We start from the raw sequence: 72,089 nt of genomic DNA on the forward strand, positions 1-72,089 counted from the left end.
AGCCACATGCAGAAAATGTAAAGGTGTGTCGATCGATTGATGAAGTTGAATGTGAACTTCCCTAAGGAGTTAGCAATAGATATTATTTTGCACTCCTTACCTTCGTGCTATGATCAATTACGCATGACATACCACATGAATAAGGAGGAAGTTACACTTAGCAAACTTCAGGGACTCCTAAAGACCACAGAATCAGATCTTAAAGGTAAGTCGGTTGTGACCACTCCTGCTACTACTCCAAACTCAGCACCTGTCCTGGCAATCGGGAAAGGTAGAGGGAAGAAGAGAAAGAACCCTTCAAAGGGTACCAAGGGTAGACCCTTGATGGCTCCTCTTCTAGCGGAACCAAGAAAGGTTTCGTTACACCTGCTTCTGATCCCAAAGAGGCTGAATGCTTCTACTGCCACGGAAAGGCGCACTGGAAGCGTAACTACCCAAAGTACCAGCAAGACTTGAAGGATGGGAAGGTTAAACCCAACCTTGCAAGTATTTACACTATCTCATCTAATAATTCACTCTATTATAACTCTTGGGGTCCTTGATACCAGTTGCGGTATTCATATTTGTTCTGAATTGCAGAGACTAAGAAGAAGTGAGAATGTGGAGCATGGAAAGATAAACTTGATCATGGCGAATAGGAAAGTTTCACCTGTCACCAAGATTGGAGTTTATACTTTGTTGCTTAGTAGTGGATTTACTTTAGATTTGAATAAATGTTGTTATTCGCCAGAAATGGCAAGAAATGTTATTTCCTTTCATGCTTTGTATAAACAAGGTTTTACCTTTTCTTTTGATAATGAAACTGGTGGAATAAATGCTTTCTTTAATAATGTGTTTTATTATAAAGCATTACCTTGTGATGGTGTGTATGAAGTTGTGTCTGTTGTAGATAACTTGGGAAATAATGTATTGTGTATTGATTCTACTGATGATAATAACTTGGATAAAGCATCATTATAGGATTGTCGTCTTGGACATATAAGCAAGAAACGCATAGGCCAACTCCAAAAGGATGGAGTTTTGGAATCATTTGACCTAAAGTCAGATGATAGTTGTGAATCATGCTTACTTGGAAAAATGAAAAAGTCACCCTTCACAGGTTCTTGTGAGAGGGGTGAAAGTTTGTTGGATCGTATACACACGGATGTGTGTGGACCCTTCAAACATGCCACAAGGGATGCTAATCGTTATTATGTGACTTTTACATATGATTATAGTAGATATGGATATGTCTACTTAATCTAGCATAAGTCAGAGACTTTTGAAAGGTTTAAAGAGTTTAAACACAAAGTCGAGAATCAATTGGGCAAGAACATTAAGATGCTTCGATCCGATCGTGGTGGTGAGTATCTTAGTACTGAGTTCCTCGACTATCTAAGGGAATGTGGGATTGTCTCACAATTGACACCTCCCAGGACACCACAGTTGAATGGTGTGGTTGAGAGGTGTAATCGAACCTTGTTGGACATGGTTCATTCCATGATGAGTCGAGCAACTCTACCAATCTCATTTTGGCGGTATGCCTTAGAGACTGCCACTCATATCCTTAATCTGGCTCCTACAAAGAAGGTTGCCAAAACACCTCACGAGATGTGGACTGGAAAAGTTCCTAGTCTTGCCCACATCAAGGTTTGGGGTTGCGAGGCTTTCGTGAGACGCGAGACTCATGACAAGCTCGAACCTTGAAGCGAGAAGTGTATTTTCATCGGCTACCCACAAAAATCCTTTGGTTACCTCTTCTGCAGACCTAGTGAGAATGTGGTCTTTGTAGCAAGGAGGGCTGTCTTTCGAGAGAGAGAGAGAGAGAGAGAGAGAGAGAGAGAGTTCATAAGCCAAGGAGACAGTGGGAGGCAAATTGACCTTGAAGAACTTCAAGAGTCAAGTGGTGAAGGAACCTCAAACCCTAGCTGTCAACTTGAGGAGGAACCTCCTGTTGATCCAATTATACCTCCCGTTGTACCTCTGAGGCATTCCACAAGGGTTGGGAATGAACCTGAGCATTACTATGGTTTCCATATTACTGCGGAAGGTGAGACACTTATCAGTGACGAGACACTGGTAAGTCTGGATGAACGTAACAGTTATGCGGAAGCCATGGTAGGCCCTGAGTCTGCTAACTGGAAAGTTGGCTGAGGATGTTTACATGAATCAGGCAGAGGGTTTTGTCAGCATAGAGTATCCTAATAGAGTGTGTAAGCTTGAGAAATCCATCTATGGATTAAAGCAAGCACCTCGCAGATGGAATCTTTGCTTTGATGAGAACGTCAAAGAGTTTGGATTCTCTAGGAGTGAAGATGAATCTTGTGTATATGTCAAGGCTAGTGGGAGTATAGTTAGCTTTTTGGTACTATATGTGGATGACATACTACTCATAGGAAATGACATTCTAACTCTGCAGGAAGTTAAGTCCTGGCTTGGGAAGTGTTTTGCTATGAAGGATCTGTTGGGTTATGAGCATTCTAACACTCCTAAGTGTACATGCAACCCTAAATACCTTGGATCTATGTTTTCTCTATTATACATGCAAATATGAACATCCAAGGTATTATCCTAATCTAGCATACAAAACTATCAATATAACAAGATAAAATACATACCTTTTTGATGGTGCTTATCTTCATGAAGCTTGAGTGCTTAGTACCTCAAGTGTGACACCTCAAATGGTTCACACAACACCAAATACACTTGGAATAACTTGAGAGAAACTAGAACACTTCATGGAATCGGTTAGCCCTCTCTAGAATAATCTAGTCACGATTTCTTGAGCCATGGGTTTCTTTTATATGGTGGCTATTAGGGTTACACCATGTAACTCATGACTTTACCCATTCCTTATGCTCCATGGATTTTAACCTCCATGGAGTATCCATGGGTCACCCCATGGACTTAGTCCATTATAAGGAATCTTGGATCACAAGCCCACATATATAAGAATGAATGATTTACACAATCAACCCATATATTTAATTAGTCTTCTTTTGATCACTTAATTAATACTAGATTAATTCTTGATCAATACTAATTAAATAATCTCATTATTCTTATTATTAATATACTAGAACTTATAATATATTAATAACCGTAAGTGTCTTATTTCTCTCATTATAGTCTATCCAAGTGCATGATGCCATGCAACCCAAATGGACCATGCCGGGTCGGGTCAAGTCTTACCAATTATAGTTATGGACTTAGACATTAATCCAACAGTCTCCCACTTGGATAAGTCTAAAACTATTATTGCGTATGACTTCAGGAACCAACTAGCAATCGTAGCTCTCAAAAGCTTCTGTCGAACTCTGACCTTGTAGATGAACTCTGATCTTTGTCAACGACTTGTCCATTAGATAAGGGATCATATATTCCTCCATTCTAGATATCATATGGACTGAGACATGGATTATAATCATTCTCTCTGTCCATTTGTTGTTTCCCGATTTCCGATTTATGACGACTGACTAATTGAACAAATCAAATCAGTCCTGGCCCGGCCGAGAACTTCCATTTGTCATCATCAAATCATCGAGGGGCCCACAGATATCGCTTTCATCCCGAAGGTAAAAGGAATGGATAAACTTCGACTCATATGGCTTGTTCTACTACTTGTTGAATCATACACAAAGGCACGTTTTATAGCACCGAGTTACCAAATGCAGTTTCATGCAATCAATGTACAACCAACTCATAGTAACAACTCATATCTCTAGGTTTGAAGAATATAAGATATTATCGTCTCATGATCACTCGTGATAAAATCCATGAAGTGATTCCAATGAGCGCGGGTTGAATCCAATACTCAGAACTTATGAGCACCCATGAGTCTTGTAGCCCTTTGTCCAACACCTTAGACCTCTACAAGCCAACCCATGACAGTCTTAATTCATATCTACTTCCAACATATGACCGATTGTGGATGGTTTGAATGACTTAGTCATTCCGGAAGAATAACCTAGTTTATTCGGGAAGTCAAAACATGCAAAGTGAAACACAATAATATTTGAATCCAATATGGTATCAAAACCTATGAACATAAATAAAACACCTTTTATTTATCACCATATGATTACACATTATTCATTGTATACTGTTTCAACTATCAACTTTATTCTTGAATTCAAAACAATAGTTGTCCCATGCTCCAAGCACGTACACTATGTTTTCTAAACACTAGTCATGCCATACACCAAGTATGCATACTATGTTTGTCTATGATCTTTACTTTGTGAGCTAGATCAATTGAACATCACTTCAATGATTCTCTATTCACACTCCCAAATCCTTACTGCAAATGCAAGAATTCCAAATTCATGCCATTTACTGAAATCTGTCAGATTCTAAACTTATATGCATTGATCCTCTTGTAATGATTATGCACAAAGTCAGAAAGACTTGACAACAATCATTGCAGAGCATTCCAAAGGAGATCAGCTCCTTGGAAACAACCTTCTTGCATTAAGTTTCCTTAATCTTACACAGATTGAAAATTCTAACTTTGAAACATTTCCAGATTCCATTTCGACTATCACTTCTGAGCAAGAGTTGCCTCCTTACAGATTATGTCAATATGGTCCTTCCAGAATTACCACTATACTTCCAATTGTCCTTGAGAAACCAATCTTTGGTAAGCCTTAGATTGTCCTCGACAATTGTTTAATCCTTTTTAGTCATATCCAGTTCTAAACCTTTTCCATTCTTAACGCCCCAGACATTTGGAAAATTTTAGAAAGGATGAATATAGCACATGTAGTCGGTCCTATATCCGAAGCATATGGGACACGATTCATGATGTCTCACATAAAGACTAAACCAGTCTTTTGCTATAACATTTCCATTTCAATTTGCCAAGTTCTCATAATTCAGATTATGAAAAGGGATGCCGTAATCATAATCGAATTTAAGAACGCAAATAATGGACCCATATACAGAATTTCCTTATGTTGATCCATTCCAACATGAAATTCATATATATCCTTGACTAAATGATTAAAACCTCACGATCTAAGCTTATAGATTTGAGATGAAGTATAATTTCCTCTCCCTTAATTATAGCAAAACAACTTTTTCCCAGTTGAAACTTTTGTTTTCTATAATTAACATTGCTAGCTTGCAATACTTATCGTAATTATCATGCTCCCACTAACATGATGATTATAAGCATAACACTTATGCTCCCACTAGCTTTGACATATACTCAGAAAGCTCGACTTCTAGAAATCAATACTTTATTGACTTTCTTACCAAAGTTCAGATTCCTGATACTAGATTGTTTTGATAAGACTTTATCAAAAACATACACCTTCCTTAGATAGCTTGTGGGTGTGTCAAAACAATTTTAAGAACTATGAAAAGGGATGCCGTAATCATAGTCTTGATCGTTTTGACCTTTGCCATTTCTCACAAGTCCAAGTTAGTGTGCCGGTAAACCACACACGCTCCACTAACGACTTTGAGATCACAATTGCTACCTAGCTAAAATCTACTTAGTGGAAGTGTTTCCTCACCATCATTTTCATGAATCGGAGAGAAACCTTATGACACTTATATTTAATGGTGTATGAGTTCCTATCCATGTGAATTGTCAAAACCATAGTCACAAGACAAGGATAATGACAAATCCAAACTCATATGGACTGAACTCAATCTTAATTTCTTGCCACCTGGCAGCTCAAGGGCCTACCATTGCTTCCAAGTTGTTGTGCAACACATTGAGAACTCTAAGAACTCATATGCGAAGCCAACTTTAACTAGAATGGGCACAGAATATGTCAACACGATAGGTTATAAACCTCAAGTCGTGTGCTAGTGAAGAACTTTAAGTTTTATTCTTGATTAGTTCTTGAGACTTTCAAGACCTTTTAGACTCCCACTGTCCTCTTGACCTATAAGACTTCCTTGTCAAACATCCAAGAGATAGTGTGGATTCTAATCAAGACAAACACTTCACACAATTGGCCTTAGTTGGTCTTTGTTTTATCCAAAACATCACAACTTACCAATTTCAAATGTACAAGAGTAGAAAACTTTTACTCTTACATTTGATAAGTGTTTTAAACCTTCTTTAAGACATGTCACTCAAATTACAATCTTGGAGTACGACTCTAAGACTTGTATTGGAACGAAGTATGACTCATCTTCTTGATTTAACCATTTCAACAATTCAAGATCCCTTCTTCTTAGTCATAAGAATGCACTAAGACTTCCTTAGAGAACTAATTTTGATATGGTTTCTTAATCATTAAGATGATCACAAAGCTGATACTAAAGTACTCTCCCATCTTTTCAGATTTGAGAAACTTTATCCTTCTGCCTAATTTGATTCTTCTTATTCGCTCTGCCTTACATTGGAACCTTTTTCCAATGTCTCAGAGTTACACTTAAGCTTGTAAGTATAATCATATTTACTGAGCTTTAGTAAACTATGACGAATAGCCTTACATCTTTTGTGGTGGACTTAATCAGTGCACATGACTATGTGCTTGATCCCTTAGTCCATTACTTGACTCACACATCCATGTGAACAAGTAATTAGTCTTAATTTTTTTCAATACTTGAAAGTTCTCATACATCATGCTATACAACTTGCATGATTCCAAGTCCCGGTCCAATTGAGACTTTGGATGATGAGAATCTTTCCTTATTTGGTAAATTTAGACATTACCACAAATGAAGAATCAATTTCATATTTCCACTCTTGCTATTAACGGAATCATATAAGCAACAATTTTTCCTCAAATGCCATTGTAAGGATATTTTAAAATAAATAAAATCAAAAACTTTCTTTTATTTTAAAACTATGCGGAAAAACTTATCCTTACAATCCATACGAAAACTTGTTGTTGTCTATTCCTTAGCAATATCTCATAACTCCTAAGAAGTAGCTCAAGAATCCGATTTTTCAAACTACGCGATAGAAATCCATCTATGCGATCAGATTCAGCATATTCTTTCTTTAAGTTCCTTTACTTTTCTTTGATTCTTAAAACATTACCATGTGACCCAGTCACAACATGTATCAGGAATCTCAGAATAGAAACTTAACAGAGTTAGATTTGTGGACTTTTACCTGAAGTAGAGTCAATCTTATTGACTTTAACATCCTTAGGTAAATTAGGCAGCTTCGCAACTAATGACCCTTACTTTGGCAATATAAACATATGGACCCTTTGATAATGGTACACGAGACTATCACAGATTTAGACTTTTCTCTTTACCATTTGGTCAACCGAGTTGACTATGGCCGATCCCTTTCCATTGGGAAGAGAATGCTTTCCTGGATTTCCTGTGTCACTATTGTCAATGTCCATAAAGTTTCAGGAAGTTGATCTTAGCAAATAGATAAGATCATTAAGGGTCTTGTCATAGTCTGTTTCATAGGTGTCCCAAAGGAACTCACTATGTGACTTAGAAAGTGATTGAACCACCAACTTTCTCAAGACTTTGACACCCTTCTCTCCCGGCTTGTCAATATGTGACTACATCTCCAAGATGTGATCACACTTAGACCTTGCATTGCCATTAGGGCTTGAGTGATCTTAAACTTTTCAAGAACTTGTGGGTTAGGGAGAATAATTGGAGGAGGAGAAAGAAGTATGATATCCATGGGACATCATCTTCATTTAGGAAAGCTTGTTTCAAGAGATTTGGGAAGATCATAAATGTCTAATCCAGACATGTTATGGGAGATATTCAAGATAGTTGATCTTTGAGTCCTTAATATGACACCCAATATGAAAATATTAAGGCTAGGACCCAACAAACTATTTTATAACTTAGAAGAGGTATGCCGTAATCCAAGCTATAAAACAATTTGAAGGTAGGTGAATGACGATTCACCAATTTCCACCAAGATAAACGAAATGTATTATTAGGTTTTAATTGATTTTGAAACTCCTAGATCTTTTGAGATTCATTGAACTGTTCAATGGCATGTTTCAATCTCGAGTGTGCCCTTCAGGTTTTTGTGACTGGGATGCCGAGGATCACAAAACAAGGTGTGAAGTAACCATGCAAATTACTGGGTACCCTTAAGTGTTTATCCCTCAATCGATGTGCCGGTTAACCACACACGCTCCATTGATACTATGATAAACATTAAGTTACCCTTTGCCTACCTTGTTAAATACGAGTTAGTGTGCCGGTTAACCACACGCGCTCCACTAACCGACTCAAACAAAGTGCAAAGTGTAATTTCGTGGATTAGCACCTTATTCACATTTTTCTAAGTAACTAAGATTGGGAATTATTAAGAGTTTAGTTACTTAGTATTTATCATTAATACTTTTAATGAAGGGAGAATTATAGTCATGTCAAACCCGTTCGGCTAACGACCCTCCACCAGTCAAGCGAGCGGTGGGTGAGAGTGAACACCCATTAAGTCGCCATTTTATAGGCAACAACCTTATACCCACCTTATAGACCAGCTTCGTGAATGAGGCGTACTAGCGGTAAGACCGACTTTACTCTTATACATATAAATATTATTAACTTATAATACTATAAAGTATAAGGGTTGAATTTTAACTTTTAAAATTCTAAGGGCTAACTTGGAATTAAAGTATTCATAAGAGAAAACTTTACAAATTCCAAAACTTGAGGGCAAGTTTTGAAACTATTCAAAACTAATTAATTCCATAACTTATGTATTTAAAGTAGTTTTAATCCAAAAACTCTTCAAGTTCCATAACTTGTGGACAAATTATGGAAGACTTTAAATTAATAAAGAATTAATCTTTTCTTTATTTTATAACTTATGGAATTAATTAAGGTTACATATATTTTTTTTTTTTTTAATGAAGTGACTCTTGAACCTCCATAACTTAAGGACAAGACTCTTCATCTTTTTGTAACCTTTGCCAACTTTATGAGTTTTATGAGTCTTTAATGTGACTCTTCATGTAACTTAAGGATAAGTTACACAAACACATTTTATACTCAACTCTTAGATTAATTTGGATTGAAAACAACTTTTTCACTCAACTTTTCTATTAATCTAAGCAACTCATAAGAACAAGATAATTCAAATCAAACTTTTTCATGTAATTAGTCTAACCTTTAAACTAATACAAAAACATGAATCTATTGACAATTATCTTGAAAATGGATTAGCATGAACATTACCACATTTAAAAACAAGTTTATAAGTTCAAAACAACTTAGGGTAATGTTCCTAGTCCATTTCTAGCCAAAAACCTCGAAGATATGCTGTCTGGGGTCCAACTCGTCGAGTGCATGAACACAACTCGGCGAGTTGGATGCATTTTGCCTTGGACTCGTCGAGTCCCTTCATGGACTCGGCGAGTCAGCTGGGCTGACAGCATCAAAACTCGATTTTTCAGCTTCTATTGCAGGTATAACAAGAAAACAAGCCTAGGCTCTGATACCACTGTTGGGTTATGAGCATTCTAACACTCCTAAGTGTACATGCAACCCTAAATACCTTGGATCTATGTTTTCTCTATTATACATGCAAATATGAACATCCAAGGTATTATCCTAATCTAGCATACAAAACTATCAATATAACAAGATAAAATACATACCTTTTTGATGGTGCTTATCTTCATGAAGCTTGAGTGCTTAGTACCTCAAGTGTGACACCTCAAATGGTTCACACAACACCAAATACACTTGGAATAACTTGAGAGAAACTAGAACACTTCATGGAATCGGTTAGCCCTCTCTAGAATAATCTAGTCACGATTTCTTGAGCCATGGGTTTCTTTTATATGGTGGCTATTAGGGTTACACCATGTAACTCATGACTTTACCCATTCCTTATGCTCCATGGATTTTAACCTCCATGGAGTATCCATGGGTCACCCCATGGACTTAGTCCATTATAAGGAATCTTGGATCACAAGCCCACATATATAAGAATGAATGATTTACACAATCAACCCATATATTTAATTAGTCTTCTTTTGATCACTTAATTAATACTAGATTAATTCTTGATCAATACTAATTAAATAATCTCATTATTCTTATTATTAATATACTAGAACTTATAATATATTAATAACCGTAAGTGTCTTATTTCTCTCATTATAGTCTATCCAAGTGCATGATGCCATGCAACCCAAATGGACCATGCCGGGTCGGGTCAAGTCTTACCAATTATAGTTATGGACTTAGACATTAATCCAACAGGATCTAGGAGAAGCTACCTATATTCTAGGAATAAAGATTGTGAGAAACCGAAGTAAAAGACTAATTGGACTTAGTCAAAGTACCTACTTGGACAAGGTGTTGAAGAGATTCAGCATGCAAGATTCCAAGAAAGGAGAGTTACCCATCCAGAGTAACACTAGACTGAGTAAGACTCAGAACCCGAGTACTGAGGATGAGATAGCAAAAATGAGTCGGATACCTTATGCTTCGGCAGTAGGCTCGATCATGTATGCTATGACATGTACTCGTCCTGATGTAGCCTTTGCTTTAAGCATGGTTAGCAGGTATCAGGTGAATTCTGGTAAGGCTCACTGGACAGCGGTAAAGAACATTCTCAAGTACCTGCGGAGGACTAAGGACAGGGTCCTTACCCTTGGTGGGAGTGATGACTTGAGAGTTGTAGGGTATAGTGATGCTAGCTTCCAGGCTGATAGGGATAATTTCTGCTCTCAATTAGGTTGGGTCTTTACCTTAAATGGAGGAGCAATCTCTTGGAAAAGTTCCAAGCATGAGACAGTGGCTGATTCAACTTGTGAATCAGAGTATATAGCGGCAAGCGAGGCGGAAAAAGAGGCTATGTGGCTAAAGAACTTCATTGGAGACATTGGAGTTGTACCAGCAATATCGAAGCCTATAGAGATTTTCTGTGATAGTGAAAGTACAGTTGCCTTAGCAAAGGAACCAAGGGATCATGGGAGATCCAGACACATCGACAGAAAATATCATTTTATCAGACATCGCATAGAAGAAGGACTTCTCGTGGAAAAGAGGGTATAATCGGATGAGTACCCGAAAGATCCCCTCACGAAGGGACTGGGTAGGGTTAAGCATCTCCAGCATGCTAGGAGCATAGGGCTGAAGGATGATATTAGTTTTAGTAGTTAGATAATTTTGAAATTTGTAAAATGTAATTGACATTTGATGATGAATAAAAGTCGTGTTTATTTATGATTAAAGTGTTGCTATCCCTTGTCAATCGTTTACTATTATTTCTTTTGCATGTCTTGACTTCCAGAATATTTATGTTGTGTTACATATTATTCAAATTATCTACAGTCAGTCATATGTTGGAAGTAGATATGAAGTAAGACTGTCATGAGTTGGTTGTAGAGGTCTAAGATGTTGGACATGGCCTCAACACTAATGAGTGCTCATAAGTTCTGAGTATTGGATTCAACCCACGCTCATTGGCATCACTTCATGGAATTTATCTCAAGTGATGGCGAGACGGTAATATCATATAAGTCTTCAAACCTAGAGATATGATTTGTTAACTATGAGTTAGTTATGCATTGAATGTGCGCAACCGCATTGATAACTCGATGTTATAAAATGTGTGTTTGTGTGTAATTTAACAAGTAGTAGAACAAGCATATGAGTCGAAGTTTATCTGTTCCTTCTTGGATTAGAAGCCGATATCTGGTCCCCTCGATGATTTTGTTTTGACCTATGTATTGGGCCCAGTCAGAACTAAGTTGATGTGTTCAATTAAGTTCTATGTCAAACAAATCGGAAATTGGGAAACAAATTGCTGGACAATAAGCAAGACCATGTTCCATGTGTTTGTCCGGTTGATATCTAGAACAGAGGATTATATGATCACTTATCTAAAATGGCGTACCATCATCTTCTCAGTTTCGAGAAACCTTGAAAAGAGCTACCATTGCCGATCAGTTCCTGAAGTCATACTTGCAGTTATAGTTATTAGACTTATCCAAGTGGGAGACCGTTAGATAAGGTGTCTAAGTCCATAACTATTTCTGGTATGTACTTGACCCAACCCGACATGGTCCATTTGGGTTGCATGGCACCATGCAATTGGATAGACTAAATGAGAGAAATAACACTTGTGGTTTATTAATATATTATGAGTTCTAATATATTAATAATATTATTTAATTAGTTTGATCAAGAATTAAGTGATCAAAAGATAACTAATTAAATATATGGGTTGATTATTTAAATCATCCATATCTTGTATAGTGGGCTAAGCGGCTCCATGGATAATCAAGTTGGGTTAAACCCATTGAATGGTCCATGGAGGCTCCATGGGAGTTACAAACCCATGGGTCATGGAAATGAAGAGTCATGACACATTAGGGTTTACATGGTGTAACCCTAGATGTGTCAGCACTATATAAGAGTCTCATACTCTCCCAAAATCGGTTAGACAAAAAGAAACAAGAGGGCTAGAATCGATTTTAGAATGTTAGACTTTCTCTCTAAGTTTACTCCATAGCATTTGGTGTTGTGTGAAGCATTTGAGGCATCACACTTGGGGTGCTAGGCTCACAAGGTTTCAAGGATCAAAATCAACAACAAGGTATGTAGTTCTATCTATTATTCAATTAAGTTAAAATTGTTCCCCATGTATGCTAGATAGGATCATAGCCTTGGAAATCAACTTTGCATGATAATTAGACAAACATAGATCCAAGGTTATTAGGGTTGCATGTACACTTAGGAAGTGTTAGAATGCTCAAAACCCATCAGATAGTGCACTTGGTACCATAGAGGTAATGTCTCCAGATTTTTAGGGAAAAGACCACTACTCCCAACTCCAGATCGTGAGTTATATAGTTGACTTCGTGTGCTTTAAGCTGTCTCGAAGTGTAAATAATAACTTTTCCCTGCTACATTAGCATACAACCTAGACCCTGACTAGATGCATCGCAATATACCACAAAGTCTTTTGTCCCTTCTGGAAGAGCCAGTATGGGCGCGCTGCACAGGGCCTGTTTTAGTGTACAGAACGTAGTGTCTTGTCTTTCTCCCCAACTGAAAGTCACACCCTTTTAAGTCAGGGTGGTAAACGGTTTAGCAATTCTAGAGAAGTTATGTATAAATCTACGATAGTAGCTAGCCATACCCAAGAATTGACAGATTTCTGTGGGTGTTCTCAGTGTTGACCAATTCTCAATTGCCTTTATCTTAGACGGGTCCATGTGTATGCCTTCTTCACTGACCATGTGTCCTAGGAAGGTTACTTTCCTGATCCAAAACTCGTACTTAGATAATTTCGCATATAGTTTCTCAATCCTCAATGTTTCTAGCACTTATCTCAAGTGTTGTCTATCTTCTTCCTCACTTCATGAATAGATGAGTATATCATCTATGAACACTATCACAAATTTGTCTAGGAAGGGACGACACACCAGATTCATTAAGTCCATGAATACGGTGGGTGGGTTGGTTAGACCAAAGGGGATCACTACAAACTCATAATGACCATACCGAGTCCAAAATGTCATCTTAGGAACATCTCTCTCCTGGAATATTAGTTGATGGTACCTTGATCTCAGGTCTATGTTTGAAAAGTAGCCAGATCCTTGAAGTTGATCGAAGAGGTCGACGATTCCGGGTACAGGGTAATGATTCTTAATGGTGAGTTTGTTAAGCTCGCGATAGTCTATGCATATCTGGAAAGATCCATCATTCTTCTTCATGAACAAAACCGGTGCTCCCCAAGGTGAGAAGCTTGGTCTGATGAATACCTTGTTGAGTAGTTCGTTCAGCTGGCTACATAATTCCTGCATTTCTACCGGTGGTAGACGATAAGGGGATTTAGCTACAAGGTTAGCTCCAAGAATCAAGTAGATTCAAAAATCGAATTGCCATTCAGGAGGAACTCTAGGAAGATCTTCAGGGAAGATATCAGGAAAGTTGCAGACTTCGGGGATGCTCTCGATGTCTTTAACTTCTTGTTTTTCATTGACTACATGCGCCAGGAATGTGTGACACTCCTTTTTGCAAGTATTTTTGACCTTGATGAACGAAATGATGCGAAGGTTCGTGCTGAGTTTATCATCATAGATAAGAAGGGTTTCACCGCATGGTAGATTGAGGCAAATGGCTTTTTCATAACAAAGAACATCAGCACGATTGGATCTCAACCAATCCATGCTGATGATAACATCGAAGCTTTTTATGGAGATCGGCATAAGGTCGATTGGAAAGGAATAATCGTTTAGAGTGAGAGTGCATCCTATGAATACGTCGTTAGTGCTTTCTTTCTTTCCGTTAGCCATCTTCATGTTAAACGTTTCGATTAGAGGTTGGGATTTGTGTTTGACTAGATGTTTAAATGCATGACTAACAAAACTCCTCTCCACACCACTATTAAAGAGAATGCATGCATAAGAGTTATCAAGGTGGAACGTACCCGTAACTACGGTGGGATCCGCAACTGCCTCCTCCTGGCCCATTGCTAGCACTTTCCCTGTGTTGCCCGTAGCTGTTGCTTTGGCGCAATTCCTCTTGTAGTGCCCGGTTTCATCACAACCATATCAGGCTTGGCCCATTCCATCTCCAGGAGCTTGAATGGTTGGTTGGACATGTGCTTTGCAGATACGGGCTGTGTGCCCTCTCTGCCACAGTTGGTGCATTGCGTATCACGACAAGGTCCATGATGATGGAAGCTACATTTGTCACACCTTAGAAGGGTTCCAACATATCTACTGGCAGGTGCTTGAGTAGCAGGAACAGCAGCAACATGGACTGCCACTGTTTGCTGCCACTTTAAGGGCTCTTGTGAAGATTGGCCCTTGCGTTTGTTCCAGATTTTTTTTCCCACTACCCTTTTTAGGTGGTTCAGGAGTGGTTGCATGTTACGGGGTTGTGGCTATCCCCGTGATCCACTAAGGCCCGTTCCAGGCACTTGGCACTGTCAAATGTGAGTGGTTTAGCAACCAAAACATTCTCTTGAGTTAGGGGTGTCAATCCCCATATGTATCTCTCAACTTTCTTGCTTTCTGGGGTGACCAACCCGGGACACAGAAGATCCAAGTCATTGAACCTAGCGGTGTAAGCAGCAACATCAGAACCCTTCATCTTCATATTCTAGAGCTCTTGCTCCAGTTTTTGCATCTCGCCACGAGGGCAGTATTCAGCCAACATCAACTCTTTCAGATCATCCCAAGTCATGGCATTAGCTACTGAGAGAGTTAGGGATTTGACTTGGCTATTCCATTAAGTTAGTGCTTGATCAGTGAAGGTGCATGCTGCAAAATTTACTATGCTTGTCTCGGGGCACACACAGTTCTCCAAGATTGATTCGGTTTTCTCGAACCAACGAGTCAGGGCAAGGACACCTCTAGTGCCATCGAAAGACCTAGGTTTAGCATTCGTTAAGTCCTTGTAGGAACACTCCCTCGGGTTTCCTTGACTATCTTCCTTATTGGAAGGGTTCGCACCACTGCTCGCCCAGCTTGTGCCACTTGCGTTAATCCTTGTAGAAAATGCCTTCCCAACAATGGTTATCTCCGGTAGTGATTGATGGTGCATATGTGATTTGCGGGAGGAGGCGGTGTTCCGCAGAAGGCAAGACCGGAATTGGGTGTCACTGGTTTTTTGTGCGAATAAGTGAAGCAGATGGACTAGGCCCCTCTTTTAATTCAAACCAACACGTGTTTTAATTTTGTTGTCAAATGTTCTCAAATCCAAAATTGTTCTCAATTGAACATACTTATATATATATATATATATATATATATATATATATATATATATATATATATATATATATATATATATATATAGATAGAGAACCATAATCAATGAAGGAACCAAGGAACCATAATCAAGAGAGAGAGAGAGAGAGAGAGAAAGTGAGGTTCAGTAGAGAACCATAATCAATGAAGGAACCAAGGAACCAATTGTGAGCATCGGAAATTATAACGATCGACGGCCAAGAAAAAATAGATGTACACTTTTACATTGGACTCACACACACCGGATTATACCAAAAAATCCACCATTTACAAAAAACTCACCACTTTTTTTGGTTTAAAATTTTTTTAGGCCATGCTTTTTATCAAAAAAAAAAAAAAAAAAAAAAACCCGAATATACCGTTGTTCGCGATTTTTCGTCATCTTTCCATAGAGATCTATGATAATATATAAAAAACGAACCTTTTTTCGATAAAAACTCACTTCATTTTCTTTAATGAAAAAAGTTAAAGTCTATTTTTTATAGAAAAAAATTAATAAATATATCAAAATTCATATATATATATATATATATATATATATATATATATATATATATATATATATATATTACTTTTTAAACATAGATTCATGTTTATATTAAAAAAAATGATATTTCAATTTAGATTCACAGTGTATATAATAATAAATCAGATTCACAGTATGAATCTGAACTGATCAGAGCTTTCTCACATTGTGAATGTTAAAATTTGAAATATTTATAGTTTAGACTCACAATGTGAATCTACACTGATCGATGATTTTTTTTGGTTTTTTTTTTTTTTTTCTGAACCTTCTAAGATTCAAATTGTGCATAATAGTAATTCAGATTCATAATGTGAATCTGAATTGTTCGAGATTTTTCATATTGTGAATGTAAAAAATTGAAATATTTACAGTTTAGATTCTCAGTGTGAATTTACACTGTTCGAGGTTTTTTTTTTTTTAATTGGTGTTGATGTTTATTAATAGAGTACAAAAAATTAATATTTGAGGTATAATTAGTTTTTTTTATAAAGAAAGCTTAAATATTGAAAAAAAAATAAGAAAATTAAGTGAGTTTTTTTCGAAAAAAAATTTTGTTTTTTATATATCATCATGGATCTCTATGGAAAGAGGACGGAAAATCGTGAACAAAGGTGTGTTCGGATTTTTTTTCGATAAAAAACTGACCTAAAAAAATTTTAAATGAAAAAAGGAAAGTGAGTTTTTGTTATAATCCGGTATATGTCCGTCCATTATAAAAATTTACAACCCTCATTTTGCCGTTGATCGCTTTAAATTCCGATGTTTTAGATTTGTTCATTGGTTCTTTGAATAATAATGGTTTCTCTATTGTACTATATATATATATATATATATATATATATATATATATATATATATATATATATATATATATATATAGGGTTAGGTTCATGTGAAACGGCTTAATTTTGTAAGACCGTGAGACACATTTTTTTATTTTTTTATTTTTTTATTTTTTTAGTTAATTCAAGTTCCAAAAATAATATTTAAAAAAGAGTTTTTGGATTTTTTTTCATTTATTTTGCATTTTAAAATTATTTTTTAGAATATGTACAGGGTAATATTCTATTAGAATATTTCACGTATTTTTCAAAAAAAACGGGATTTTATTTATTTATTTATTTTTAATTTTTTTAGTTAATTTAAGTTCCGAAAATAATATTTAAAAAAGGAATTTTTAGATTTTTCTATTTATTTTGTATTTTAAAATTATTTTTTAGAATATACCAGTGTAATATTCTATTAGAATATTTCACGTATTTTAAAAAAAATGGGATTTTTTTATTTTTTTTATTTTTTTAGTTAATTCAAGTTCCGAAAATAATATTTAAAAAAAGAATTTTTGGATTTTTCCATTATTTTGTATTTTAAAATTATTTTTAGATTTTGTCTTACGGTCTCACAAAATTAGAATGGTCTCAAATGAACCCTAACATATATATATATATATATATATATATATATATATATATATATATATATATATATACAGAGAGAGAGAGAGCGAGAGAGAGAGAGAAAGAGAGAGAGAGAGAGAGAGGTTCCGTTGAGATTAATAATAAAATAGAGATCTCGAGATTCAACCTCAGCTACGTATTTCACATCTTCCGCTCTAACCCTTTGGTGTACCGGCGTAGCAGGTCTGATGTGTTCATAAATGATTACACAGTGTCACCCGTTACATTCTCCTCCGCCACCATCCCCACCACCGTAACCGTCACCACCACCACCACTACCACCACCTCTGACACCAATCGACCCCACCATTGTCACTTCCATTACTTATACCACTGCCACCTCTTCTGCGATTATTTGTAATAATCATTTATGATTACTCAATCTGTGAACATATATATATATATATATGTATGTATGTATAAACATTTATGATTATGCATATACGTATAAACATGTATAATGTTGTATGATTATACCTCTCTGCCATATAATCATTTAGGATTAGGCATACATCATTGCTGCTGGTATGCTGGAGCATTAAATCGGTAAATGTGAAATATGTGGCTGAGGTTTAATCTCAAGATTCTATTTTTTTAATTTTTCAAGTGGACCGTCCCCTATATATATATATATATATATATATATATATATATATATATATATATATATATATATATATATATATATATATATATATATATATATATATATATATATATATATATATATATATATATATAAACTAACAAACATAAAACATGAGTAATACAGATTCCTTATTAGTAAACTTTCCTTCCCTGAAATTGAACAGCCATCCTATAATTGTTTGGCTTATAAACCTAAAAAATATTATACATCAACATAATATTTCTTTAAAGTACGTATAAATATACATATGTATGTAGTCTTTTGTGGAATTTAATTTGTAAACCAAAAATGGGCATGCTAGCAACCAAGTCAATAAATAAAAGTTTATTTAGGATAAAGCTTCAGACTTTTTTAGAAAGGTGGCACACACTTTTTAATCTGTTTCTAAATTACACCAATATGATTGATGAGAAGCACTTGGGTTAAACATATCAATTATAATGCATTTGGTGAAAACTGTAGTGACCTTATCAACAACACATGCCACTGTTAAAATTTAATGACAATAAATCAGCAAACAGTTTTTGGTAGCTGTTTGCCTATTTCTTGATAAAATAGAGCTAACAATTGTAGATTAAATTTATAACAATTAATTGTACATTTCGGTGGTCTGGACATGCTTCTTTTAATAACAAAACACAATGCCAAAGAAGTTAATGTTAGATACACGCTTGTGTTTAAATTTTGATGTAATTCGCATAAATCGTTTGTTGGTACGCTTCTTTTATTGCTCACCACCAGTAGTATATCAACACGAATATATCTATTATCGTTCAACATCTTCAACCTCTGTAGTCTTAGCAATCACTGATCGATTATGGCTGGTTCCATGTTTTCCCAATCAGACGAGGTACAATGCTCATGGCTCTTTTTATCCGTTAATATACGATTTGAGCTGTTGAAGTTGAAATATATTATTATATTTTTATCGTATTTCACATATTTTATGTTTTGTTCGTTTCGTATTCGATAATTCATTTATTTTAAGTTTTTATAGGATTATGATCACTTTTGTTTTAATTTTCCCGTCAAAAATTGCATGTACAAAACGATTTTTTTTTATGATCAAATTATTGATAATAAACTATAACTTTATAATAAAGAAAAACTTATTAAACAATATTACTTCAGTTTAGTTGTTTAATAAAACTAATAAATTAGTATAAAATATGTTGATAACAAGTAAAAAAATTAGATATCCATGATTAGAGAAGTATTTTTAGTAGATATGTTTATCAAAAATATATGTGTAAGTAAAGTTATTGTGATATAGTCATAGAAACAAAAAGTAATAATTTTTGCAGGTAATATTTCAAGACATTTTGGGAGCAAGAAAAGTGATACTTAATGCTCCAAAGAAACTGAACGCCCTCGGCTATGAGATGGTATTGTATAAACAAGCATAAAAAAACACGAAAATTGACTTTCTTATGTATTTCTAACTAGTATACTTGTATATATGATTGCAGATTAGAAAAATTTTCGAGAACCTTAAAAGTTACGAGATTGATCCAACCGTAAAGATTGTTGTTCTTAAGGTATAAAACATAATTTGAGGATGTAATGACAAACCTAGCCCAGAAAAATGTCGGGTCATGTGTTTGATAATGGACCATGAGTGTATCACATATAAATTTGTAATATGGGTCAAAACGGGTTGGATGGGGGTGAATTACAAACAATAAGTCCATTTCAACATAAATAGAGAAATTACATAAATTGTCCCGGTGGTTTAGTCCAATTTGAAACTTACGTTTCTATTCTATAATACAACGATTATTGTAGTAATTTTTGTCAAGACTTTGGTCCCCAACTAATATATAATGACTAGCCACGAGCATGATTCTAGAACCGGCCCGAACTAGAATCGATCAAAGCTGAACTGAAGAACTAGAAACCAGATTGCTAGGAATTCAATAAGTTCCAATGCTAGTAACCGTTTTCAGTTCTAAAGTTGTTTTTCAATCCCATTAAGTCATTTTCTATTCCATTAAGTCATTTCTGGCCTCATTAAGTCATTTTCTAGCTCATTAAGTAATTTTGGCCTTCTTTCGGTTCGGTCCGGCTGAACCGGAACCTATAGAACTGGCAAGCTATTTGACAAAACCGAAAATTGTGTTGTGTCACTAAATTGAGCCCAACTTGTTTTAAATTAATCATAATCACATTAAACAACTTAATGTACTATCACTAAAAAAAATCAATCAAGAACACAATGTATTGGTTAAAAAATCACACCAACCAATCTAAAGGAAGATCAAACAACACGTCTCTCGTGGGTTTCTCCTTAAAAGCAAGATCAATACGGAAGTATGCAAATAAAGTACATTACTTATAAAAATTTATGTGATTCTAAGATATATTATGTTAACAATTAGAATATAACGGTAAAAAGTACCCACTGAAAATGTTTAGCTTTTTAATTGTGTCATCTTGATCTGTAGGCATACGGTAAAGTATTTTCTGTTGGTGGTGATCTCGTGGCTGCCTGGAAAATTATACGTCTTGGTATGTGAAATATTTATTAATACTTAAGAGCCAAAACAGAAGCAATTAAAACAATATTCTTTCATTTTGATCAGCACATTGGAGTGTCGTGGCAACTTATTATAGGAAAGTATTTACATTGGACTACCTGCTTGCAACATATAAGAAGCCCATGGTTGCGATTATAGATGGAGTTGTTATGGGAGGAGGAGTTGGGATATCGGTACATTCAACATTCAGAATTGTTACTGAAAATACGGTATCTATTTGTTTTTCTTTTTAGTTACATGGACACATGGGCGGTTTTAGTATAGGTCACGTAGTGACACGGGCAACCTTTGAGTTTTACGGATGCAGTGCAGAATTTTTTGAAAACTTTTTTTTATACTATCGTCTAACTCTAATTTTTCCATGACATCCCTATTATGAAATCTTGCGTCTGCTCTGCATGGACGAACAGCTCAAACTTTGAAAACATAGCATCATCCTCAAAATAACCAAATTAGTTTTTTTATTTTTTTATTTTTTTATTTTTTCTTTTTCAAATTATCGGCAAGCAATATATATAATTGAAACTAGCAAGAAGCTAGAATGATATACAAAAAGTTATGAAAATACAATAAAAGAAATATATAAAAACTAACAATTATTATACTCTTGACAAGAATTGGAACACCACTCTTGCCTTTCTAATTGAACACTTTTCCTTTTCTTCTTCCAAAGAGACGTGAAAGAAGTTGTACCTCACTAACTAACCTCATATGTTTTTTTAATAAATTTGAGTTCATTAATTAGTTTTAATGTTATTTATGTTCAATAAAATAAAATTCCTAATTTAGATTAATTATATTTTTTCTTGTTATTTTACCTTTTCCCTTGTAGAACTTTCAATTATGTCTTCTTCGTAGGGTTTTTTTTAAGGAAAATTTTGACAGAAAGAAAGAGAAAGGAAAGAAAATATTCATTATTCGGTGTTCCCAAGTTCAAAGGAAATCAAAAGAAATTAAAGGAAAATTTTAAGTTTTTTGTGTTCCTAAGTTATGAGGAAAAAGAAAATAAAACTTAAATTTTTTCCTTCCCCTCACTTTCTTCCCAAATCCGTCCAATTTGGAATGAAAATATAGCTCCAAAATCATTTCTCTCCCGTCACTTTCCCTTTCATTAATGAAACTCAGAAACACGATTTTCCATCGACACCCTTCACTTTCTCTCCATATCCTATTATTTTCATCCTTAAGTAGAACTCGGGAACAAGGCGTTAGATCCCCAAGTACAAGTTTCTTTTGTCATATTTACCATTGCAATCCTAGTTGTGGTTTTTTTGACATTGATGTAGATATTTGCTATGCCTGAAGCATCGATCGGACTGTTTCCTGATGTTGGTGCTTCTTATTTTCTATCACGACTTCCTGGATTTTTTGGTAAATTGATATCAACTTCGCATCATAATTAACTTACAAGTATTGATTCTTTGAATGATACATAATTAATAACAAACTAATGATATGTATATAGGAGAATATATGGGATTGACCGGCACTCGATTGGATGCAGCTGAGATGCTTGTCGTTAGGCTAGGAACTCATTTTGTCCCTTCCGAGGTACTCATCTTTCTCAAATGTGTTGTACGCAATTTTATCAAAGGATCTGGTGTTTTCATATGAGTAGCGCAACACAAACGAACTATTGATTATTAGTAGTACATATTGGTTCTTGTAGAAATTACAATCTTTGGAGAAGGCTCTAGAAAAATTGGTTGCTTCATCAGATGCAACATGCCTAGCAACAATGTCCACAATCATTAACAAGTTTGCTATAGAAGTAAAAGTTAAACCAACTAGTCCTATTTCCAGGTACAAAATACTTAGACAAAACTTCAAAAATAATCCTTAATTATGGTATGTATTTTTTCAGGATTTGGTCAAAACTACAAAAAAAATTTCGATTAGTGGTCCTTTTTAACTAGTCTACTTGTGGTTTTGTTACTTCGGAAAACTAAAAAGACTAAAATATCGTGATAATTTTTGTTTGCATATTTTCTATTTAATTTAGTCTTTTATTAATAATAAATATGGAGCCCACCTCTCTCTCTCTTTTTCTCTCACACACATGTATGTATTTTCGGTGAGTGTTCTTTTGTAATTCATGAGAAGTTGTTTTTTTTCCAGTTTGCTTCATATACACATAAAGTGCAAACCTTTTTTTTTTTTTTTTATTGATTTTCGTTTGTGTGAGTTTGGAAAATAGGAGATGCAACTGCTTTGTTTCTCTTTCTTCGTGACCCCGACGTAAACATTTGAACAATTTTAGTTACAACTTGGAACAATTTCTTTTGTTTATAAACACAAATCGGTGAAAATACCAACAATTTCCTTAGTTTCATTTTGATTACAACTTATAAACAGACATACCAGTTGAATCAAAAGTAATCTAATTGTTGTAGAGGCAAATGTACGACTATATCATTACATTAGAATTAAAGTTAATCGCTTCATCAAATATTTATTTTCGAGTTGCAATTAGGTATTTTTTACGAGATGGCTTTGAATGGTTCTGCTCAGTCAAACAAATAATTCCTCATTCCTACATCTATTCTCTCTCGTTACACCAATATTATTTTCCTTATGACTATCCGCTTCAAATACTCATGGTTAATCCATAAACTTTGCCATTAGAAACCAAAAACAGAAACCCATGGATTAAAACCCATTCAAACGTAAAATCAAACCCAAAAATCACACATATACATCAAACTAAGATAGTAGATTGCTATTGTTGAACATGCCGATTTCTAGTGGTGGTGTGGAAGAGAGAAAGATCGAGAAATATGGTAGAGGGTAGAAAGAGAGCATGAAAGGGTGAGAAAGATAGAGAAAATGAGAAATCAAGAAGGAGAAAGGAGGATGGTGTCGACGATATATTGTGGTCATGTTATTGCAGCCTTGGCAATGGAGGGTAACGGTAGAGCAGGCCAATTTTCAGATCTGGAAATGGATGGTGATGATGAAGTCTTATGTGCGATTTGCAGGGGATAGTCATAAGTCGAGATGAAGATATAAAGGGAGATTAAGGAAGAGGTCCTTTCGAGCGATGAGAGGGAAGAGGCGGAAGAATGAGTTTTTCCGACGATAATAGAAGAAAGGGTGAAGGGAGGTGATATAGAGGGGGTGTTTGACTTGTCTTTTTTAGAGGTAAAAGTCATTTTTGGAAAAGATAAAACGTAAAAGATGTTTGGTAGAAACATTTTAAAAGCTACTTTTGAATTTTAGATAGAACGAAAACTGAATTTTTGGAAAAGTTAGGAAAACCTGACTTTTTATAACTTTTCCAAAAAGAACTTTTGTCTCTAAAAAGACAAGCCAAACACCCCAGAGTGTTATAGGACTTTCCAATAAGAGAGAAAGAGGTGGGTGGGCCCTATTTTATTTTTTTCTAATTATAAAAATAGATAAAAATTATTAAATTTTAAAAAAGTGAAAAGAAATGTAAAATCTCAAATGTAATGATAAAATGTTTTCATTTTTTAAATCATCAAATCCATATAGCATGTGTTTCAAAACCAATCATAGTACAAATGTATCAAAATCATCAAAGTGAGATAGCAATCATCGGTGTGGAAAAAATCATAAGGGGATGTTGTGCAGTCAAGTCGGGCCTTGAAAAATAATTAAACCACAAACTCGAAACACAAAGCTTAGTGAGTTTCCTAAAATACCTCATACCATACACATGGGCCCAACCCAACACATAAATGGTCCCAACCTAACATACAGATGGCCTTAACCCAACATACATATAAATGGGTCCAACCCAACATACATATAAGTAGGCCCAACACAACATGAAAATGGGCCCAGCCTAACATACATATAAATGGGACCAGCCCAACATACATATAAATGGGCCTAGCGGAATAAAAAAATGAACCCAGCCCAACATACACATGCAAGAGTCACATCTACAACGTATCCTACTTAGTGTAGTGAGAAGACTCACCTAGCTCACGGGATCAACTAAAACACAACTCATAGCCAGACGAACAACACTACAACACACCTATTGAATCAAACAAGGTCTCACCTTAGTCTAACCTCCAAAATTGGCCATTTAGACCAAAAGTCAAACCATATTAACATAGCATTCATGGTAAAAGTCAATGGTCACAATTCCTTTAGCTGAACCTCAAGTCATGACCAACTCATGGTTACACCCTGAAAAACGGATTCCACCTGGTCCTAACCTAGTCACCATTCAACTCAACTCATTTTGATCCAGGAGATAGTCATGTCGTGATGGCCATGCCTTCCGGTTGTGATAGAGCTAGTCCAAAACAATCGAAGAAATTCTCTTTGCCACATCATAACCACCAAATGGTCACATCATGACTTAAGCAAAATGGACAACTTAATGCATTCAACCAAAAAATTAAAAGCCATGCATTCTAACTTTCTAGAGGGCCTTGTAACTCCAAAATCATTCTAAAAGTCGATGCTTTATGGACACGCATCTGCAATGCATGTCTAGATCCCACACTACGTAAAAAATGAAGAAAAATCACTAAAGCTCACATGCATGGTTCCAAAACACATTAAATTTCCATATTTGAACCATATGATATGTAAAGGACCTCAAGGATCCATAAAGTTGCTAAGTTTACGGATTCTACCTTTCCAACTAACTTATATATGAAGAAAATGGAAAAAAAAACCTTAGATCTAGCACCCTAGCATAAGAAATTTAAGATCTTGGACACTTACAAAGGTCCAAACTTTCTCAAAAGGAAGCTCCAAGATATCCAAGAAGCTCACAACACTTCTAAGGACTCTTTATTCCTTCAAAAGCACGCAAAAGTGACAAAATGAGCCCAAAATATAGGAGATGGATTAGGGTTTTCTTTTATAGGTATGGAGGTGATGGAGGATGAGGGTGAAGGAAACCCTAGCCCCTTACTTCCGTTAAATAGGGTCTAAGTCCAAAATTAGGTTTTTGCCTTTGTTTAGGTGTCAAGTCGTGACCCTATAGTGTCACATCATGACACTTAAATGAACCATCATACATAACTTATCCATGTCATGACGTGATGATACTTCCCTTATGTCGTGACAACCTTAAAATCTATATTTTTCTTAACTTTTCGTACCTATAGGATTCGGATGTTACAACTCTACCCCACTTGAATCAGACTTCATCCTCGAAGTCCGTTGTCGCAAACAACTCGGGGTAATGCTCCCTCATCTCCTCCTTGGGTTCCGAAGTCCACTCGGAACATTTTTGGTGCTACCAATGCACATTTACCAGGCTCACTAACTTATTGTGCAAGGTCTTCATCTTCCTGTCGAGGATCACAGTTGATCTCTCTACATAATTTAAGCACTCATCAACCATAATGTCGTCCAAAGGAGTGACTACGAAATTATTAGCCAAAAACTTCCACAACTGAGAGACATGGATAGTGTTTTGGATTTTTTGAAGGTCAACAAGAAGATCCAACCAACAAAGACCTCTCCCAAAACTTGGCGGTGATTTCCACCACAGACTCCATAGTCTGGCACGGTGCTGGAAATCCCTTGCCAGCTGCAGCACCTTGATAGCAGAATCGAACTCAACTTGAAACCTCGTTAAGAAATCCCCAAGTCATAGCCGTTACGGCCTTAGATCCACTTGCATGACCAATCTCCTCCCACCGGTCACAAGATCAATCCGTCAAAATACAAGATGTAAACCACACCTTTGACATCTTTGGGTTGAAGATCATTCACTGAGCATTCTCTATCTCATTGAAACATTAGCGGCTAGCAATAAGGTCCTTATTCCCAAAGAGCTCTAGGGCCCTACAACCGTCCCACCGTAATCTCGGCCTAAAAGGCCCCCATACGCTCGTCCATAAGCTCCATAATCTCATCCTTGATGTTACCAAACATCACAACATTGTCGTCCAAGATGTCGCGAGTGATTTGAGACATGGTGAACTCGTGTATCCTCTCATTAATCGGTTCGGTGCTAGACTAAGAACCAAAACCAGATCCAAAACCTCCTACTTAAGTGCTCACCATATTGAAGTACAAACATACAAGTGATCAGAATATACTTGAGGGAACCCTCACATCACAAGCTCCTTAGAATATTCGAGAATATCCTTGACTCGAGTACAAATCCTATGCATTCAATAGTACAAACCCAATACTACCTTCCACACTTATCCATATTTTCCTCAAGACTCATTTTGAATCCTCTAAGTCACTCCACTAAAGCAAATCACACAATCCCTATTCTAAACACCATACGTATCCCCACTGTCGTACTCCCTAGGCTCTCTTAGGAATCCTCATGTCACTAGCCTCTTCAATACTAGGAACTTTTACCAACACCGCCGGTTTCCTTATGCATGAAAGTATACACAATACGAGATCAGATAGACGGTCAAATAATGATTCTACCCTAAACCCACTACCAAACAAGGAACAGGAACTAAGGCCACATCAATCATTTTAAGGATATATAATCCTAACTATATACAATTTTTTAAACATACATTTAGAAATTAACTCTGCCGATATATATATATATATATATATATATATATATATATATATATATATATATATATATATATATATCCAAGTAATACATAACATCTAATTCCTCCTAGGCTACAAGGCATCACACAAATCAAGAAATTCTATCATGCGATTCCTGAGCTATCCTTAGCCCCACTCTAGCATTCAATTCACATAACAACATTCTAATCATAATACTCAGGTGTGGGTATTTTGGGAATCACTTACTTGAGCTTGACTGATTTCACGCATCACACCCCTTTCTTTGTAAAAATCTTTTTAGAAAACTTATTTTCCTTTTCAAAAAGATTACCAATTGCTCAGTTTGACTTCAGACACACCCGAGTGTGTGCTCCAATCCCTCAAACCAAGGCTTTGATACCAACTTGTAACATCCCAAAACTACGAATAAAATTTTTTCATTTTTAAAATCATCAAATCCATATATAATGTGTTTCCAAACCAATCATAGTACAAATATATCATGTAGTGCAATCAAGTCAGGCCCTTCGCTTTGGAACTGGAAGTACCTGAAAAATGTTTAAACCACAAACCGTAAGCACAAAGCTTAGTGAGTTCCCCAAAGTACCACATACCATACATATGGGGCCATCCCAACATACAAATGGGCCCAAGCCAACATACACATAAATAGGTCCAACACAACATACATATAAATAGGCCCAACCTAACATGCAAATTGGCCCAGTCTAACATATATATAAATATGCCCAACCCAACATGAACCATATGATATGTAAATAACCTCAAAGATCCATAAAGTTTCTAACTTTATGGAATCCTATGATTCTAACTAACTTATATATAAATAAAATGGGACAAAACTTTAGATCTAGCACCTTAGCATAAGAAAATTAAGATCTTGGACACTTATAAAGGTCCAAAAATGCTGAAAATGAAGCCCTAAGCTAGCCAAGACACTCACACCACTTCTAAGGACTCCTTCTTCCTTCAAAATCAAACTCAATCTCCAAAATGAGCCCAAAATAATGAAGAGGTATTAGGGCTTTCTTTTAAATGTATAGAGGTTATGGAAGTTGCGGGTGAAGGAACATTGAACCCTCACTTCCTTTAAATAGGTTCCAAGTCTGAAATTAAGGTTTTGTATTTGTTCAGGTGTTACATCGTGACACTTAAATGACCTATCCCACATAATGCGACCATGTCACGATATGACAGTACTTCCCTCACGTTGTGACCACCTTCAAATCCACATTCTTCTTAAATTTTCATACATCGAGGATCCATATGTTACAAGAAAATTGACAAATAAATACATCAAGGGTATTTTAGTCTTTTTAATTTTCTAAGGGACCAAAACCACAGACAAACTAGCTCAAAATCACCATTAAACCAAAAAGTTGCGGTTTTAATCCAATCCTATAAAAAATACATAATATAGGGACATTTTTGTGGTCTTATCAAATACTTATCTAGCAGTTTTAATTTTATTATTTATTACATTTTTTTCTTGGAACATATTTTACTCTAAAGTTTAAGTATGTAAAATTTGAGCCCAAATCAACTCTAGTTTAAAATGTTTTACATTAAAAAGAATAAATGGTAAAAGCCTTCTCCAACCATTAACACTATTTTTTATACTATACTTATAATTATAGTGCAAAAGATACTGTAAACACTAAATTCTTTCAAACCATTGCACTATATTTAACACTAAAAAAATAATCTAGATATATGCTTTTTTTATCCAACTTTTATAGTTTTACAAAAACAACCCTTATATTTATTAGGTTTTTATAAACTTGACTAATATACTTTTATTACAAATGCTTAATAAATCATATTATCAAATATATATGAACAAAACATCTATAAAACGTTTTATTAAATCTGATAACACAAATAATGTTATTATATATGATAATACAAATAAAGTTATTAAATAAACATTATAATTGTATATAAAAAAAACATAACTTACTTCAAAGTTAAATGAAAAATCTATAAAATGAAACATCAACACTATATTTAGTGTTGATAAAAAGTGTAAGACTATCTTCACGCTTCAACATTATTTTTTTACACTATACTTATAATTATAATGTAAAAGATAATATAAACATTAAATTATTCGAACTAATTATATTATATTTAACACTAAAAAAGAATATTCTATGTATATTCTTATTTATCTAACTTTTAAAATTTTATAGTTATATTTATTAGGTTTTTATAAATGACTAGTATATTTTTATTACAAATGTTCAATAAATTATATTATCAAATATTTAAAAAAAAATACATTTGTAAACGGTTTTATTAAATAAAACAAATTACATATGATAAAAATCTAATAACGGTATTATATAACATTATAATTATATACAATATACAAAATATAACTAAGTTCAAAGTTAAAGAACCAAATTGTACAAATAAAACTTCAACACCGTATTTAGTGTTGAATAATAGTATAATACAAGGTTATAGTATTTACTAAACTATTATAATATTAGGTACGTATATTGTATATTGTAAAGTTGAAGTACTATAGTGTAATTTATAATGTATAATAACATTGTATTTATTGTTATACTATTCACCAACAATATATATATATATATATATATATATATATATATATATATATATATATATATATATATATATATATATATATATAAGAGAGACATTTTTTGTTGTAGCTTTGGAGATAAATACTATTAGATAAATTATTACCAGAAGTAAAAATGTATTGTCACCTCTATGCAAAATATATTGATAGGTGAACAAAACCTTAGCCTAACCCGAGGACCAATTATGATAATTATTTGTTTACTAAAACCCAATTTAACGGGTTCGGCCAACTTATATTGTCACCGGAAACCAGAAAAAAAATCATTACAATTCAATCTTGTCATTTTGTTTGATATAATTTTATTTTATCAGACTTGAGTTGATCAACAAATGCTTCTCTGGAGACTCGTGTGAAGAAATACTATTCTCACTTGTAAGTTTATTTTAAAGTTAAATGCATTTTAACTAATCTAATGTAGCTAGACTACATTTTTAAACAATTTATTGAATAAAATTACTTTTGATTTGAAGTATATATGCAACAGGTCACTTGGTTACCTATAATTCACTAATGTATGCACATTTTGGGGAAAAAAATCAACCTTCTTGCATTATTCGGCAAGAAAAATATATTAAATAAAACATTATTCCATAATTTGCGTTGCATAAACATACAATTTAGCCCTTTACTTTACAAAATTGTAACATATATAGAGCTATGTGAAACAATAAACCTTCATACATATTTTTGGTTTCGTTGTAGGAACGCTTGGCTATGGAAGTAAAAGAGAAGTGGATCCACAATGCAATAACTTCAATGAAATCCACATCTCCAATTGGCCTCAAGATTTTCTTGAGAACTGTAAGTAATGTAAAGATTACACCAATTACATGTGGATTCTTGAAACTTATGTATGAATGTTTAATTTGTCAGATTAGAGAAGGTCGATCCAAAAATATCAAGCAATGTCTTGAGACTGAATACATTGCAATCTCTCACTTTCTACGTGGAACTGTTAGTAATGACTTCTACGAGGTTGGCTCTTATTTTGTATATGCATTGTCAACATCATTTAAACTCATATGCTTAGCATGTTGTATATGCAGGGATCTAGAGCTATGTTCATCGACAAAGATAAGAAACCTCGGGTAAATTGTAGATCTAACCTTATCTTAGTGTAACTAGTTACTTTCGATCCAACAAATATGGTAACTTAAGAGAGTGGTTGTGAAATACATCACACAATTTTAACAAGCATGCTGAACTTTTCATGAGAATTTTCAAATTTGTATAATACTAAAAGCATCGACAATACATAGTTTAATAAAAAGATTGAATGAGGTGGTTTGTCTAATTAACATGTATAATTAACATTCAATGAGTTAAAGTCTATCTTGCATGTTGGCTTTCAATGAAAATAGATTTTAGTTGCCATTAAACTCTTATTAAAGAAAAAAAATTAATGTATGTTCTATTGAACTTTGTATAGTGCAATACCTTGTAACTTATGAGTAAATATTTGGTAAAGTTGAATGAAGTGTAGATTCAAAATGTGATAATTTATTAGAACTCTAAAAAGCTCAATGCCCTGACTTATAATCTTATATTGACAGTGGGAACCCTCAAAGTTAGAAGAAGTTAGTGACGAAATGGTGACCAAATGTTTTTCAAGATTATTCAACAAAGATGATGATTGGTTGCCTTTACAACTTATGCCAAGATCTGATGAAATAGATGTGATAACATCAAAACTCTAGAAATATATATCCTTGCCCTGTTAATTTGGGAAAATGCTAAAATAAAGTGGTGTTGCTGCAATATTAGCTTTCGGTGCTAGAGTTGGGTTTTTTAAAGTAATTATTGCTTATATTCTTTTTGTGTTGTCTTAGTTTTACTATGTTATTGTAACATTATGCCAACTGCCTACTCGCAGCCTCAATAAAATAAAATTTTAGATGTTAAAAACAGGGAAAGTAACAAAAAATCCTATATTTTGAGGGTTTTTAATTTTTTTTAATTTTTTATTTTATTTATTTATTTATTTTAGTTACATCAACTTTAATTTATTCCTTAAAAAATTCTTACATTTTTTCTATTTTTCCCGGTTAGCCCTTTCATTTATTTCGATTTACCATTATATTTTTATTTTATTTCAATTTATCGGATTAAACCTCAACTTTATTTTTATTTTTTTCTAAAAAAATCCTTACCTCTTTGTTATCTTGAAAGTTTTCTTGCATTTGATTCTATAATTTCATTACAGATACTCCCGACTTTATGACGTTTTGGAGTAAATCTAAAGAGATGGTGTTGTAACTTCATTGTTTGATGATTGCATAAATTTTTCTTCCACGTGGCATCATTGATGTGGTGAAGAACATTGTAGACGAATGTAATCATCTATAAAAGTTCAACCCAAGACGTATAACAATCATCACTATGATAAAGGGTTATTCTCATTTGGGCTATAAGGTTTAATGGGGGAAGAAGAATAGCCTATCCCTTCTTCCTCTTCTCGCCAACGGAGGTTATCCCTCTTCTCTTCTTGTCTTTCTCATCTTCCATAATAGAACCATATGGCTCTCTAATGAGAATAAAAAACCAACAATAACAAATTTTATGCTTATTTCACAATAACCTAAATAAAAAAAAACTAAATGTAGATAACCCTTGATTAAATTGATGATCATTGTGCATCTTGGGTTAAAATTTTCGATGTGATTACATGAACTTACTGATGGGATTTATAGGTTTTAAAACTATGTGCTTGCGGAATTTCACTTAACACTTAAGGGCACATGCAACCTAAATGATTAGTGTCATAACAATTTGAATGTAACGTACTATGAACAACAAAACTAACATGAAACCAAATTGAAAAAAAAAAAAAAAAAAAAAAAAAAAAAAAAAAAAAAAAAAAAAAAAAAAACAAGATTAGGGTTACATACATTGATTTGTTGTAATAAACTCAACGCTTCAACCCTCCCTTTGAAGTGCTTGGAAAGCTAGTACCAAAAGGATGTTGTCTCTAATGGCTCATATCCAAACCGTACAACTAAAATACAAGTAAGGAGAGAGGAGGAGAGGTATAATTTTCATGCATATGCCTCTTGGAAATAGTATCCATGAAATTTGATGCCTAAGGGGTCCTATTTATTATTTAGGTAATTTGCAGGCAAAACCAAATTTCAATTAACTAAATAATGGAACAATTATAATCCATGAGGCTTCTACAAACCTTAGAAGGGTTCTCAAAACCGTCTATAATTGGATGGTTCTAAAATTACTTCAATTATTCAACTACTAAACAATTACAATTCACCATTTACACCTTTAATTAATTCAAATTAATCCCAAATTAATTCCACATTAATTATGATTTATAATTAATTAATTCTAATTGATTTCTTATTAATTTATTTACCATAATAAACAAATCAATTATTTAACCATTGATGTCATATTAATTTATTAGTTACATAATAAATTAACAAATGAACTATTTATTTTCAATTAACATATTAATCATATAATATATCAACAAATCATTTATTAAAATTTATTAATTGTATAATAAACTAATAAAATTATCATCTCTTTACATATGTCAATCTAACCAAGTTCTAATTATGAGGGCAGCCCAAAAAAGACTTTGTTTCTAATTACAAGAATATACCAATTTAGTTGTAAGCTTAGACATTTTAATCCAACAGTCTTCCACTTGGATAAGTCTATAACTATAGCTGCAAGTATAAACTTGAACCAAAACAGTAAAGTGTGCTTTCCAAAGAAACAGTTGAACTCTGATTCAAATAAGATATCGGACCTAAGATAAGTGGTCAGCTATTCCTTTATTCTACAAGATATCATATGAACATAGTGATGATGATTAAATTATCAACTTCTCGTTCATTTTTTCTGTTTCCTGATTTCCCGATTTGTGAACAAATTCAAACTACAAAATCTAACATATTAATTTAGTCCAGACAATGCCTAGTTCTTATATAACGCCTGGTTCCAGGTATGTATCTAACTTAAATTTATTCCATTTTATAGAGCAACTCAACCATTTTGGAGCCCCAAACTCGTCGAGTAGAGATCATAATGGTCGCGTAATATAAGTAATCTACTCGACGAGTAGGCTGGCAGATGTGAAACCTTAATTTCTGGGGTTTGTACCCTATTTAAACACCTTAAACCTTTCATGTTGGCCTCATTTCCATCCTCCAAGTCCCAAACCCTAATGCTATTGTGAGTGTTTGTGAGCCATTCTAAGTGTTTTCGTGTGTGCATTGAAGCCATTAGAAGAAGGAAAAAGCACGAGGACATAAAAATGAGTTTATAGATCTAGAACTCTTGCCTCATCCACGACATTTTTCTAGTATAAAGCTTGAACCTTGCTTTGTAGTTGTTTAGATCTCCTTTTTGGATTATCTTGCTTGTTTTGGTCTAAGTATGTTGATGATTTGGATTTAGACGTCCCATTTTGGCAAACCCATCAGATCTAGGGTCTTGAGGGGACTTCATGGCATAGAGGTGCCAACTTTATGGCCATGGAAGTCCCATGCAACCTCTAGACCATCTTTTTGGTCATTTAAGCCCTATTAGGTCATGCATGTGAGTAAAGATGAGAGCTTTACGTGACCAAACTGTCCCTAGAGTCCAAATCTATGGTCTCATGGTCTATCTTGAACTTTTCATGGCTTTTGAATTCAGATCTAAATCATTTTGGGTTAGGGTTTGTGTTTTTGCATTGTGGAGAGGTTCTTAACACGTATTGTTGGAAACTTTACCCTTCTAGATGTATTTCCAGCTTATATCCAGAAGATAAGGCCCTGGTTTGAAGAATGATGACTTAATGCATTAAGACGGGCTAACTAACTGAAGAACTCGACGAGTTCATAGAGGGACTCGACCAGTTAGGTCAAATTATCCCAATTCTATTAAAGGGAAGAACTCAACGAGTTGGAGGAAAACTCGATGAGTTGGACCTTGATTTCACGATTCTGTGATTCATGGGAACTCGACGAGTTGAAGGGTAAACTTGACGAGCTGAATCAACTTAGAGCATTGACTTTGACTTTGACTTGACTTTGAATTTGACCATGGTCGACCCTAATAGGGGTTATGAGTATAAATGGTATCTAAGGGGTTTGTTTTGAGTCAGGGAGTGTGTAGAGCTGATTCCGGGATAGAGATGTTTTAGCTATCATTTGGCATTGGAGGTGAGTTTTCCTCCTATATAAATGGGTCGAAGGCACCAATGTCAGCCAGTATATGTACGTTAGTATGTTCCAGACTAAGGTCCAATGTCGGGTAGTGCCCGATGTAGGTTTATATGTTTTTTTTATTTCGATTCGATTTCGAGCGGTGCCCGAGGAATGTTTGTATGATTGATGTCTTCATGATTTTTGCATGTTTATGTATTGTATTATGGTCCGATGTCGGAAAATTGGCAAGGCATGTTTGTATGCTTTCGGATTTTGGTCTGATGTTGGGAGGGGCCCGAGGAATGTTTATCTATTTATGTTATGTGATTATTTTATGTGTATTTATTGATATGTTAATGTGTATACCGAGCTTTGCTCGATGCCAGGAGGGGCCTGATGTTGGACTCTATCCGATGTCGGGTGGGGTCTGATGAAGCGGGTGGGGCCCATGATATCTTATTATGTGATTATATGATTTTGTGTATGGTATGTGGTAGTTTGGGGAGACTCATTAAGCTTTGTGCTTACAATTTTCAGTTTTGATTTTAGCTACTTCTAGTAGCAAATAGGAGAGCTCAGGATGACTGCATTGTACACACCATGATGTTTTAGCCTGGGATGTTTACTCTGATATATTTGACAGATGTTTTGATTGATATATCGTTCATGATGTTTTAAGATACTATGATGTATGTTTTGTTGAGATGATTTTGGAAACTATGGTTTTATTTATCATTTAAAAATTAAATTTTGGGTCAAGATTTTTGGGATGTTACAAGTTGGTATCATAGCCTTGGTTTCATGGATTCGGGACACTCTTGGGTATGTCTAAACTCAAACTGAGGACTCGGTATAAAATTTTTCAAAAGAAAACCATTTTTATACAAAGGATTTTGAAAATAGAAAAGGGTGTGGTGCATGCAATCAGCCGAGCTCAAGTAAGTTCTCCCAAATTACCCATACACGTTTATGTTATGATATGAATTGTGAATCTATGAACTGCATGGTAGATTAGGGCTAAGGATCTAGGAAATATTCTGTATGAGCTTATTGAACTGCATGATAATATTGATTAGCCAGTAATATGATGGCCTGATTAGGATATGTTTGGTTTTGTTTACTCGATGCCCAAATGCTTCTTGCTTTGTACTTTTAGGAGTTCAAGTTATCTTTAACTAACTAGTAAACGAATATCTTAAGTTACATATGACGAGGACTAAATAATTTCAAAAGGTTAGGTTTAGCTTTATTTTGCAGCTCTCGTTTGAGTCTAAACGTTGTAGGGAGAGACCTCTCATTCGAAGAATTTTCTAGTCTTAGTAATATTAATGGTATTCACGAGCTAGTTAGGGAAAGATAGCAGAGACTTCTTATGTAGCTGACATCGGAGATTGGGTCGAAGATTACCCTAGGGCAAGCCTAGGATGAGATTGGCACAGAAAACAGTAGTAGTGAAAGGGACATGGTGGAGTCAAGGAAGTTCTCGAGGAAAGTACAGATATATGTGGTAGGTAGTATTTGCCCGTACTACTGAAAGTACAGGATCTGTACTTGAATCAAGGAAGGTTGAGATGAACCTAGGGAACTTGTAGTGTGAGATCCCTCGAGTTATGATGAGTATTCTGATGATTTTTATGGTGTATCTTCAGTATGGTGACGCTACGCACTATACCAATTGCCAGTTCTGGTGCCGGTGAGGGGTCAAGCTCGGGCTCTGGAGTTGGGCAGCTCAATAGTCAGACGAGGGAGTACATTTCATCTGAGATCACGAACAATATCATTGACCATACTCTTATGATCTTTGGTACTGTCAAGGAGGGAATTTTGGAGATTCTTGATGAGAGGCTGGGTGCATTCCGTACCAAGATGGCATCCATGATGGGAGCGTGCACGATGACATTCAGGGAGTTTTGAGCTTGTGGGGCTCCAGACTATCATGGGGCTAGAGACCCTATTGCTAACAACAGGTGGTTGGTGGATGTCATCAACGCCTTTCCCACCAGCAAATGTCCCGAGGGGGACAAGGTACGACTTGCTTCCTGCCTCCTGAAGGACATGGTATGAGATTGGTTGGAGGAGGTTGGACGAGCTATTGGAGATGATGTCGCTATCGATGCGATGACCTGGAGTGATTTATCAACCATGTTCAGGGGCGATTTCACACCTGTGATTGAGGTGCAGCAGCTTGTGCGGGAGTTCTAGGATCTCCAGCAGACGACTGAGACTGTGGCCGAGATCACTGACATGTTCAGGGAGAGGGCCCTTCTTGTTCACCAGTATGTGGCGGACGAGGAGATGAAAAATCTCTGGTACCATGAGATGTTGAGGAGCGATATTTGGTAGTTTGTGAGCCGATCCAGTTGCAAGACGCTAGATGATATGATATTGAGAGCTCGGGAGAGGGAGCTGGATTTGGAGATGGAGATGGAGAGGAAGAGGAAACCAAAGGGGGTTCAGACAGGGAGTCCGGGAAAAAAGCCTAAGGTATAGGATCATAGATCGAGGAGCCATTAGGACCACAATTGATGTGGTAAGTGCAGCAAGATGCACGAGGGGGCATGTAGGGTGGGTAGTTCGGGCTTCTTTAAGTGCGGTCGAACTGGTCATTTCAGCAAGGACTGTACTGCTACCACCACCACCACCATAATATCTGATTTGATTTGCTTCCAGTGCAATCAGAGGGGCCACAAGAGATCCCAGTGCCCGAGTTTAGCAGCAGCAGGATAGATGGTGGTACTCACTCCTACTCAATTGAAGATTACTGATGGCCGTCAGGACTGGTTAGAGGTGCCTGTGGCAAAGAGAAGAGCTTTCCAACTGATAAAAGAGGAGACACGTGCAACTCCCAGTGTTGTGACAAGTATGTATCTTCTCCTTATCTCTTTATTTCTATTTATTTGTCGCTTATGTTTATGTGTTTCATTATAGGGTTGTTTTTTGTGAACAAACTATCTGCTATGGTATTATTTGATTCGGGGGCTACCCAATCTTTTGTATCGCTCGCGCTTCGCAAGTGATTTATTGTAGTTGTTCAATGATGTAGAGATCACGGATGATAGGCTCGTACGACTTTCGTGGGTTCACCGGAGATGTACACTGCAGTTTTTCAATGATCAGTATTTCGTGGATTTAGTCCCTATTCCCCTGCGAGGGAATGAGGTTAGCGTGGGTATGGACTAGTTGAGCCCCAATGGAGAAGTGATTGATTGCAAGTAGCAGCTTGTACGAGTTCGGACCCCAAGTGGGGGAGGTTTGGTGATTCAGGGCGAGGGGCCGCAGTATGGACCAACTTTGTGTTCAGAAGCGAGGGTGAGATGCTACCTATAGCAGGGTTGCACAGGCCATGTAGCCTATGTCATGGATACTAGGGATAAGGGTAAGGCGACTATGGATGATGTACCGATCATACGGGAGTACCTGTACGTGTTCCCAGAGGATTTGCCTAGGGTACCTCCGGAGAGGCAGGTAGAGTTTAGGGTTGACCTAGTTTCTGGTGCGAATCCGATAGCCAAGGCACCATGTCGGTTGGCTCCTCCTAAGATGCAGGAGTTGTCTACACAGTTGCATGGGCTGTTAGACAAAGGATTTATCAGGCCGAGCAGTTCGCCATGGGGAGCCCCGATTTTGTTTGTGTAGAAGAAGGACGTTTCACATCGGATGTGTATAGATTACCGGGAGTTGAATATGGTAACGGTGAATAACCGTTATCCCCTCCCGAGGATTGATGATTTATTTGACCAGCATCAGGGTGCATCTTGGTTCCCCAAGATTGATCTGTGATCGAGTTATCACCAGATGCGATTCAGGGAAGTGCAGAAGACAACCTTTCAGACTTGTTATGGTCACTATAAGTTTGTGGTGATGACTTTTGGGCTCACCAATGCTCCTTCCGCGTTCATGGACCTCATGAACCATGTGTGCAGAATGATGGTTGATCGATTTGTGATAGTTTTTATCGATGACATCTTGGTTTATTCCAACACTTAGGATCCGCATGAGGAGAACCTGAGGGAGGTGCTGGAGACACTGATGAGGGAGAGACTTTTCGCAAAGTTCTCCAAGTGTGAGTTCTGGTTGCGCGAGGTGCAGTTTCTGGGGCACCTTGTCAACAAGAAAGGTATTCTGGTCGATTCGGCCAAGGTAGAGGCTGTGATGCAGTGGGAGGTTCCGAGGTCTCCATCTGAGATTCATAGTTTTCTAAGTCTGGTAGGTTATTATCGGAGATTGATCCAAGATTTCTCCAAGATTGTTTTTCCCGTGACCTTACTGACCAAAAAGTCGTTAAGATTCCGCTAGGGCCCTGAGCAGCAGGCAACTTTCAAGACTCTCAGACAATGGTTGTGCGAGGCACTGATTCTGAATTTATCGGAGGGCGTTGATGATTTCGTGATTTACTATGATGCTTTGATTACGGGTATGGGTGAAGTGATGATGCAAAGGGGTTACGTGATAGCATACGCTTCGAGGTAGATGAAGCCTCATGAAGCGAATTACCCAACACATGATTTAGAGCTGAGGGTTGTGGTTTTCTGCCTTAAGAATTGGCGACACTACCTCTATGGGGTTCGTTGTACCATTTACACGGACCACAAGAGCTTAAGGTACTAGATGGATCAGTCGAATCTGAACATAAGGCAACATCTTTGGTTGGACTTGGTGAAGGATTATGGCTGTAAGATCCTTATTACCCAGGGAAGGCCAATATGATGGCCAATGCTCTTAGCCGCATGGCGGTTGCGACTCCGATTCAGGACATATGTCTGAGGACATATGCTGGAATGGATTCGGGAGGTGTGTGTCGAGGGTATAAAGGAGGAGCATCAGAAGTGTGAGTGGATCATTGGTCAGGTGGCTTCATTAGATTATGAAAGCCGTGGGTTTTTGACCCTGCATCGGAAGGTTTGGGTTCCTTACTGTGGTTGTGTACGCCAGATTCTGATAGAGGACGCTCACAAGTCAAGATTCTCCATTCATCCTGGGGAGATGAAGATGTATCTGGATCTTCACCCTGATTATTGTTGGCCCTGTATGAAGCAGGGCATAGCTTGGTACATGGAGCGATGCTTGAATTGTAGGAAAGTCAAGGCGAAGTACTAGCGACCTAACGGCAAGATGCATCTGTTGGAGATTCCCGTATAGAAATGGGAAGACATTACCATGGATTTCTTCCTAAAGCTTCCTAGGATTGCACGTGGAAATGGGTCATATTGGATCGGTTGACCAAGATTACACACGTCATCCCAATCCATGAGAGTATATCGGCTGAGAAGCTAGCCGAGATCTACGTATACGAGGTAGTGGCATGTCATGGAGTATCGGTTTTGGTTGTCTCAGACCAAGATGTTCGCTTCAATTCCCCTTCTCTTTAAAACCACACAAAAACTCTCTAGGCTCAAACACACACACACACACACACTCAATCTCTAGAACGAGGGTGAAGGAATTCTTAGGGTTTTATCTCTGGGAATGGTGGCCAGAAATGAGGCCATCATATCCCTTATATAGGGGACTCACCCTAAATTAGGCTTTGCAATCTGGGCCTAGTACGCCCATTGTACTCACGGGTACACTCAGCGTACTAGGTGGTCTTTATGTCACATGCACGCTGGCGAGTACGCTAAGCATTCTCCTCAAGTATGCCCCACGTACTCATTTTTCACTCTTTTTATAATAATGACCAAAATAGACAACAACTCAATAGATCAAGGTTCATAAGGTATACCTGTACTCGGGATGTTACAAATCTCCCCCACTTGAATCAGACTTCACCCTTGAATTCCGGATGTTGCTCCCGCATCTCGGACTCCAGCTCCCAAGTCATCTCGGCCCCTTTCCGATGCTGCCACTAAACCTAAACCAGGGGTACTTCTTTGTTCCTCAAAACCTTCACCTTTCGATCCATAATCACGATCAGTCTCTCAATATAATTCAGGCTCGCATCCACCTGAATGTCCTCTAATGGGACCATTACTATCTCATCGGCCACACACGTCCTCAACTGGGACACGTGGAAGGTGTCATGGATCTAGCTCAACTCCGCATGTAGCTCTAAGCGGTATGCTACCTTACCCACCCTAGTGGTCACCCTGAAAGGACCGATGTATCGGGGCCCCAGCTTTCCCCTCTTCCTAAACCGTATCACCCCTTTCCACGGGGATACCCTTAGGAGAACGAAATCTCCAACCTGAAACTCAAGCTCGGATCATTGCCTGTCCGCATAACTCTTCTAGCGACTCTGAGCCATCAGTAACCTCTGCCTGACCTGATAAATCTGTTCATTCGTCTTTAGCACTATCTCAATGCTACCCATCACTCATTGTTCCACCTCTCCTCAACAGATGGGGGTTCGACACCTCCTCCCATAAAGAAGCTCAAAATGAGGCATACCGATACTGGAATGATGGTTGTTGTTGTAAGAAAACTCAGCCAAGGGTAGGTATGTGTCCCAACTTCCACTGAAGTCCATAAAACATGCTCGAAGCATGTCCTCGATCATCTAAATCGTCCTCTCACTCTGTCTATCTGTCTGTGGGTGGTAGGCTATGCTAAAATGAAATCGTGTTCCCAACTCCTCATGGAACTTCTTCCACAATCTGGAAGTAAAACGCATATCCCGATCTAACACTATAGATGTTGACCCCCCATGCCGAGCTACCACCTCTCTCTCACATATATCTCTACCAGCCTCAATGTAGAAGAGCTCTCACTGATAGCAAGGAAGTGAGCGCTCTTTGTCAACCGGTCCACGATCAATCAAATTGCATCGACACCCCCACGCGGTCCTCGGAAACTTGATGACAAAATCCATAGAAATTTGTTCTCGTTTCCACTGGGGAACCTCCAGTGGCTTCAACTTTCCATGAGCACACTGGTGCTCGGCCTTAACCCGGCGACAGGTCAAGCACCTGTTGACTACCCAAGCAGCGTCTCTCTTCATTCATATTTAGCAATAATCTCTCTTCAGGTCCAAATACATCTTAATAGCCCCAGGGTGGATCGAGAATCTCGATCTATGCATTTCCTCCATCAGTTTACGTCAAGCTCCACCCATATAGTGAACGTAAATCATTCCTCGGAAGGTCATAAGTCATCGGCTTTCCATTACAAACTCGCAAACCTGCCCAATCACCCGCTCCCACTTGCGGTTATCTAGTTTGACAGCCTCCGCTTGGGCCTCTCGAATGATATCTAAGACTGGATTCATCACTGTCATCCTCATACACACGTCTCAGATCGGGGTACTCGTTGCCTTGCAACTGAGGGCGTCAGCTACCACATTAGCCTTGCCCGGATGATACAGGATCTCGCAGTCATAATCCTTCACTACATCCAACCATTTCCTCTGTCTCATGTTAAGGTTGGACTGATCCATAAGTACTTCAAACTTTTGTGGTCCGTGTATATGGTACACTGAACCCCTAGTAACACTAGATCTTTAGGGCAAACATCACCGCCCCAAGTCTAGATCATGTGTGGGATATCTAGTCTCATGAGGCTTCAACTGCCTCGATACGTACGCTATCACGTGCCCTCTCTACATCAGTACAGTACCCATGCCTATAATAGATGCATCACAATAAACCACAAAATCCTCCATTCCCTCTGGAAGGGCCAACACAGGAGCCTCGCACAATTTATGGCGAAGAGTCACAAATGAGGTCTGCTGCTCAGGACCCCAAGTAAATGCAACGCCCTTCCAGGTCAAACTGGTAAGAGGGACGAAAATATTGGAGAAATCTCTAATAAATCTTCGATAGTATCTGGCCAGCCCCAGAAAACTCCTGATCTTGGTAGGGGATCTCAGCACCTCCCATCTCATAACTGCTTCAATTTTGGCCGGATCGAGCGAAATACCATTCTGATTAACGAGGTGTCGTAGGAACTGGACCTCTCGTAACGAGAAATTAAACTTGGAGAACTTGGCATAGAGCCTCTCAGATCTTAGTACACCTAGAATCTCTCTCATGTGCTCTTCATTTTGCTCTCTCGACCTTAAATACACCAAAATATCATCGATGAACACAATCACCGAACCATCCAACATCGGCCTACACACCCGGTTCACGAGGTTCATGAACGCTGCCGGTGCGTTGGTGATCCCGAAGCGCATCACCACAAACTCATAGTACCCATAACGTGTCCTGAAGGCCGTCTTCGGGACATCTTCCTCACGGACTCTCATCTGATGATACCCAGACCTCAAATCGATCTTGGAAAACCAAGATGCACCCTACAACTGATCGAACAGATCGTTGATCCTCGTAAGTGGATAATGGTTCTTGACCGTCAGCTTGTTCAACTCTTGGTAATCAATTCACATCCGGTGTGAACCATCCTTTTTCTTGACAAAAAGGATCAGAGCTCCCCACGACGAGCTACTCGGCCTGATAAACCCTTTCCCCAGCAGCTCCTGGAGCTGAGAGGATAACTCCTGCATCTCTGGTGGTGCAAGGCGATAGGGTGCCTTAGAGATGGAACTCGATCTATCCGAAACTCCACCTGCCTTGCGGGAGGCACATCCGGTAACTCCTCGAAGAAAACATCTGGAAACTCACACACTATCAGAACCTTAGAGATGGAACTCGATCTCTCTGCAGTAGCCCGCGTATCTATCACATAAGCCCGAAACCCCATACAACCCTACTGTAAACTCTGTCTTGCTCTGGCAGCAGAGTAGAAGGCTGATCCAGATCTAGTACCCTCTCCGTATACCGTAAGTACTCCCCCAATAGGGTCTCGTATAGTCACTAACTGACGCTCACAGTAGATCATAACTCCAAATCGACTCAGCCAGTCCATTCCCAGGATGACATAGACATCCCTCATCGCGATCTGTACCAGATCTATCGGAAACTCAACTCCAAAAATCTCAAAGGTCGACTCAACGCCTTTCGTCGAATAGTAATGTGACAACTAAATGCTAATGATACAAATGATCGACTCGCTCCTAATTCAAATAACACCAAAGCAAGTAAAAAACTCACAAGAAAAGTACCTATACACAATCACAATATAAGCACAAAATATCTCAATAGAACACAATAAGTAAACATATCGGCCACAACGTCAGGTGCTATACGAACCTCCTCACGAACCCTTGGTGTCTCGGCCTTTGCTGTCCAGCTCTCAGTAACACGCACAGAAGTAGGTGTAGATCCCTGAGCTGATCCCTATACAAGCTAAGGGCACTCGGCCTTCAGGTGGTCAGTTTGGTTGCAATTGAAGCAAACCGAGAACACCTTGGCGCAATCCTTCACCATGTGCCTCTCCTTGCTACATTTGTAGCAAATCCCCGAACTACATGAACCCTCATGACTCTTGCTTCACTGGTCTCCGGTCCCTACCCCAAAACTCATCCTGCTCCTCCCTAGTCTACGACTCAAGCTCAATCTCTCTCCTCCAGGCATTGGCCTGAAGCTCTCATCAATTTCCTATATGACGAGTTCACCATGATCTCTCGCTTATCCCTCCTCAGTATGCTCAAATATCGGTTCACACATTCCTGCTCAGTGGACACGTATTCAGGGCAAAATAGCGCCCTCTCATGGAACATCCTCGAAATCTCAGTTACTGGCTCCGTTTTCTACTTGAGAGACATCAATTCTTGCACCAAACGGTTCCCCTCTACTCGGGGAATATACGCTTGTCGGAACATCTGAAGAAACCTCTCCCTTGTCATTGCAGCATGATCTGTAGCGGTAAAACCAATTGTGACGAACTTCCACCAGTCCTTCGCTCTCAACCAAAGCTGGTTCAGCGCAAACTGAACTCTCAAGTGGTCGGGGCATGAACACGTGTAAAAATACCTCTCGATATCATAGATCCACCTCATCGCAACGATCGGCTCCTGCGTCCCATCGAACTCTGGTGGCCTCATGTTGCTAAACTCCCGGAACAACAACAAATCACCCCCTTTAGTCCTAGCAGCGGAGGCAGCTGCAATGGCCATGGCAGCAGTAGCCTCATTGATAGTAGTGTATCGCTCATCGAATGTTTGTATCAAGGTGGTCTTGATAGACCCAAACATCTCTGGAATCTCTGCTCGGATAGCTTGTGACAACCTGAAATTCCTATCTTGTATAGCCATTCAGTTCAATCAAAGTCATAATTGTTTTTGCTATCTTTTAGCCTTGTTAAGATCTTGTTTGAGTATTCTAAGCCTAGTACCTTCAAGAAGGAATGTTAGGAAGTGTATTCTAGAGTACAGTGTGCAACATACAAGCCAGAAAACTCCAAGAAGTGGAGTTTATGGCCGTAAACTAGGGTTTACAGCCATAAACACCTCCTTGGCCTTGATCTCATACCCATATATGAGTTATGCCTTCATTTCTAGTCATTTGTTACACTTCCAAGACAAGAAAAGTCAACTCTCTCTCAACTATCATCAAGCTTTCACCTTTATCTTCCAAAATGTAAGAATTCCTTCCATTTTATTAGTTGTTATCCTTCTTAATCTTGTATCAACCTTTGATTTCATCCATGAAATTCTTCTTTTTGGGTAGGTCTTCAAGTATTCATCACTTTCACCAAGAACACCTGCTAGTTCTTGGACCGTGAACCCCATTCCAATCTTCAAAAATGAGAGTACCTCTTCTATCTTCTAGTTAGGCTTGCTTATCACTAGATTCATAGCCTTGAATCATCATAAAATACATGAACATCAATATTTTACGACCGTGAAACCTTGCATGGCCATAAACCCTTGTGTTGGTTCATGTTTTGGCCTTCAAACTCATTTAAGTCCAAACCTAGGGCTGTGAACACTTAGGGAATGCTTGTTAGGGCCTTAAAACACCTCGTTCGCAAGTTCTCCCATGGGTGTACGGCTGTAAACTCCTTGACCGTACACTCCAGGGCCGTATACCCCTTTGGTCATATACACATGGACCATACACATATTGGCCGTACACTCCATTGTGTGGCCGTAAACCCCTTAGATGAAATCCTTTGTGATTGTAACACTTCAATATAAGTGTTTTCTAGTCGCTAAAGTGATTCTAAATCATGATTAGTTGCTTATACACTAATTGTACCCATATATATGTCATTATATGCTTATTGGGATCCGTTATCCTCGAGGCTTCACTTCACACTTAGCATCCTATATCTGTCTTTCTTGCCAGATCACTCACTACAGGTGAGTTTATACCCCTTAATCTACCTTTAAAATTAGTTTAAATGCTTTTATAGGGGGGAATACAAGTTGAACATTATAGTTATTGAATCAATCACATGTGATTAATAACTATCAAACAAATGGATTTCTCATACTTTAAGATGTTTTATCAAACAAACTATTTCAAAACATTGTATCAAACTCTTTTACATGCTAAACTCTATAACAAACTCTTTTACATGCTAAACTCTTTATCAAACTCTTTTATATGCTATACTCTACATTTAACTCTTTTAAACTTATATATTGTCAAAATCATGTTTATACAGATATAGTTATATAAATAAGGTTGGAAGGACTTAGGACTAATAACTCACTTTATTTCCTGTTCCTTGTTTGGTTGTGGACTTAGAGTATCATGTTGTTTGTCCGAGTGTCGTTTAAATCTTAGTTATATATTATGTATATGTGTATAGATATAAAAGCTTTTACCTCAGTTCAACACCTTTGGGTAGCAAATGTGTACAAACATACTCGGTCATTCAAACAACATTACTAGTAAACTATAATAGGTATAGTTTAGAGGTCTACTATTCACTATTTCTAGTACAATGAAACATACAAGAGTCAGTCATACATGACAGTTCAAACATACTATAGAAAGAGAACATACAATACACTATACAAAGAGAACATACAATACACTATACAAAGAGAACATACAATATACTAGTACAGAGGGAACATACTATACAAATACAAGAACACTATAACACTAATGTGAGCCACCACTTCATGGCATGGCAACCTACAGTCGTGTCACATTTTAAACTAGAGTCACTTAGAGGGAGAGCGTTAGTTTGTGTATAGATCTATACTGGGCTAACCGTCCTACACCTTGCTACTAGCTACAGTGGGACTTGCAGGTCTACGGGTGACGAATGTCATACCATTTCGATGTCTTCGAGCATCGTGTTTTTACTAGTCAATCAAGTATGGTTACAACCTCATCACATTTTACCATAATTAACAATTGGTTTAAATTAGTGAGTACAACAGTAGTTACTATATACAATACTAAAGTACTTCATTATTTTCCCATTCGCATTCACTTTGTGATCTTCTCACTTAAACAGAAATGTAAACTACATTTTGGTAATGATAGTTATACTTGGGAAAAACACATACTTTTACAAAGGAACAAACATACAAAATAGTCGGGTCTTGGTAGAAGGCTACATTTCAGTAGAAAATATAGGATTTTCTTTGAGATACAAAAATTTACTACAGACACTTACAAACATTTATATTACACATTTACAAACATTTTCTTGAAACATATACAAACAAATGACACTAAAGTATTTATGAACTCACCAGCTTAAATGCTGATCAACCCTTTCAAAATAACTTCTATTCTCAGGTCACCATTAGACAGGTACAGATGGCCAGGGTTTTTAGAAGACGGAGCACATTCAAGACTCGTCTAAATTTTGATTATTCAGTTTTGGTGTCTTATATCATTAACATTGAACACTTGTATTAAATTATACTATTAATGCAATGGATGATGTTGTTGCTTTTTTAATATTATGCATTGTTATGATATTGTACATGATGTCCTCCGCCCCAGAACATTTCTATCGTTCCGGTTTTAGAGTGTGACTTAGTTGCAACCACCTCCTCTTGGATCATCCTCAGTATCTCCTCATCACTACTCCCTCTGCCTCCAGGGTTGTGACGTGTACCCACCATGATGTCTCTGAAACACAGCAAAAAATCATCAGAGACTCGCTCGAGCATCCTCACACTCGATCACCTACCCCTACTTGTTCCTTAGTATCATAAGGATTCTTACTTGGACTCTTCACTGATCTAGTGCTTCCAGTAGTACGGGCCCAATACTACCATCCACACCGCATTAGTGTTCATCCCGAGTCCTCCTCCTCCGATCCTAGTTACAAATACTCTATGCTTCACACGCTACTCTCATAGCAGACCTCTCATTGGTTCACTCCTGCTAAATACTCATACTCAAGGAAAATCACTGATAACAAAATTCCTAGGCTAATGCATCACAAATATGACCACCCTAGTCCTAATATATGAATTACCTAGCCTATTCTCTAGCATGCATTATATCTCATAAAATCTATCGTAACACAAGATAAGGGTATTTTGGGAAATCACCGCTCGAACTCTATGCTAAGTGTACTCGGCTGCCATGCAGGCATCAGGGATGCGCGACCCCTACATCGCGCGTACTGGATTTACGCCCGGTGTACTCTCCAGTTTCCTTATTCTCACTCCTTTGGTCTTAAACAATTAAGAGCTTGGCTCATATCATAGATCCAGACAATCTGATAGCACTTAACCCATAAAGTCAGGGACTTTTAGCATTTGCATGGCTAAAGAGGTCACCATCCTAAAAATATACACTCTTTTGTCTCAAGCTAGCTCATAACTCATGCATGGAGTGATTTCAATGTCCAAGATTGGATTTTTATGACATTACACTACTCATATGCTCAAAAGGGTTTGGTCCTAGTCTCTAGAGTTCAATATCTCATCAAGTCTCCACCTTTTGAGTTTTTTTGCAAAAAATGGGTTGAAAATAGGAACCCTTTGCAAAAACGCGTTGATTCTTATTTCATTTGCAAAAATGGGTTCTTTTTTGTGGCCCCACATAGTAATCAAACGTATTAATATATAATTTTACATTTTGGCCCCTTCAACTCTCATAATAACCCCATAACTTATCTATTATTTACTTTTTATATCTTTAATTTTTTAAGTGTATATTTTAATCTTTATTACATATAATATATAAGTTTATTATTCAAATTACATAATCGGAATTTATGTAAATATCAAATATTTCTTTTTAATCTAATATATATATATATATATATATATATATATATATATATATATATATATATATATAATTCTTATGTCAAATTATTTGTAGAAAAAAACAAAAGCCATTGAATTGTCATTGTTTATCTGCAAAGTAGATGTCTCAGTTGTCACTATCCAAATGCAAAAGTAGGTGTCTTAATTGTCACTATCCACATGCAAAAGTAAAAGTATGAATTGTCATTTTCATCTGAAAATATGTAAGTAAAGTTAAAAAAATAATTATCACTTTGTTTACGTTCAATTCATTTTCTGATGTATATATTGAATTCACCATTTTAGTTTCCATCATCATTTTCATAAACCATAGTTCTCACAAATTTGAAATCCCAACTTTTCATCTTTAATTCTTTAGTCACATTTGTAACTTCATATACGAATCCTCCTTTGCAACTAGATTGTAAGGTACATACTCTTGTCGAAATTTCAAATATCTCACGTGAAACATTATATAAAATATGATAATTTATATATTTTATCTTATTGTTTATTTCGCAATTACAAAAAATGTGGCTTGCGAATACTAGTCTTGTAGATCTTCTTAACAATTATGGAGTATCACAGCCAGTTTAGCCTATTGATTTTGTCACCAACCCCTCTGAGGTACAATTTCCTTTACCTAATGGTGCTAGTGTTGGATATAGTGTCTAAGTCCATAACTATATTTGGTATGTACTTGACTCGACCCGGCATGGTCCATTTCGGTTGCACTTCACCCGAACAATTTATGGATAATATTTGAGAATAGTACAAGTTATGATTTATTAATATATTATAAGTTCTAATATATTAATATAAGTTCATATTATTTGATTAGTATTGATCTATATTTAATCTAGGATTAATTTAGAGATCAAAGATATTACTAATTAAATATGGGCTTCTATATTTATATAGTGTGGGCTAATGCTTATTTGGAATGGGCTAGGCTTGCATGGAAAAGTCCATGGATACTCCATGGAGATTTAACCCATGGATCTCATGGAAATGAAGAGATATGGGTATTAGGGTTTACATGGATGTAACCCTAATCCACCACACTATATAAAGGAGGCTTTGGTTCTTGAAATCACACTAGTTGACACTTGTTGAGGTGAGGGCCGATTTCAAGATAGTAGTGACTATTCTGTCAAAGTTCCAAGTTTGTGGTGATTTGTGATTTCCAATTAAGGCATTCACACTGCTGGTGCTAGGCTCTAAAACTCTAAGCAATCAACTACTACTACAAGGTAAGTATTTCTACTAGCTTTATTTGATTCATGTTCCCCATGCCATGCTAGTTAGGATATGAACCTTGGAAAATAATTATTTGCATGTATCTTAGACAAACATAGATCCAAGGTTTATTAGGGTTGCATGTACACTTAGGAAGTGTTAGAATGCTCAAAACCCATCAGCTAGATGTGAGACAGATAATGACTTTGGGTTTGATGAACCCAACTCCCAATTTAGTGAAGATAGTGTTAGTGAATCATTAAGTGATGTTGGGGATGAGTCTGACGATAATGTGAATGAAACTCCGATTGTGAGTAAAAGTCCAATTATGAACTTTATGAACGATATTGGAGATGAAGGCGACGATGACGTAGTGTATATCCAAGACAAAATTCATTTAGATTTTTGGAATGAATCTGAAAACAAAATAAGGTTAGGAATGTTGTTTGAAAATAAGGATCAGGTAAAAAAGGCAGTAAGACTTTGATCGATCAAGCAAAATAGAGAGTTTAAGGTTTGTGAAAGTAAAAGTATTATTTGATTAGTATTGATCTATATTTAATCTAGGATTAATTTAGAGATCAAAGATATTACTAATTAAATATGGGCTTCTATATTTATATAGTGTAGGCTAATGCTTATTTGGAATGGGCTAGGCTAGCATGGAAAAGTCCATGGATACTCCATGGAGCTTTAACCCATGGATCTCATGGAAATGTAGAGACATGGGTATTCGGGTTTACATGGATGTAACCCTAATCCACCACACTATATAAAGGAGGCTTTGGTTCTTGAAATCACACTAGTTGACACTTGTTACGGTGAGGGCCGATTTCAAGATAGTAGTGACTATTCTCTCAAAGTTCCAAGTGTGTGGTGATTTGTGATTTCCATTTGAGGCATTCACACTATTGGTGCTAGGCTCTAAAACTCCAAGCAACCAACTACTACTACAAGGTAAGTATTTCTACTAGCTTTATTTGATTCATGTTCCCCATGCCATGCTAGTTAGGATATGAACCTTGGAAAATAATTATTTGCTTGTATCTTAGACAAACATAGATCCAAGGTTTATTAGGGTTGCATGTACACTTAGGAAGTGTTAGAATGCTCAAAACCCATAAGTGGTATCAAAGCCTAGGCTTGTTTGTTTGATACTTGATGCAATATAGTTGAAAAAGTCAAAAAACTTGTTGTCTGTCAGTTGAACTCGCCGAGTCCATGGGGGACTCGTTGAGTTCATGTGTATCTTTAACCTACTCGGCGAGTAGGTTTATGCACTCGACGAGTAGGAGCGACAGGGTGCTGATTTTCGACATTAGATGCTGGAAATGGACTAGAAACATTACCCTAAACGGTTTTGGTACTTGAAAACTTGATTTAAAAGGTGTAATGTCTTTGCTAATCCATTTACAACAACTTGTTATCAAAATTACAAAGATTTATGTGTAATTTTTGATTCATGAAAGTGTTCATATTCATGTTCTTGATCTTATGATGTTAGATGATCATAGGAATTATTTGTAACCTATGTGGTAGTTTAATTCTTGATCATAATGTGTTTTAATGGAGTCCATAACTTGTCCTCAAGTTATGGAAAACCAAGAGTCACACTTGAATTAAAACCATTAAAAGAACACAAGAGTTAGAAAAATGAAGAGTCTTCATTTTTATTACTCTATTTAACTCATAAGTTACAAGAAATGAAAAGTTTTGAAAGTTTACAAAACTTGCCCTCAAGTTTTGGAACAAGTAAAGTCATATTAAACTTTAGTTCCAACCCTTAGAATTTTAAAAGTTAAAATTCAACCCTTATACTTATAATATTATAAGTTAATAATAATATATATGTATAAGATCAAAGTCGTCTTACCGCTAGTACGCCTCATTCACGAAGCTAGTCTATAAGGTGGGTATAAGGTTGCTGCCTATAAAATGGCAACTTAATGGGTGTCCACTCTCACCCACCGCTTGCTTGACTAGTGGAGGGTCGTTAGCCGAACGGGTAAGACAAGGAATTATAAATTCTCATTTAAAGTATGATGAATATTATAAAGTAACTAAATGTTTTATTAAATTCCCAATCTTAGTTACTTTAGGAAAAATGTGAATAAGGTGCTAATCCATGAAATTACACTTTACACTTTGTCTAAGTCATTAGTGGAGCGTGTGTGGTTAACCGGCACACTAACTTGGACTTAACAAGGTAGGTAAAGGGTGACTTAATATTTATCATAGTATTGATGGAGCGTGTGTGGTTAACCGGTACATCGATTGAGGGGTAATTTATTAAGGGTAGCAAGTAATTTGCATGGTTACTTCACACCTCGTTTTGTGATCCTCGGCATCCCAGTCACAAAACTTGGAGGGCACACTCCAGATTGAAACATGCCTTTGAAAAAGTTCATTGAATCTCAAAAGAATCTAGGAGTTTCTAAGAACCAAATTAAATATTTTAATATTTCGACTTTGGTGGAAATTGGTGAATCGTCATTCACCTACCTTTCAAATATGTTATTATTTAGATTACGGCATACCTCTTCAAAGTATAATATATTGTGATTGGGTCCTAGCCTTAATACTACATTTGGGTGTTTTTATTAAGGACTATTCCTATTTCTAAACTAAACGTTTCTTCTTCTCAAATGTCTGCAAACACTGCTGCTTCTAGCTCTAATCCTAATGTCTCCTTTTCTCTTATGAACTTGTGTGGGAAAGTCACTTTTGATGGATCCAACTTTAATGAATGGATCAGAAATATCAGAATGATTACTCGCTACGAGGACAAGGAATATGTCCTCGATAAGGAGCTTAAGGAGATTGATGAGACAGTCGCAACTCCTCAAGAGATCACTGAGTTTAGTGCACATGAAAGGGATGCCACGAAAGTGGCATGCATCATGATGGCCACCATGACCGCTGATCTCCAAAAATCCTATGAAGATTTCTACCCCTATGAGATGCACCAAGACTTGATGGAAAGATACCATCAAAGTGCTCATCAAGAAAGGTATGAAATCATCTCCTCCATGATAACAACTCGCATGAAGGATGCAAAGATTTGTGGACCGTTTGCTGAAGCTAAATGTGAACTTCCCTGAGGAGCTTGCAATAGATATAATTTTGCACTCCTTACCTTCATGTTATGATCAATTCCGCATGACATACCACATGAACAAGGAAGAGGTCACACTCAGCAAACTTCAAGGACTCTTAAAGACCGCGGAAAGTGGTCTTAAGGGTAATATACTACTCCTACTCCTATCAACTCCGCCCCTGTCTTGGAAATCGGGAAAGGACGAGGGAAGAAGAGAAAGAGTTCTTCGAAGGGTACCAAGGTTAGGACTCTTGATGGCTCTTCTTCAAGTGGAACCAAGAAAGGTTTCATCACACCTTCTTCTGACCCAAAAGAGGCTGAATGCTTCTATTTCCATGAAAAGGCTCATTGGAAGCGGAACTGCCCAAAGTACCAGCAAGATGTGAAGGATGGGAAAGTTAAACCCAACCATGCAGGTATTTACACTATCATTTCTAATAACTCACCCCATTATAAGTCTTGGGTCCTTGATACCGGTTGTGGTATTCATATTTGTTGTGACTTGCAGGGACTAAGAAGAAGTGAGAATGTGGAGCAAGGAAGGATAAACTTAATCATGGGGAATAGGAAAGTTACACCTGTCACCAAGATTGGAGTTTATACTTTGTCGCTAAGTAGTGGGTTAAATTTAGATTTGAATAAATGTTGTTATTCGCCAGAAATGGCAAGAAATATTATTTCCTTTCATACATTGTATAAACAAGGGTTTACCTTTTTCATTTAATAATGAAGTTGGTTCTATTGATGCTTTCTTTAATAATGTTCTTTATTTTAAATCATTACCTTCTGATGGCGTGTATGAAACAGTATCTGTGGTTGATTACCTAGGAAATAATGTATTGTCTATTGATTCTGTTAATAATAATAACTTGGATAAAGCATCGTTATGGCATTGTCGTCTTGGACATATAAGAAAGAAACGCATAGGCCAACTCCAAAAGGATGGAGTCTTGGAGTCGTTTGACCTAAAGTCAGATGATAGTTACGAATCATGCTTACTTGGAAAAATGACAAAGTCACCCTTCACAGGTTCTTGTGAGATGGGTGAAGGTTTGTTGGACCTTGTACACACGGATGTGTGTGGACCATTCAAACATGCCACAAGGGATGCTAATCGTTATTATTTGACTTTTACAGATGATTACAGTAGATATGGATATGTCTACTTAATCAAGCATAAGTCAGAGACTTTCGAAAGGTTTAAGGAATTTAAACAGGAAGTCGATAATCAATTGGGCAGGAACATTAAGATGCTTCAATCCAATCGAGGTGGTGAGTATCTTAGTTCAGAGTTCCTTGACTATCTAAGGTGTCACACCCCCGAACCAGACGACGGAAACGTCCGAGGGCTGTTGTGACTCAATTGAATACCATTACATTGAATATACATGAAACATAACATCATTCATCACCATGCATTGAGATAGTACAACTGGTAGAGTTTACACTTAGTACATTGTTTTAAACATTACATCCCCAAAAGTAAATTGTTCGATAATAGTTAAACAAACAACATGACGTCACTGAATACATTTTTCCCTTCGATTTACCTGTTACCTGAGAATACAAGCATTTTGAAAAACGTCAACATATGAAATGTTGGTGAGTTCATAAGTAATATTTGAAATGTAATGTTTTGTATTGTTTTGAAAACCACCAGAAAATCTGATATTTTCTGAAAAGAGTATTGTATAAAAAGTGTGAAGATCCGTAAGTATGCTTGTTTGTTTTTATAAATGTAAAAGAATTGTTATACTTGGTATGCATCTCGTAGTTGTATGTATTGAAAAACCCTAGGAAAACCCGATGTTTTCCTAATACTTTGAATTATGCTTTTTGTGTGGTGTTGTATCGTTGCGACATGTGAAGTCAATGATTCCAGGTGACATTGAATTAAATGTGAATTGTGAATTGTTATAAACACGCGTTAATAGAAACGACTAATTTACAACCATACTAACGATCCCTTAGGCGTCATCTGTACTATTCACTTAATCCAACCACTCTGACTTCTCGTAGCCCCACAACCGAGGAGAAAAGAGGGCACGAAGACCTTAATAATTCCATAAGTCGTTCAAGGCTATAGTGAATGCGAAGGGCCCTTGGCCCGACCCGCATTTTTGTGAATTCTCGACTTTACTAGCCATACCAAAGGACCCTTGGGGCCCAATAGCCTAAAAGCCATTGAAAGTCCTTTTACATGGAGTTAGGTCATGTAAGACCCAACAACCATGTAAGTAAGTTGTCTTCGGGCCTAAAGATCAGGTCATTGGGCTAGCTAGGCCCAACAAGCAAGATTTGACACTTTTGGGCCCAAAGATGGTGTATCGATGTCTGTGTATTCCCACGTATGTATTGAACTCCCGAAATGTCCGCGTGTGTATTGAATATCATCGTGTTAGTAGTTTCAGATTCGTTATTGATTCGAGATTGAATCAATTTCTTTAGTAACGATTTTTGGTGTTGATGGTGTATTAGATTTTTTCTGTAGTCGCGGTACCAGTATTTTATCTCAATGGATCTATTGTTTAAACTTTGGAGTTTTTCTGTTTGCAGCCCCTTTCTTTTATGAGTTTACCCTTTTAACCCTTTGAATAAAAGAATTTCCAATTTAGTCCCTAGACCATTTTTCTTGGCATTTTAATATCAAAACTTGTTGAAAATTGTATTTTTTAGCTCATATTTATTTGAAAACAGTTTTAGTCCCTCAAAATGAAGTTTTCTCGGTTGAATCCTCATTTTTTGCAACTTTTACACTTTTGGCCCAAAATAGAAATTTTTTGCATCTTTGGTCCTTTTTAAATATGAAAAGTGTTTTTAAACCTTGAAATGGACTTGGAGCACTAGCAGTCCCCTGTTTTACAGAAAAATACGGTTTCAACCCTTCAAATTCGAAGATCTCGCATATTGGGCTTTATTTGGCCGAAAATTCCATTTTTGGCCCATTATGCTTAATATTTTACATTTTAATCCCTCAAAAGAATATATTTCTAGAAAATACCTTATTGAAACTGTTTTGTCTTATTTCAAACATCATAATTTGTATCTTGTGATTTTGGGCCCTTTAACTTTATATTTTTAATATTTTAAGCCCAAAAATGAGTTTTTAGCCCAAAGAAGTTAATATCAAACCACTTGGTTATTTTTCTAAAAATGATATGTATGTAGTAATATAATTTATGCTAGTATCATATAACTTGATGCAAATCTCGGTTTTAACGACTTTTGACTATATCCAACATCACAATCACATAAAAACACAAATATAAACATAGAAATCACACAAAGCATACATGTACACATAGATCTACACCTTTGCTTGTATTGCCCCCCCCCCCCCCCCATAAAACTTGTAAAACCGAAAAATAGGGAGTATGAAGCTCACCTTTGGGTGTGGTTTCGGTTTTGGAGAAGAGATGGAAGAGAATGAGATGATTTTCGGTCCTAGCAACACTTTGATGAAGATCTCAAATTTGAGGTGATTCTAGGATGCAAGATCATGATTTCTTATGAGTTAAGAAGATATGTTTGATAATTCAAGGAACCTAGATTATAAATTTAAGTATAAAATTACCTTAGATGGTGATTCTTGTGAAAAATCTCCTTGAAATGCCCTTAAGTCTGGAAAATTTGATAAAGGAAGGTGAGGATGTTCTTTGAGAGAGTTGGTTTAAGAAAATTGGATCAAGTGTGTATGTTTGGGAGGCTCTCGGCCGAATGAAAAGAGAGAGGGGGAAGAGATGAGCTTGCCTTGATATATGAAACTATGCATGGATATATGGGAGCTAATTCTTGGAGATATGTTGGATATTCATGAGGTATCAACTTAAGAGTCAACTCCTTTAATTTCATTCTCTCTTTTATTTTATTTTTCTTTTTTTGTTTATCCCACTTGGGCCGAGAATTTGAGAAAAAGAAGTGAGTTTTGGGCCTTAAAGGCTTAAGCCCAATCTCTTGATTATGTTGAGTGATTTTTGGTCCAAATAACCATAAATATGATCCTTATGACCTATTAGGGCTACATTAGGTTAAATATGGCCCAAAAATGGTTCATATAATTGATTTATTTCATTCTAGGCCCAATATGGCCCAAAACATTAAAATAATTAGAAGTGGGTTCAATTAGAGCCCATTTAAGAGTTCTAAGCCCAAGATGGTCAAATTGGAAGCTTACTGGTCCATTGGGACCAATAAGGAAGTCCTAGACCAAAATGGACCTAAACAAGAACTTCTAGGGTTTCCAATTGCTTTTGACTATTTGTAATGCTTGTATGGTGTATTTGATTGCACTTTTGTTGTTATAGAGTAAGTATCATGCATGCTTTCATGTCTTGGATTCATAATTCTTACTTGAGTGTTGTAATTACAAGGCACAAAATTTCTAGTTGTGACATCATCCCCCCGTTAGAGGGAATTTCGTCCCAAAAGTCTGTTTGAAAGCTAGATTTGAGAATACTAGAATAGGTTAGGGTACTTTTGCTTCATTTGGTCTTCTCGTTCCCACGTGAATTCTGGCCCACGCTTTGCATTCCACCGTACTTTCACAATCGGGATGCGACTTTGCTTAGTACGCTTCACCTTCCTGTCCATGATTTCAACCGGTTCTTCAACGAACAGGAGATTCTCGTTGATTTTGATTTCGTCAAGGGGAATGACAAGTGTTTCATCTGATAGGCACTTCTTTAGATTAGAAACATGGAACACGGGGTGTACACTGTTTAGCTCTGCGGGTAGTTACAGTTTGTATGCCATTGGACCTATTCGGGCGACGACTTCGAAAGGTCCAATGTACCGTGGGTTCAGTTTTCCCCGCTTCCCAAAACGAATAACTCCTTTCCAGGGTGACAATTTTAACAGTACTCGATCCTCGACCTGGAATTCTTAGGGCTTTCACCGTTTATCGGCGTAGCTCTTTTATCAGTCGCGTGATGCTTGTAATCGAGCTCTGATTTGAATGATCTTTTTCTTGGTTTCACGAATGATCTCCGGTCCCATTAGAGCCTTGTCCGATGCGAGTGTTTTTGCTAGTTGGGTATCGCCCACCTCAGCCCAACATAACGGTGATCTACACTTACGCCCGTATAGTGCTTCGAAAGGAGCGACCTTAATGCTCGAATGGTAACTGTTGTTATACGAGAATTCGACCAAAGGTAAATGGGTATCCCCAAGACTTCCCAAAGTCTATCACACATGTGCGAAGCATGTCTTCGAGCGTTTGAATGGTTCGTTCACTTTGACCATCCGTTTGTGGATGATAAGCGGTGCTCATGTCGAGGTGGGTTCCGAGTGCTTTCTGGAGTGATTGCCAAAAACGTGAAGTGAACCTATTGTCTCTATCCGAGATAATAGACACTGGTACTCCGTGGAGTCTCACGATTTCTCGAATGTATAAGCGTGTCAATCTCTCCATCTTGTAGGATTCTTTTATTGGCAGGAAATGGGCAAATTTCCTCAGTCGGTCGACTATTACCCATATGGTGTCTAGTCCATCCGACGTCTTGGGTAGCTTGGTCACGAAATTGATAGAAATCCCTTCCCATTTCCACTCAGGGATTACCGGTTGCTGCAATAACCTTGAGGGCTTCTGGTACTCCACCTTCACCTTTGCACAAGTATGGCACTTACTAACATAGGTTGCGATTTCCGCCTTCATGTTAGGCCACCAATAGTGTTGTTTAATATCCAAATACATCTTGTCCGAGCCGGGATGGATGGAGTATCGCGTCTTGTGAGCTTCCTTCATGACTATCTCCCTAAATCCTCCGAGTTTAGGGACCCAAATACGGTTCATGAAGTAGTATACACTGTCTTCTTTTACCTCTAGATTCTTCTCCTTTCCGCGTAGTGCTTCGCTTGCTCTTTTTTCCGTCTTCATGGCCTCCGACTGGGCTAACCCAATCTGAGTGGTTAAGTGGGATTGGATGGTTATTGAGAGAGTTTTCGCATGACGATTAGAGTACTCCTTCAGGCTCAATGCATCAGCTACCACGTTGGCCTTGCCTGGGTGATACGTGATTTCACACTCGTAATCGTTTAATAATTCAACCCATCTTCATTGCCTCATGTTCAACTCTTTCTGGTTCAAGATGTGCTGAAGGCTTTTGTGGTCCGTGAAGATGGTGCACTTTGTACCATAAAGGTAATGCCTCCAAATCTTCAGAGCAAAGACCACTGCTCCTAATTCCAGATCATGGTTTGTATAATTCGCTTCGTGCGTCTTTAGTTGGCGGGATGCGTAAGCTATCACCCTTCCACGCTGCATGAGAATGCAACCTAAGCCCTGATTTGACGCGTCACAGTAGACCACGAAATCTTCCGTTCCCTCTGGTAGAGATAGTACCGGGGCACTACAGAGGGCTTGCTTCAGGGTTCGAAACGCAATCTCTTGTTTGTCCGTCCATTTGAATGGTACGCCCTTTTGTGTAAGTGAGGTAAGTGGCTTGGCGATCTTAGAGAAGTTTTGAGTGAACCTCCGGTAGTAGCCTGCTAGGCCTAAGAATTGACGAATTTCTGTGGGCGTTGTCGGGATGGCCCATCCTTCGATGGCTTTGACCTTGGAAGGATCCACATGAATTCCTTCTTGACTAACAACATGCCCTAGGAAGTTCACACTACGGAGCCAAAACTCACACTTGGAGAGTTTTGCGTATAGATTTTCTGATCGCAGAGTTTCTAGAATTTGTCGGAGATGTTGACCATGCTCTTCCTCGCTTCGGGAATAGACGAGAATATCATCAATGAAGACAATGACAAAGTTGTCGAAGAATGGTCGAGAGATTCGGTTCATCAGATCCATAAATGCGGCAGGGGCATTTGTTAGACCAAAGGGCATTACGACAAATTCATAATGTCCGTAACGAGTTTGGAAAGCGGTTTTTGGAATGTCCTCTTCCCATACTTTGAGTTGATGGTATCTGGACCGTAGATCTATCTTAGAAAAATAACTAGCTCCTTGGAGCTGGTCAAATAGATCATCGATTCGTGGGAGTGGATAGCGATTTTTGACAGAGAGTTTATTTAACTCTGTGTAATCGATGCACATTCTAAAAGATCCGTCCTTCTTTTTGACAAAGAGGATTGGAGCTCCCCATGGCGAGTAACTAGGTCGGATGAATCCCTTATCCAAGAGTTCACTGAGTTAGCTGGACAATTACTGCATTTCAGCAGGAGCTAGCTGGTAGGGTGATTTAGCGAGAGGAGTTGCTCCTGGAACGAGGTCAATTCGGAACTCCACTTGTCTCTCTGGGGGTACTCCAGGATGATCTTCAGGAAACACGTCTGGGAACTCACGTGCTACAGGAATGTCTTGAACGTTAACCTCTTCCATGGTTTTATCCACTATGTGAGCCAGGAATGCCAAATTATTCTTTCGTAGATGTTTTTGTTCCTGGATGCACGAGATGATACGGAGGTTCGTGTTAGGTTTGTCTCCGTAAATTACTAGGGTTTCGTGATTGGGGAGGTGAAGGCGAACGGCCTTCTCGTGACACATAACTTCAGCATGGTGGGGGCTTAACCAGTCCATGCCGATAATCACATCGAAACTCTTAATGGAAACCGGCATTAAGTCTATTCGAAAGACATGTTGATTTAAGGTTAGGGTACATCCGATGTAGATTTCCCCAGTGGATTCGGTTTTCCCATTGGCCTTTTCCACCATAAAGGTTTCATTCAGCTTCTGGGGTTGTTGTTTTAATAAATGCTTAAATTTATTGCTTACGAAACTTCGCTCCGCTCCGGTGTCAAATAGGATGCATGCATAAGTGTGGTTTAGGAGAAACGTACCGGTAACAACAGCGGGATCCTGAATTGCTTCTCCCTGACCCATGGTCAGCATCCTTCATGTTCCTCCATTTCCGGGATTGTTGTTGTTAGGGCAATCTCGGCGGAAATGCCCAGTCCTCCCACACCCATAGCAGGTGTGGCTAGGCCCTACATTGTTGCCGCCGGTGTTGATGTTGTTGTTGTTGCGGTTGTTGTTGTTGTTGTTGTTGTTTTCCTGTTGTTGGTTCTAGGGAGGGTAAGTCCTGCAGTACTTCGCCATGTGTCCCTTTCGATTGCAACTGGTGCACTAAAACTCCTTATATTCTCCAATATCATGGAAACCGTACTTGTTGCACTTGGGAAGATTACCGGAATAAGGTCTGGGAGCATTTGAAGCAGCTGAGGCTGGAGCATATGGTGTGGCTGGAACTGGTGCGGTGGCAACATTAATTACCACTGTCTGCTGCTTCTTGGAGGTCTCGGGGGCCTGACGCCCCTTCCTCTTGTTGTTCTTCCCTTTCTTGCCATCACCTTCCTTCTTGCCTTCAGCCTCCGCCGGTTTCTCACCCTTCTTGTTGTTGTGGTCATACAGCTTCTTCGCCAATCTTTTTGCACTGTCAAAAGTTTCGGGGTTTGCAGCTATCACATTTCCCTGAATCGGTGAGGTTCGTCCCCAGATGAATCGCTCAATCTTCTTTCCTTCCGAGGTGATCATACCCGGGCATAACAGAGATAGTTCACTAAATCTCGATATGTAGGCATCAATATTCGCATTCTGCACAGTGAGGTTCCACAGCTCTTGCTCCATTTTCTGAATTTCACCTCGTGGGTAGTATTCGGCCATCAGCATTTCTTTCATTTCCGCCCACGGCATGGAGTTGGCTACCGGGACTGTCATGGCTTCCACGTGTCCGTTCCACCAAGTGAGCGCTTGATCAACAAAAGTGCAGGTTGTGAACTTCACCTTCATTCCCTCGGGACAATCGCATATCTCGAATATCGATTCCACCTTCTCGATCCATCGCTTCAGAGTGATCACTCCTCTAGTGCCGTTAAAAGTTCGTGGTTTGGCGTTTGTGAAGTCCTTGTAGGTACATGTTTTGGTGGGTCCTTGATTAATTCCGTTGTTCGAACTTCCGGCCCCTTGCCCATTGCCTCCTCCGTTGTTCCCTTGGTGAATTTGTGCCATAGCTGCGGTGACCGCAGCAGATACAGCCGCCTGGAATGCAGTGGAGTCAGCTTCGGGTGGGGTTGGTCCAGGGTTTCTGCGAGTAGGTCGGCGAGGCATCTTTCTGTCATGAAATAGAAAGATGTTGAGTGTACGTGGTTTCCGTGAGGTTGTGATCCTACTGACTAAGTGCGTGGTACGAACTTAAACACTTCTACCATTTAGAACACAATCATAGATTCTCAACACATAGCAATTTGTAACGTCATAATAAACACGCAAAAGTTCATTAATATTATCCGCATTTGATACATGAAAATTTTGCTCGCGAGAGCATACATGACCGACACTAGTTCGACAGCATAACGGCTCTATGAGTAGTGTAGTCACTTAAACGTAGAGTCGAGGTACATAGCATAGTTCCTAATGATCTAGTAAGATAAGTCTATCCCTAACTGCGATGAGCTGTGTTCGGGGGTGGTGCTGAGGATGTGGATGCTCCCTGAAGACGAGCCACCTGTCGTTCTGCGTCCTGGAGTCAAGACTCCCACCTCACCTGCCTCATGTGGAACTCCCGAAGGACGTCACGTGTCTCCTGTTCCGCACGCTCGACCCTAGTCCACAACTGGCGTACCTGATCAGCAGTGCCCTGAGCAAGGTCGCCAGTGTTCCGTAATCGTCTCACCATGACTGGAAGGGCTCAATCAGCCGGTCCTCCGTCCCTCAGATCAAAGAACTCGCGTGACATGCCGTACGGGGGTCGATGTCCCTGCTGTCTGCTCCATCTCCAAAGATCAATACCCGAGGGAGGTGTAGGACCAGTGGGGCCCACCCGGTAAGCAGGCACCCTGATCAGGTAAGGGGGGTTGATGACTTCGGAATCCGCATCCGAATCACCCCCTTCACTGTCATAGGGTTCCTCCTCGAAGCCTCCTTCATCTTCTTCCTCCTCCTGTTCCTGTTTTGGTTCGGCAGGCTCGCCCTTGACTCCTACCTCCGATTCCCCATCAGATTCCTCTTCGAGGTCTTCCTCAGGCTCTTCCTCGTCTAACCATCCGTTGTTTCCCTGGTTAGGGAAGTAAGGATCTCCGGGGTGATGAAAACCAGCCATGCTGTCTGCGAGAGTGTGTAAATATGCTAACATTATTCCTAGGATGCTACAACTATTGTACCGACTAAGCAGGCATTCTCTTTTTGGTGCTAAAGGGGTATAGTTTTAGGTTCCCTAGCTATTAAGATCTCATCAAAACATGTGTTAGTTATACCTTGGAGAGAATGTAGTAGATCAGGCTACATCCACTACTTGATACCACTAAGAGCAGTCCTAACTTAACCGGGATACTAGCATTATCTTGTTTGGTTCGGCGTTATGTTCTTATTCCTAATGCAAGCAAGGGTGTTTTACTTGTTTTGTTCAGAGTTGTGTTAGTCCCTCTTTTGGTTTATAGTTGCATATCAATGTGTGGTTAGATATGCTAGTTCACTATAAACAAAGCTCTGATACCAACCAGTCACACCCCCGAACCAGACGGCGGAAACGTCCAAGAGCTGTTGTGACTCAATTGAATACCATTACATTGAATATACATGAAACATAACATCATTCATCACCATGAATTGAGATAGTACAACTGGTAGAGTCTACACTTAGTACATTGTTTTAAACATTACATCCCCAAAAGTAAATTGTTCGATAATAGTTAAACAAACAACATGACGTCACTGAATACATTTTTCCCTTCGATTTACCTGTTACCTGAGAATACAAGCATTTTGAAAAACGTCAACATATGAAATGTTGGTGAGTTCATAAGTAATGTTTGAAATATAATGTTTTGTATTGTTTTGAAAACCACCAGAAAATCCGATATTTTCTGAAAAGAGTATTGTATAAAAAGTGTGAAGATCCGTAAGTATGCTTGTTTGTTTCTATAAATGTAAAAGAATTGTTATACTTGGTATTCATCTCGTAGTTGTATGTATTGAAAAACCCTAGGAAAACCCGATGTTTTCCTAATACTTTGAATTACGCTTTTTGTGTGGTGTTGTATCGTTGCGACATGTGAAGTTAATGATTCCAGGTGACATTGAATTAAATGTGAATTGTGAATTGTTATAAACACGCGTTAATAGAAACGACTAATTTACAACCATACTAACGATCCCTTAGGCGTCATCTGTACTATTCACTTAATCCAACCACTCTGACTTCTCGTAGCCCCACAACCGAGGAGAAAAGAGGGCACGAAGACCTTAATAATTCCATAAGTCGTTCAAGGCTATAGTGAATGCGAAGGGCCCTTGGCCTGACCCGCATTTTTGTGAATTCTCGACTTTACTAGCCATACCAAAGGACCCTTGGGGCCCAATAGCCTAAAAGCCATTGAAAGTCCTTTTACATGGAGTTAGGTCATGTAAGACCCAACAACCATGTAAGTAAGTTGTCTTCGGGCCTAAAGATCAGGTCATTGGGCTAGCTAGGCCCAACAAGCAAGATTTGACACTTTTGGGCCCAAAGATGGTGTATCGATGTCTGTGTATTCCCACGTATGTATTGAACTCCCGAAATGTCCGCGTGTGTATTGAATATCATCGTGTTAGTAGTTTCAGATTCGTTATTGATTCGAGACTGAATCAATTTATTTAGTAACGATTTTTGGTGTTGATGGTGTATTAGGTTTTTTCTGTAGTCGCGGTACCAGTATTTTATCTCAATGGATCTATTGTTTAAACTTTGGAGTTTTTCTGTTTGCAGCCCCTTTCTTTTATGAGTTTACCCTTTTAACCCTTTAAATAAAAGAATTTCCAATTTAGTCCCTAGACCATTTTTCTTGGCATTTTAATATCAAAACTTGTTGAAAATTGTATTTTTTAGCTCATATTTATTTGAAAACAGTTTTAGTCCCTCAAAATGAAGTTTTCTCGGTTGAATCCTCATTTTTTGCAACTTTTACACTTTTGGCCCAAAATAGAAAATTTTTGCATCTTTGGTCCTTTTTAAATATGAAAAGTGTTTTTAAACCTTGAAATGGACTTGGAGCACTAGCAGTCCCCTGTTTTACAGAAAAATACGGTTTCAACCCTTCAAATTCGAAGATCTCGCATATTGGGCTTTATTTGGCCGAAAATTCCATTTTTGGCCCATTATGCTTAATATTTTACATTTTAATCCCTCAAAAGAATATATTTCTAGAAAATACCTTATTGAAACTGTTTTGTCTTATTTCAAACATCATAATTTGTATCTTGTGATTTTGGGCCCTTTAACTTTATATTTTTAATATTTTAAGCCCAAAAATGAGTTTTTAGCCTAAAGAAGTTAATATCAAACCACTTGGTTATTTTTCTAAAAATGATATGTATGTAGTAATATAATTTATGCTAGTATCATATAACTTGATGCAAATCTCGGTTTTAACGACTTTTGACTAGATCCAACATCAAAATCACATAAAAACACAAATATAAACATAGAAATCACACAAAGCATACATGTACACATAGATCTACACCTTTGCTTGTATTCCCCCCCCCCCCCTCCCATAAAACTTGTAAAACCGAAAAATAGGGAGTATGAAGCTCACCTTTGGGTGTGGTTTCGGTTTTGGAGAAGAGACGGAAGAAAATGAGATGATTTTCGGTCCTAGCAACACTTTGATGAAGATCTCAAATTTGAGGTGATTCTAGGATGCAAGATCATGATTTCTTATGAGTTAAGAAGAGATGTTTGATAATTCAAGGAACCTAGATCATAGATTTAAGTATAAACTTACCTTAGATGGTGATTCTTGTGAAAAATCTCCTTGAAATGCCCTTAAGTCTCGAAAATTAATAAAGGAAGGTGAGGATGTTCTTTGAGAGAGTTGGTTTAAGAAAATTGGATCAAGTGTGTATGTTTGGGAGGCTCTCGGCCGAATGAAAAGAGAGAGGGGGAAGAGATGAGCTTGCCTTGATATATGAAACTATGCATGGATATATAGGAGCTAATTCTTGGAGATATGTTGGATATTCATGAGGTGTCAACTTAAAAGTCAACTCCTTTAATTTCATTCTCTCTCTCTTTTTTTTTATCCCACTTGGGCCGAGAATTTGAGAAAAAGAAATGAGTTTTGGGCCCTAAATGCTTAAGCCCAATCTCTTGATTATGTTGAGTGATTTTTGGTCCAAATAACCATAAATATGATCCTTATGACCTATTAGGGCTACATTAGGTTAAATATGGCCCAAAAATGGTTCATATAATTGATTTATTTCATTCTAGGCCCAATATGGACCAAAACATTGAAATAATTAGAAGTGGGTTCAATTAGAGCCCATTTAAGAGTTCTAAGCCCAAGATGGTCAAATTGGAAGCTTACTGGTCCATTGGGCCCAATAAGGAAGTCCTAGACCAAAATGGACCTAAACAAGAACTTCTAGGGTTTCCAATTGCTTGTTGACTATTTGGAATGCTTGTATGGTGTATTTGATTGCAATTTTGTTGTTATAGAGTAAGTTTCATGCATGCTTTCGTGTCTTGGATTCATAATTCTTACTTGAGTGCTGTGATTACAAGGCATAAAATTTCTAGTTGTGACATAAGGGAATGTGGGATTGTCTCACAATTGACACCTCCCAGGACACCATAGTTGAATGGTGTGGCTGAGAGGCATAATCGAACCTTGTTAGACATGGTTCATTCCATGATGAGTCGAGCTTCGCTACTAATCTCATTTTGGGGGTATGCCTTAGAGACTACCGCCCATATTCTTAATCTAGTCCCTACAAAGAAAGTTGCCAAAACTCCTCACAAGATGTGGACTGGTAAAGTACCTAAACTAGACCATATCAAGATTTGGGGTTGCGAGGCTTTTGTGAGACGCGAGACTCATGACAAGATAGAACCCCGAAGCGAGAGGTGTATTTTCATCGGCTACCCACAAAAAATCCTTTGGTTACCTCTTCTACAGACCTAGTGATAATGTGGTCTTTGTAGCAAGAAGAGGAGTCTTTCGAGAGAGAGAGAGTTTATAAGCCAAGGAGATAGTGGGAGGCAAATTGATCTTGAGGAAATTCAAGATTCAAGTGGTGAAGGAACTTTAAACACTAGCCCTCAACTTGAGGAGGAAACTCCTGTTGAGCCAATTGACGAATCTGTACCTCTGAGGTGTTCCACGAGAGTTAGGAGTGCACCTGAGCACTACTATGGTTTCCATATTACTGCAGAAGGTGAGACACTTATTAGTGATGGGACACTAGTAGGTCTGGATGACCCTAACAACTACGAGGAAGCCATGGCAGGCCCTGAGTCTACTAAATGGAAAAAGGCTATGGATAGCGAGATACAATCCATGTATGACAATCAAGTTTGGAACTTGGTTGAGAATGTACCAAGTCATAAAACTGTAGGGTGCAAATGGATCTTCAAGAAGAAGACCGACATGGATGGTAATGTACACACTTATAAGGCTCGACTGGTTGCAAAGGGATTCTCTCAAATTCCTGGAGTGGATTATGATGAGACAATTTCTCCAGTAGCCAAGATTAAGTCTGTTAGGGTTATGTTAGCCATAGCTGCATTTCATGACTATGAAATTTGGCAAATGGATGTCAAAACCGCTTTCCTTAATGGAAAGTTGACTGAAGATGTTTACATGAGTCAGCCAGAAGGTTTTGTCAGCAACGAGGACCCTAATAGAGTGTGTAAGCTTGAGAAATCCATTTATGGATTAAAGAAAGCACCTCGCAGATGGAATCTTTGCTTTGATGAAAAGGTCAAGGAATTTGGCTTTTCTAGGAGTGAAGATGAATCTTGTGTTTATGTCAAGGCTAGTGGGAGTATAGTTAGCTTTTTGGTATTGTATGTGGATGACATACTACTCATAGGAAACGACATCCCAACCCTGCAGGAAGTAAAGTCCTGGCTTGGGAAGTGTTTCGCTATGAAGGACCTTGGTGAAGCTGCCTATATCCTAGGGATAAGGATTTTGAGAAACATGAGTAAAAGACTAATTGGAATTAGTCGAAGCACCTATGTGGATAAGGTGTTGAAAAGATTCAACATGCATAACTCCAAGAAAGGTGAGTTACCCATTCAGAGTAAAGCCAGATTGAGTAAGACACAAAGCCCTAGTACTGAGGCTGAGATAGCAGAAATGAGTCGACTACCTTACGCTTTAGTTGTAGGATCGATCATGTATGCTATGACGTGTACTCGACCTGATGTAGCCTTTGCTTTGAGCATGGTTAGCAGGTATCAGGGGAACCCTGGCAAGGAACACTAGACTGTGGTAAAGAATATCCTCAAGTACCTTTGAAGAACTAAGGACTGGGTCCTTACCTTCGGTGGGAGTGATGACTTGAGAGTTGTAGGGTATAGTGATGCTAACTTCCAGACTGATAGGGATAATTTCCGCTCTCAGTCGGGCTGGGTCATTACCTTAAACGGAGGAGCAATCACGTGGAAGAGTTCCAAGCAGGAGACAGTGGTTGATTCCACTTGTGAATCAGAGTATATAGCAGTAAGCGAGGTAGCAAAGGAGGCTATATGGCTAAAGAACTTCATCAGAGACCTTGGAGTTGTACCAGCTATAAAAGAGCCAATGGAGATTTTCTGTGACAGAAATAGTGCGGTTGCCTTAGCCAAGGAACCAAGAGATCATGGGAGATCCAAACACATTGATAGAAAATATCACTTCATCAGACATCGAATAGAAGAAGGAATCCTCGTGGCAAAGAGGGTATCATCAGATGAGAACCCAGCAGATCCCCTCACGAAGGGACTGAGTAGGGTTAAGCATCTCCAGCATGCTCGGAGCATAGGCTGAAGGATGATACAAGTTTTAGTAGTTAGATAAATTATGAAATGTGTAAAGTGTAATTGACACTAGATGATGAATAAAAGGTGTTTTATTTATGAGTAAAGTGTTGCTATCTCTTGTCGATCGTTTACTATATTTCTTTTGCATGTTTTGACTTCCAGAATAATTATGTTTGGTATATCATTTTATTCAAACCTCCACAGTCGATCATATGTTGGAAGTAGGTATGAATCAAGACTGTCATGATTGGTTGCAGAGGTCTAAGGTGTTGGACATGGCTACAACAATCATGAGTGCTCATAAGTTCTGAGCATTGGACTCAACCCACACTCACTGGAATCACTTCATGGAATTTTATCTCGAGTAATCGTGAGATGGTAATATCATATAAGTCTTCAAACCTAGAGATATGATTTGTTACTTACGAGTTGATTATGCATTGATTGTACGAAAACGCAATGGTAATTCGATGTTATAAAACGTGCCTTTATGTATAATTCAATGAGTGGTAGAACAAACATATGAGTCGAAGTTTATCTGTTCCTTCTAGGATTAGAAGCTGATATTTGGGCCCCTCGATGATTGTGTTTTGACCTATGTACCGGGCTCGGTCAGAACTAAATTGATGTGTTCAGTTAAGTTCTATGTCAAACAAATCGGAAATCGGGAAACAAATGCTGGACAATAAGTAAGACCATGTTCCATGTATTTGTCTGGCTGATATCTTGAGCAGAGGATTATATGATCACTTATCTAAAATGGCGCGTTCTAGTTCAACAGAGTTTAAAGAGCTACGATTGCTGGACAGTTCCTGATGTCATACTTGCAATTATAGTTATTAGACTTATCCAAGTGGGAGACTATTGGATATAGTGTCTAAGTCCATAACTATATTTGGTATGTACTTGACTCGACCCGGCATGGTCCATTTCGGTTGCACTTTACCCGAACAATTTATGGATAATATTTGAGAATAGTACAAGTTATGATTTATTAATATATTATAAGTTCTAATATATTAATATAAGATCATATTATTTGATTAGTATTGATCTATATTTAATCTAGGATTAATTTAGAGATCAAAGATATTACTAATTAAATATGGGCTTCTATATTTATATAGTGTGGGATAATGCTTATTTGGAATGGGCTAGGCTTGCATGGAAAAGTCATGGATACTCCATGGAGCTTTAACCCATGGATCTCATGGAAAAGAACAGACATGGGTACTAGGGTTTACACGGATGTAACCCTAATCCACCACACTATATAAAGGAGGCTTTGGTTCTTGAAATTACACTAGTTGACACTTGTTGAGGTGAGGGCTAATTTCAAGATAGTAGTGACTATTCTCTCAAAGTTCCAAGTTTGTGGTGATTTGTGATTTCCATTTGAGGCATTCACACTATTGGTGCTAGGCTCTAAAACTCTAAGCAATCAACTACTACTACAAGGTAAGTATTTCTACTAGCTTTATTTGATTCATGTTCCCCATGCCATGCTAGTTAGGATATGAACCTTGGAAAATAACTATTTGCATGTATCTTAGACAAACATAGATCCAAGGTTTATTAGGGTTGCATGTACACTTAGGAAGTGTTAGAATGCTCAAAACCCATCAGCTAGATGTGAGACAGATAATGACTTTGGGTTTAATGAACCCAACTCCCAATTTAGTGAAGATAGTGTTAGTGAATCATTAAGTGATGTTGGGGATGAGTCTGACGATAATGTGAGTGAAACTCCGATTGTGAGTAAAAGTCCAATTATGAACTTTATGAACGATATTGGAGATGAAGGCGACGATGACGTAGTGTATATCCAAGACAAAATTCATTTAGATTTTTGGAATGAATCTGAAAACAAAATAAGGTTAGGAATGTTGTTTGAAAATAAGGATCAGGTAAAAAAGGCAGTAAGACTTTGGTCGATCAAGCAAAATAGAGAGTTTAAGGTTTGTGAAAGTAAAATTAGTTTTTGGATAGCAAAGTGTAAAACTCTTGGCGGTGAAGAAGGAAGTTATAATACTGACCCATATACACCGCAGTGTACATGGTATGTTCGTGCAATGAAAAAGAAAAACCATCATATGTGGAAGATCACACATTGGGTGGATGCACACAATTGTTTTGGATCTTGTAGAGGAAATGACAACAGAAGTCTAAACTCTGAAACTATAGCCTTCTACATCATCTACTCAATTGAAAAAGATATTGCTTATCCAGTGAAACATATACAAGCAGATATTAAAAATATTCTAAATGTCGATGTTTCTTATTAGAAGGCATGGCATGGTAGGAGAAAAGCCATAGAGAACATTTATGGAACTTGGGAAAGTAACTTTGAAGAGTTACCCAAGTACATTGCAACTTTGCAAACTTCAAATCCTAATACCGTTGTGAAATGGTTTCATAATCCAAATGGCTCATCACATATGGCAACATTTAAGTATATTTTTTTGGGCTTTTGGACCTGCAGTTAATGCATTTTATCTATGTCAACCTGTTATTTCCATTGAGGCTTGTCATTTGAGAGGTTCGTACAAGGGTAAAATGCTTATTGTTGTTACAAAAGATGCCAACAATAATATATTACCAGTTTCTTATGCCATTGTTGATGAGGAAACTACACATAGTTAGAGTTGGTTTTTGTATCAGTTCATACATTTTGTTGCTCAAGACAGACAAGTGTGTGTTATTTCAGATCGACATTAAGGAATAATTCATGCAATAACAAGTCTAGAGGAATGGAAAGAGCCATTGGGATAACATCGATTTTGTATTCGACACATCATAAGCAATCTCATGAAAAAGTACAAGAACGTGAGGCTTAAATCATTTTGTTTTGATATTGGAAGCACAACACAAAAAAGAAAGTTTGTGAAGTATACGAAACAAATCAAAGC

The 72,089-nt window shown here is 37.6% G+C and overlaps 2 protein-coding genes across 3 annotated transcripts in view; both read left to right on the forward strand.

The window, feature by feature from the left end:
• Positions 1-18,939: 18,939 nt before the first annotated feature.
• Positions 18,940-31,821, forward strand: LOC144998159 (3-hydroxyisobutyryl-CoA hydrolase 1-like). 2 transcript variants are annotated; one of them, XM_078957981.1, is made up of 13 exons: positions 18,940-19,138; positions 19,593-19,673; positions 19,758-19,826; positions 20,733-20,796; positions 20,871-21,034; positions 22,112-22,196; positions 22,291-22,376; positions 22,495-22,628; positions 30,264-30,324; positions 30,655-30,753; positions 30,826-30,927; positions 30,999-31,040; positions 31,506-31,821. In XM_078957981.1, the coding sequence occupies exons 1-13, from the start codon at positions 19,106-19,108 to the stop codon at positions 31,647-31,649; spliced, it is 1,164 nt and encodes a 387-aa protein (XP_078814107.1). In that variant the 5' UTR covers positions 18,940-19,105; the 3' UTR covers positions 31,650-31,821. The 2 variants fall into 2 exon arrangements, with proteins under 2 accessions (XP_078814107.1, XP_078814108.1); XM_078957982.1 differs by having other exon boundaries at positions 19,606-19,673.
• A 40,167-nt stretch (positions 31,822-71,988) lies between these two features.
• The window catches only part of LOC145045966 (uncharacterized), an 867-nt gene continuing 766 nt past the window's right edge, over positions 71,989-72,089 (forward strand). Inside the window, exon 1 of the mRNA XM_078994254.1 lies at positions 71,989-72,089. This exon is cut by the window's right edge and continues 766 nt beyond it. Within this exon, the coding sequence (XP_078850380.1) occupies positions 71,989-72,089 (101 nt within the window).

This window comes from Lactuca saligna, chromosome 5 (genome assembly GCF_052625555.1).
Source record: "Lactuca saligna cultivar CGN05327 chromosome 5, ASM5262555v1, whole genome shotgun sequence".
NCBI classification, from domain to species: Eukaryota; Viridiplantae; Streptophyta; class Magnoliopsida; order Asterales; family Asteraceae; genus Lactuca; species Lactuca saligna.

What these genes read in the sequence shown, in the direction of transcription:
- LOC144998159 (XM_078957981.1), top strand. Translation starts at nt 19,106, where the DNA reads ATGGCTGGTTCCATGTTTTCCCAATCAGACGAG. An exon ending in ACGCCCTCGGCTATGAGATG is followed by an intron (nt 19,674 to 19,757) that starts GTATTGTATAAA and finishes ATATGATTGCAG; the next exon opens with ATTAGAAAAATTTTCGAGAA. An exon ending in CTGGAAAATTATACGTCTTG is followed by an intron (nt 20,797 to 20,870) that starts GTATGTGAAATA and finishes CATTTTGATCAG; the next exon opens with CACATTGGAGTGTCGTGGCA.